This window comes from Gallinula chloropus (genome assembly GCF_964237585.1).
Source record: "Gallinula chloropus genome assembly, chromosome: 25".
Classification (NCBI taxonomy): Eukaryota; Metazoa; Chordata; class Aves; order Gruiformes; family Rallidae; genus Gallinula; species Gallinula chloropus.
In genome coordinates, this window is record NC_140110.1 from 5,573,860 (window position 1) to 5,644,537 (window position 70,678).

Below are 70,678 nucleotides of genomic sequence, written 5' to 3' on the forward strand. Positions count from 1 at the left end.
ATTGTTTGGAAATATTCAGTCAGTGAAAACGTGCTTGTATCTTTTTAAATGTGAAGAAATTTCTCAGGCTTTTCTGGCAGAGCTCCAGCACCCACTTTGGCCTTATTCCTGGCTAGATTTCCTGCCCAGAGCCTTGTCACCAACTCCTGTCCCTAGTGAACTCCCTGCCCAGCCTCCTATGGTCACTTCTACTTGGCTGTGTCCCCTGACCCCAGGCCCATGTTTAGAAAATCAAATTGGAGTTTTCTGGGGGAATATTTTCAGTCAAATGAAAATGTTTGTTGAAGCTGAAAATATTAGTGAGTCAGGACTGAGAAAGAAATGGACTTGTGCTGTGTTAGCTGACATCATCAGATTAGTAAAACTCTTTCTAGAAGACAATGTCTCCTCAAAGTCCCCCTGCAACTATACAGAATTTGAGAGGCAAGAATAAACTGATGATAGTGGCTGCACACTAACAAGCTTTCAGGGAAAAGTCACTGCGTGTGGAGGGCCATGGCAGGAAGGAAGATTCCTGGAGGTTTAGTAGAAGCTGCTAAGGGCTGTGGGTGATGAAACGCCTTAAGAATATTGACACGTGCCTCCCTGAATGCTGATTGGAGCAGGAAATCAGAGGGAGCAACTTCAGGATGACAGAGTGAGAAGATACAGACTTGCTGTGTCATGGAGCCACTTGGATGTGTCCTGTCACACCACAGGGCCCAGTGGTCGTCCAGTGCCCAGTGAAATGGGGAGGCTTTTGGTCACCAGCTGAGGTTACTCTCTGGTCATCATGAGGATGGAAGCTCGCAGAGTGCCTACACACCCTGTCTCTTCCAACCTGGCACTGCCCTCAAACTTTCTGTGTATTACAATCCTACCACCTAACCTGGAGCTCTCATCTGTCACCCTACTCTAAATGCCAACACCATAGTTGAAACCCTCACCAGATGCCTGAAGCTTAACCCATACCTAATGCTGAAGCCACCCTCCCCACATCTTCAACCCTTCTCCAAAATGTAACTCATGATTCCCAAAGAGCTACAATGAGGTCAGGGATTGTGAAGGAAAGGCCAGGGAGATGAAGTCTGGGGTAAGAGGAAGATGAAAACCAAGGTGGCATTGCTGGAGAGTTGCTGGTGATGATACTTCTGCTGGAGGAAGCTGGTTGGTGAGGAGCAACATTGTGAGGTGCTTGAGATGCCCGAGAGCTTCATCCAAGAGCAAAGGGACCGTGGGGAAAGACAAGGAAGCAGAACATGAAAGGGACAGCACTTGATCCCTACTCTTGACATGCCAGCCTTGATCTTGGCCCTTCCTTCTAGCCCTAACCGAATCCCCTAAGTCACAAAGCTGAGCAGCCCTGAAATCAATTCCAAGAAGCTCTAAGCAGAATCACAAACCCTCACCCTGAGCCTCACCCAAACTGTAAAGGGGGATCCCTGACCCTTAGCCCTGTGAGGTCATTGAACCCTTGGAGGAGAAAGGTGAGGTGGCATCTATCTCTGAAGGGCTTGTAGGACACAAGGGGAGTGATGGGTGGGGAAGGGGCTTTTATTTCATCTGTGCCTCAGAATCTGAATGGTGATAGCCTGATGCAGAAAGCTCATGTCTTGGGTTGTGACACTGCTTCTTCCTGACAACCTACATCTCACAGGATGGGTCACTCATGCAGGTTCTCCTCCTACTGGTGGATTTCAACTACCTTGTAAAAGCAGAGTGGGGACTGGTAGCAATCCAGGAGTATCCTGGGTTTCATCAAAGATGACTCCTGAGGTAACAGCCCTACGAGAGGGGATGCATTACTAGGTCTGTTGGTTACCAGTTAGTCAGTAGGACCCCCAAGGAAACTGCCCTCAGCACCAAAGGAGCAGAGAAGAGCTGGCAGATGTTTTAAGATGCTGTCATGGTTTTACCCCAGCTGAGGGCCAAGAACCACGCAACTGCCTGCTCCTTAAAGAAAAAGAGCAGGGGAAGAGAGAAGGGGGGGTGTGAGAGGCAAGGGAAGGTAAAAGGAAGGGGCAAATAACCCCAAAACTAAGAAACTAAGAGGCCCGTGGGTTGGGATAAGGATAGTTTACTAAGATAACAGAAAGATACAATATAACAATGCTGACAGGACTTTAGAGAAAAAATATATGAAGCTGTTGATAAACAATGCAGTTTCTCACCAAACCCACAACTCAGGCCGTGCCACCCAGAGCCGTCCCAGAACCCGACCGTCCCCCAAAACTGTATGTCCCAGAGCTGCCTCGCTCCTCCTCCCGTCAGCCCCCCGATATCCTGGGCAGGACGTAATTGGCATAGAATATTCTCTTTGGCCAGCAGAGAAATATGAAGAGCTGAGAAAGTCCTTGACCGTCTGACAGCAACTAAAAACATCAGGGTGTTATCAGCACTGCTTTCATTTCAACTCTCAAACACAGCATTCCATCTGCTGTTACAAATGAAGTTAACTCCATCCTGACCGAAACCAGGACAAGCATGCAAACTTTCTTCCATGATCAGAGATATGACAGACACATTTTTTCCTATGAAATAAATCCTCCACTGTGAAACTCCTTTGAAATTTTCATCACTCAAATAAAACCTCTCCAATTAGTTACGCAGGTCTTAATGTTTTTAAAGTAAATGACTTGAATAGACATGCTGGTAAAGTCTTTCTGTATGATTAATGAGCCACATCGTGTCTTTTCATCTGAGTTCACAGACCTCAGATACCAAGAGGACAGTGAAGAAACCTCTCAAGAAGTTCAAGTCAGGAATGTCATGATCCACACCAGATAGACTGCTTTGGCAGAGGTTAACCCCCGCTGCGTTCCAACCGACCTCAGATTGCTCTGGGTGGCTGGGGGTGGCTGGGCTGAACCCCTGAGTGATGTCCAATTAGGTGCTTTATCGTGAGGAGGTCTTCACAATTCTCGGGAACAGAATTAAGACTCAAAACGCAGTCAAGGTTTAAGTCACTTTATTTGGCCTGCAACAAATGTGCAGGAGAATGGGGGGGGGGGGGGGGGGGGAAATGGAGGGATGGAGGAAGAAAGAGAGAAGAGTGAGAAAGAGAGTGAGAGAGAGAAAGAGAGAGAGATATTGCAATAGCTACCACCACGGAGCTGAGGTGTCCCATCTGTCCGAATCGACTTCATATCAGGTGGGGAGTTCCATTAGTTGCTGGTTGTCATGGTTCAGCACTGGGTGCAGGGGGGTTGTTCCACTGTGGACGTGCACACTAACGTGGCAGTTTTTGGTTATATACAGTTCAGTGATACTTATTCATTAGGTTACCTCATACCCCTGTACATATTCATAACCTGTCCTGTTTCGTATTAAAATGAGTTCCAAGAATTGATTTCCATCAACTCCTCCCAGCTGCGCCTGCGCACTGCTGTTGGGTGGTGGTCACTAAGGGTCATGGGGATGAAGTCAGATGGCTCCTCTTCATCACCGCAAGTAACCTTCTGTCTTGTGCAGACTCAGTTACCCCTTGACTCTGATCCCAACTACAAGTTTGGTTTCAGCAGGGTTTGTGTACCTTCAAGGACAAGGGGAGCTTGAACTAGTTACAACGAAATGCTTTGCCTGCATTTGTGACCAATTAGAGACAAGCAAGGAATTCATGAAGAGATAAGGAGGAGGGGGGGTACTGGAACTTGTCAAAGAAGTCATTTTATTTCCACAGAGCACATAGTGCTTGAGTGTGTAATTTACTTAAAATATGGTGTTAGACTCAAACTTATGTCCCTTTTGATGTTTCTTCTTTATCAGTGAGGCAGAGTCGTTCAAGCGAGGCATTGTTTATGGGAGGTCACCGCTATGGCACTTCAAGCCATCCTGTTAGCAAGTCTTCCTTAACCCTTTACAAGCGTCTTAATGCAATATCTCAGCAATGTTGAGACATAAATCCACTGGTACAGGCATTTGCTGAGGGACACGGTACATCACACCACCCCGTAGCCGAACATTGCCATCTTAGAGATGGTACTTCGTGGTAGATAGAGGATAGAGATAAAGTAAGGAAGAAGGAAAAGAAAAGTGTATGCACAAGAGCTCAATAGCTACAATCAAAACATTCAAACAATTAACAATTTTCAAATTGCATTTGCAATAGTCAGTAAGAACTGTTAAAATTTGATAGACATTAATTAACAATTTGAATTTCTCCAATTGGAAAAATCCAAATCACATCATATTGCTGTCCCTTGTAGTTCAGGGGCTGGAGGAAAACAAAATGATGATACTTTAAATGAACATTTACGAGGCATATCACCCTCTCGATCTTTGGGCTCAGCGGGCTTATCACTGTCTGGGGACTGCAACGTTTGTGTGGCCGCCCCAATTCCCAATTTTGCGGTGACCAACAAACATTCTTTCGCCGCCCATCAAGTGTCCTGCTCTTGTATCGCTTTTCGGAGTGCCTGCACGACCCTCCCCCACGATTTCAGATTTTTCCCACTACCTGAGGACATAGTTTCCTTGGCCAAAGCTTATCCCACACCTCAGGGTGGAGAATATCAACCGGCTGGTCGATGACCTCGATTTCTAAAAGTCTCACAACGTCGAGAGTAATATCTTTAGCGTTAAACTCAATACCCCACTGCGTACGCAATCCCAATACGACCTTCACAAGGGCTTCCATCCTCCTTGCGGGTCTGAGGCTGTCCCCTCCGCCGGGTTGGTCCCGCCGCTCTGGCCGCCATTCACCTGACGCAGGCGAGTATCCCGGGTTTTGGCACCACTTTGTTTAGGCGCGGTGACCTGGTTCAGGAACGGCAACGGCGCCACACTCTGGCAGCACGGTCCATCAGCTCACAGACACCAATGTGGTGGACGGCAAATGGCGTTTATTAGAGAGGGGCACAGGGCTTTATACCTTAGGGATAGGATGTCACTTCCCTTCACTTACCTCACCAGCTACCTACTATTGGCTACCTAAGGAGAGAGGGGGTCCAAACTTTCCATACAGCCCGAAATCTTCCGACCGCGAGACCCTATCTACCGACAGGTAAAAGGATTGAGAGGTAAGGAGAATGTGAGTTAAGGGGATTGTGAGGTAAAGTGATTTTTAGGCAAGGGGATTGTGAGCTAAGGGGATCGTGAGGGAAGGGGATTGTGAGTTAAGGGGATTGTGAGATAAAGGGATTCTGAGGTAAAGGGATTGTGAGGTGAGGGGATTGTGAGCTAAGGGGATTGAGAGGTAAAGGGATTGTTAGATAAAGGGATTGTGAGGTAAAGGCACTGTAAGGTGAGGGGATTGTGAGTTAAAGGGATTGTGAGGCAATGGGATTGTGAGATAAAGGGAATGTGAGGTAATGGGATTGTGAGGTAAAGGGGATTGTGAGTTAAGGGGATTGTGAGGTAAAGGGATTGTGAGGTAAAAGGATTGTGAGGTAAGGGGATTATGATGTAAAGGGATTGTGAGTAAGGGCATTGTAAGGTAAGGGGATTGTGAGGGAAGGGGATTGTGAGTTAAGGGGATTGTGAGGTAAGGGGATTGTGAGGTAAAGGTATTGTGAGGTAAAGGGATTGTGAGGTGAGGGGATTGTGAGTTAAAGGGATTGTGAGGTAATGGGATTGTGAGGTAAGGAGAATCTGAGGTAAAGGTATTGTGAGGTAAAGGGATTGTGAGGTAAAAGGATTGTGGGTAAGGGCATTGTGAGGTAAGGGGATTATGAAGTCACTGAATTGATTAACAGATCAATTGTGTGGTAAGAGGATTGATTGAGGTAGATTGTGTGGTAAGGAGAATAACTGATTAATTGTGAGGTAAAGGGATTGAGAGGTAAGGGGATTATGAGGTAAAGGGATTGAGAGGTTAGTGGATTCTGATGTAAAAGGACTGTGAGTTAAGGGGATTTTTGAGGGAAGGGGATTGTGAGGTAAAGGGATTGTGCGGTAAATGTATTGTAAGGTATGATGATTGTGAGTTAAGGAGATTATTAAATCACAGAATTGATTGACGGATTTATTGTGAGGTAAAGGGATTGTGAGGTGAGGGGATTGTGAGGTAAGGGGATTGTGAGGTAGGGGGATTGTGAGGCAAGGGGATTGTGAGGTAAGTGGATTGTGAGGTAAAGGGATTGTGAGGTAAAGGGATTGTGAGGTGTGGCATGCACCTTGAGAAACAAAGGCTCAAGCACTGCCAGGTTAACAGATAACGGGATGGAGCCTTTAGGCCATGAACCTCAGGGAAACTAAAGAAGGTGGCAGCATCGTTGCCGGCCCCCTGCTGGGACAGGCTCCAGGAAAAAGTATCCTCTATTGTTTCGGTATATCTGCTGTCTGACGAGGTTTTAGAAGTTCTATTAGCATGATAAGATAGAGATGCTGCTGTGACAGCAAAACGTTGACCAATCAGATGTAGCCCAGGAACAGGGTGTGTTTGAAAGAAAGCAGCCGTCTGCAGAGCACATAAACAGGAATGGTTCTTTGCATTGAATCGACTCTTGCTGCATCAAGCTCTGTCCCGTCTCTCTCCGTCGCGGCAAATTGGTGCCCCGTGTGAGGACTTTGAACCACGCCGAGCTGTGCGGCACGCTGTGACTCCCACAGAACATTGGATGAGCCACTGAAAGGAAGTGGGAAGCCTGGCCAGGAATCATCCCTCTGGAAGAGGGGTGAGCTGTGGGTAATATGGGGAATCAAGTGTCTTCCCCAAGAGAGACGTATATATGGCGTTATGAAAGGTCTTCTTAAAAAGCTCGACATCGATCACATTGATCCAAGTTGGGCCCGTTATTCCGACTCCAAGGGGACCCCAAGCAGGGACCCCTCTCTCTTGTCGCCAGGATCCCGAATGAGGATATAGAGCGACTGAAACAGGAGACCGTGAGTTTTGGAAACGGCAAAAGATGGTCATACCGGCTGCCCCAGCCTGGCGTCCCCCGAGACGTGTTCCCTGACACCGGAGTCCTCTGAGACACGTCAGGCGGTGCTGGGAATTTAAAGGGATCTCGCCATAAAAAAGTCTCAGGACTGACTGCCCCCCCAACCAAAGACTAAGGAGACAAAAGTGTTGCCTCCACGGACAAGGAACCTATGGACATGGACAAGAATCCTAAGGACAGGGACAAGAATCCCACGGAGATGAACAAGAATCCGCCTCGCCTACCATCGCATCAGGGATCCTTTTGGTCTCAGTAACCACTGCTGACACCCACATCACCCAGCGAACTCAGCGACACATCGGTGTCTCTTGACGACCCAGAAACTCCAGAGAGACTGCTCGTCGGAGCCTGGGCACGTCAGGTTGCTTCAGAACTGGGAAAAAGTTTCTGTGGGAACGAGTGGGTGGTGGAAAGAGTTAATAGCGGACCCCTGGCATGCGAGCGGAACAGGACCCCAGTGCTCGGCTAGGCCCTAGTGCTCGCAGGCGGGGTCACTCTGTGGGTCGCGATGGGGTCAGGCCAGAAGCAGCTGCGCAGCTCCCGGGGTCGGAGAACCACCGCAGAAGTCAGAGAAGCACCCCCCCACCCCCACACCCCATCCACCCATCCATGTGGCGAGGATGTGACAATTCACGTCTTGCAATGTTCTTTGTCTGATAGGTTGGTTTGCAGCATTCATTTGTATGTGACATCATTACATGGGTGAAATACTGATTGCAGGAAAAAACTTAGATATTGATAGTTTGATTCACGAGTTAACTGCATTGGAAAAGCAAGGGGTTCCAGAGAAAATTCAAAGGAAGCCAGTGTGAACATATTTGGATGTTCAAAAGTTGCATGAATTGTTTCATCAGTCTGCTAAGGTGCTTTAGCTACAATACCACTTCTTTGTTTACTGAGGCTAAAGGGATTGCACAGTCACCTGGACTGTCAGCAGTTCACCAGCGGCCTTGCCCCTGGTGTGAAACCTTGTGGCACAGGCACACGAGAGGTTTTGGACTGCACAAACGTGGGAATCTAGTAAACGTGTCCAGTGCCATGTACCCCGTGAAATCAAAATGGACAACAGCCCAGGATGTATAGCACAAACAATACAAACCTCTTTCCAATTGTGGGACATTACCTGTGTTACAGGGACACCACACTGGCCTGCAGGTCAGGCCATGGTGGAACGTATGAATCAAACTCTCAAGTGTTTTTGCTTCACAAACAAAAAGGGGGAGAGAAGGACATCTCTCCAGCTGATCGATTAAACAAAGCTCTGTATGTTTTGAATTGTTTATGTCTGCCACAGAACAGCTTGGTACCTCCAATGGTGAAATATGCAGGAGGTTTAAAAGGAGGTTTGAAAAAAGAAAAAACAAAATTAAAAGAAAAAAAGTCAATGTCAAGTATTAGTAAAAAATTAAATTACAGGTACTAACTTGGGGAAAGGAGATCTGGCTGTGTCATTACAGATGCCATGGATCCATAAAAAGCAAGCCTGTGTGAACCAGGCGGAGATCCGGATCCCAGTAACTTATGTCAAGTGTTCCAACTGCAGCCACAATGGACTATGAGTTTTGCTGTGGGACATATTGAACTAACTAACAGTCTTTGAAATATGGATGTATTTGTGGTAAATGAAAATTAGGGAAATAGTGATTTCTGCACAGCCTAAGAACACAGACTGCAATGGGTGGTGCCTGCACGAAAACCTGAGGCTGATGTTACCTGACTCCTGAAACTGTCAAGAGACTCAGCTACAGGTGTGGATTCTGTAAGACTTTACAGAATCAAGCAGCAACTGATTCTTGTTGCTGGCTCATAGACATGGTTGTGAAAATTTTGAAAGGCATGTGCTGCATGAATGTGTCCACTCTCAGTCGATTCCTGCGAGCATTCAGAAATTAATAGATCAAACACAAAAGATGCAAGAAAATGGATTCTTTGGACTGGACAATTGGTTTCATGAGTGGGGAATTTCAGGATGGGTATTGTCAATGGTCAAATTTGGATTACATAGTCCCTGACAATATCCTTGAATTTCCTATGAAACAGCAAAGTTATTCACACTGAGAAGTATTTGGTGATCACATCTTCAAAACACTACGGCCTTGAAGGCAGAGGTAGGGACTGCCTTAAACCAAGGAGGAGTTGTGGGAAGGTATTTGGAAGTAAGTGAACATGTCACTATTATCCATAATAAATGGTCAACACAGAAGGTGTGCAGATAACTTTTAGACATAAAAGATAAATTAACAATGCAACAGTGTGTGTAGCCAATTAGTAGTTTTTAGCTTGCTACATTTTACAGTGTGGTTTTTCGTTTATGGGATGTTTTTTAGATTTAGTTAAATAAGGACTTAGGGGTTTTTTATAGTTATTTTTGCCTTAGTGTTATTTTTGACAAGTCTTGCAAAAGAAAATATCACTCTCAGTGAAGGAGGTTCTATTTGCTTAACAGGAAGGGGGAGATGTGGCCTGCAGCTTGAGAAACAGAGCCTGAAGCATTGCCAGGTTAACAGATAACGGGATGGAGCCTTTAGGCCATGAACCTCGGGGAAACTAAACAAGGTGGCAGCATCGTTGCCGGCCCCCTGCTGGGACAGGCTCCAGGAAAAAGTGTCCTCTATTGTTAAGGTCTATCTGCTGTCTGAGGAGGGTTTAGAAGTTCTATTAGCATGATAAGATAGAGATGCTGCTGTGACAGCAAAACGTTGACCAATCAGATGTAGCCCAGGAACAGGGTGTGTTTGACAGAAAGCAGCCGTCTGCAGAGCATATGAACAGGAATGGTTCTGTGCAATAAACCGACTCTTGCTGCATCAAGCTGTGTCCCGTCTCTCTCCGTCGGGGCACTTTCTGGATGTTAATGAGCCCCATGGTGTCTCTGGTGAGTCCAGAGACTTCAGCTACAAAGAGGAGAGTGAAGAAACCTCTCAAGAAGTTCAAGTCAGGAGTAATGCCCAAAGTACCTTGAAGCACTAACAGGCCCCACTGGGAGCCATTCCTGACAAAGCCTCCCCATGGGCTCGTTAGAGAAGACAACTGGAGGCCATGAGGACAAACCCAGGCAAAGCACAGGCAGCTCTGATGCTGAGGACACCCTGGCTTGGTCTGATGAAGCAGAAGTGCCAAGCGCTGACCCCCAGCCCCTGGGCAGGGAGATCCTGAGAATGTCAGAGATGAGATCATGGAACAATCCCCATGAGGACTGAGACACCAGGAGGGAGCCTACAAGAACTGGTCTTCTCCTGCTGAGCTGGCCCAGGCTCCTGGAATGTGGGGAGCTCATGGCAACCCGGCAGCGCTGCAGAGAGACAGCTCTGCCCAGGAGCAGCTCCTCTGCCAAGCACACAGGGCTGGGGACACTGCCTGTAGGCACTGAGGGGAGACCTGTGAGGCTGAGAGAGCTGGTGGATGCTGAGAGCTCACTGGAGGAGAAATCTGCCCAGCCTCTCCCTGGTATGTCTGTGGGTGCAGGGCAATGCAGGTTCTGTTCCTGGAGGGATCTCCTAAAGCTGGGACATGGGGCAGCGTGTGGGGTCTGTCAGGAGGACAGGTTCTCTGTAGGACCTGAAAGTGCTGCCAGGAAAGGATGCCCTTCTGCCCCATGAGAGGGACAGGGCAGGACAGCTGTCTTCTCCTGGGCATGGCTGCATTCACACTGTGGAAAGAAGCGGTGGATGTAAAGTGTGACACATGGAAATTTTGTGCAGGGTCCTTGTCCCAGAGAGAAGAAACCTCCAAGTGCCTGTCCTTCCAGCCTTTTTTGGAATGTTTCTTGCTGTTTCCCCTCCTGTTCTTGCTGCCTTTGTCCCACCATTACCTGGGCCTTTGAGCACGTCCATTGGTGGGGCTGGCACTGAGCTGACCCTCACTTCAGGACCCCCATCTGTAGGACTGAGGTTTTACAGGCAGCTCCTGCTGGGCTGCAGCTGCCCCCCACAATGGCACCGCTCTCCCTGGGACTCTTGTGCCCCAGAGAGGACCCCCATGCAGGAGACATCTCGGCACAGAGGCCGTGGCAATGCCACTCATCACCTGTGTGTGGGCAGCTGCACTGAGCCCTGTGTGTCCCTGGCTGGGAGCGGGGAGCTGAGATCCTCCTTGGGTAGGATGAGACCGCAGGAGGGCTTTGGAGCTCTGCCCTGTGAGACTGGATTCCTCAGCTCTCAGTCAGGAGAAAACCAATGCTCCAAAGCTCTGCTCTGCCCTCAGTGAAATTGGAGTGACAGTGCTGAAAAGCTCCATTCTATCCACAGGGGATTTAGTCTGAGATCACACCATCCTTCTATTTACTGACTGCTGCAAGGCAAGACTGAGTTCTCCAAAGCCTCCTCCCAGCAGTGGCACGTTTAAGCCAGCACAAAGCAGACCTCCCAAAAGGGACCTGCCAAAACTTGGCCTCCTGAATACAAAGAGTCAATGTGAATTGGAAACAGTTTTCGTCAAAGAATTGTTCCCTACCTTCTCAATACCCTTTTATCCTCTGACAGGACTCCACACTTGATGGCAGCAGATGTCCAACAGCAGCAGCTCCATCAGCCAGTTCCTCCTCCTGCCCTTTGCACACACACGGGAGCTGCAGCTCCTGCACTTCTGGCTCTTCCTGGGCATCTACCTGGCTGCTCTCCTGGGCAATGGCCTCATCATCATCACCATAGCCTGTGACCACCACCTCCACACCCCCATGTACTTCTTCCTCCTCAACCTCTCTGTTCTTGACCTTGGCTGCATCTCTACCACTGTTCCCAAATCCATGGGCAATTCCTTGTGGAACACCAGGGCCATTTCCTACACAGGATGTGTGGCTCAACTCTTTTTCTTCCTATTTTTGATCTCCACAGAGCTCTGTCTTCTCACTGTCATGGCCTATGACCGCTACGTTGCCATCTGCCAGCCCCTGCACTACGGGACCCTCCTGGGCAGCAGAGCTTGTGTCCACATGGCAGCAGCTGCCTGGGGCAGTGGGTTTCTCAATGCTTTACTGCAAACATCCAATACATTTTCACTCCCCCTGTGTAAGGGCAATGCAGTTGACCAGTTCTTCTGTGAAATCCCCCAGATCCTCAAGCTCTCCTGCTCAGATGCCTACCTCAGGGAAATTGGACTCATTGTGGTCAGCATTTGTTTAGCTTTTGGGTGTTTTGTGTTCATCGTGGTGTCCTATGTGCAGATCTTCAGGGCTGTGCTGAGGATCCCCTCGCAGCAGGGACGGCACAAAGCCTTTTCCACCTGCCTCCCTCACCTGGCCGTGGTCTCCCTGCTTGTCAGCACTGGCATGTTTGCAAACCTGAATCCCCCCTCCATTTCTTCCATGTCTATGGACATGGCAGTGTCATTTCTTTACTCAGTGTTTCCACCAGCAGTGAACCCCCTCATCTACAGCATGAGGAACCAGGAGCTCAAGGATGCCATGTGGAAACTGATGACTGGATGTTTTAAGCAACAATAAACTGCTCATATCACCAACACTGTAACTCATTTCATGACTCTTTAGTAGGGCTTTTAGGTAATATTTTTGGTTTTTTTTTCCCTTCTAGTTTTTGTAAGCTAACTAAAATCCAAATAGTTGTAGAAGTCTTGACTTCTTTAATGAGAATGACTTGAAGAGACATGCTTGTAAGGCTTTTCTCTATTTTAATGATATCTTTTCTTCTGTGTCTACAGACCTCACATACTAAGCGGAGCGTGATGAAACCGCTCAAGAAGTTAAGTCAGGAGTAGTGTCCAAAGTACCTTGAAGCATTAACGGGCCCCACTGGGAGCCATTCCTGACAAAGCCTCCCCATGGGCTCCTTAGAGCAAAGAACTGGAGGCCATGAGGACAAACCCAGGCACAGCACAGGCAGCTCTGATGCTGAGGACACCCTGGCTTGGTCTGATGAAGCAGAAATGCCAAGCACTGACCCCCAGCCCCTGGGCAGGGAGATCCTGACCCTCACCTGTGTCTCAGGGCTCTTCCTTGGGATATGAGGAGTATGACACCAAGGGTAGGACAGGGGTATGACACATGGTTGCCTCCCCTGGGATAGGTGCAAGGAGGCAACGATGCTCCATGGCCATGAGGACAATGTGTCTCCTCTGAAGCCTCTGTGGCAGGGACATCAGCCATAGGCAAAGGGCCAAAGATCTCGTTTCTATCAGGCTTCTTTAGCATGGCCAGGAACTTTGCCCATCTGCACCACAGCCCGTCCCACACTCCCCCAGGCCTGTGCCTGCTTCCCTGCAGGCTGCTGGCACCCAACGCCCTTCCCACCTGGTTCTCACCCCACACTGACAGCTCAGACTGCTGTCTCTCCCTGCTCACCAGCTGTTCCTGCAAGCACAAAGCCAGCAGCTCATCCACTCTTCCTCCAGTTGTGTTCTGTCCCTGTTGCAGTTCTGCATGGCTGGGTTCTGGTGGAGAAGGGGGAGCTGCAGAAAATGGCTCCAGCGAGAAGCAGCTGGAAGCTCTTTCCAGGCCCCAGAGAGCAAACTTTGGCCGATTCAAGGGCAGAGGCTCTGCTGACCAGTGCCAAGCCCGTCAGAGATGGTCACAGCACCTCTGGGAATCACATTTAGGAGCAAAGATACCCCACAGCTGCATTTTGCCCCCAGAGAAGGGAGTGAGAAGATGTGAGGAGTGTGCAGACATGAAGGCTGGTGAAGTGGAGGAAGGGAGCAGCCCAGGTGCCAGAGAGAAAGATGCCCCTGCAGCCCCTGGAGAAACCCATGGTGGAGCGGGTGACCCACCACAGCCCGTGGAAAAGGCCCAGACCCCACCTGCAGCCCCTGGAGAGGCCCCACGCTGAATGGAGCAGGGGGAGACAGACAGTAGATGCTGTGACCCAGGTTGGAGCCAGCCCCTGGCAGCACTTGGAGCCCGTGGGGAGAAACAGAGACACAGAGATGAGCAAGGGAGAGATTTGCTCAGAACAGGGTTGCTGGGGGGAGGCTGGTGACCCTGTGGAGGACTGGGACTGATAGACATTGTGCTTTATCACTGCCCACCATAGCAGTGACCCACGCTGGGGCAGCTGGGGAGGAGCTGAAGCCCTGTGGGAAAGGACTCACACTGGGGAAGTTGCTGAAGGACTGTCTGGCGTGGGTGGGACCCCACGGTGCAGCAGGGGGAGGGAGTGTGGAATGAATGTCCCCCACATCCAAGGAGGAAACCAACTTGCAAGGAACTGGCCATAGTCCCCATTTTCCCAGTCCCTGCCCCTCCTTGTGCCACAATGGGGGCAAGAAGGGAGTGAAACCATGAGTAGAGTGGAGTCTGCTAGGAAGGGAGGGGTGGGGGAAGGTGCTTTAAGATCTGGTTGTGCTTCTCATTACCCAACTCTGGTGTCACTGTGTGTGCAGTGCAGTGTAATGAATTAGAGAGTTTTCTTCCTTTCACTGTGTTGAGTCTCTTTTGCCATGTTGTTGATTACAGGATGATCTCTCCCTGTGCTTATCTTGACTTCTGAGCCTCTCAATATATATTTTTCTCCACTGTCCAACTAAAAAGGGGAGTGATAGACTGACTTTGGTGAGCATCTGGCCTCCAGCCAGAGCTAAACCAAAACACAACCCCATGCAGATCTACAGGCTGGGGGGAGACTGGCTGGAGAGCTGTCAGGAAGAGAAAGACCTGGGGGTGTTGGCTGACACCAGGCTGAACATGAGCCAGCAGTGTGCCCGGGCAGCCAAGAAGGCCAAGGGCATCCTGGCTTGTATCAAAACCAGTGTGGCCAGTAAGTCTGGGGAGGTAATTGTGCCCCTGGACTGGGCACTGGTGAGGCTGCACCTCGAGCGCTGGGTCCAGTTCTGGGCTCCTCAGCTTCAGAAGGACATGGGGGTCCTGGAGCGAGTGCAGAGAAGGGCAACCAGGCTGGGGAAGGGGCTGGAGGGCAAATCCTCTGAGGAGCAGCTGAGGGAGCTGGGGGTGTTGAGCCTGGAGAAGAGGAGGCTGAGGGGAGACCTTCTCCCCACCTCCCCTGCCCTGCCAGGAGGGTGCAGAGAGGTGGGCGATGGTCTCTTCAGCCAGGGGACAGGAGATGGGACAAGGGGCAATGGGCTCAAGCTGCCCCAGGGCAGGGTCAGAGCAGATGGGAGGGAAAAAACTTTTACTGAAAGAGTTGTGGGGCTGTGGCACAGGCTGCCCAGGGAGGGGCTGAGTCACCTTCCCTGGATGTGTTTAAAAAAAGGGGAGATGAGGTGCTCAGGGACCTGGTTTAGCACAGGACAGGAAGGGTTGGACTTGATGATCTTACAGGTCTTTTCCAACCTGGTGACTCTCTGATTCTGTGACCAAACTCCCAGTCTGGCCGTGCTGGTTCTGGGCCCAGACTGACAGTGCTTGGGAATCACCCCCAATCTAAGCCACCCCCCCCCCCCCCCCCCCCCCAGATGGCTGAGGACCCTCTGGAACACGTGGGGGGTTATTTCCTGCCAAACTCCTCTACCCGTTTAATGCCAGAGGGACACCAGAGGAGCCAGTGCCTTCTGCTCACTCTGCACAAGGCCACTTGTACCTGAGGCTGCGTCAGGGTGACCATGGTCACACAGACCACAGGACCAGGACGGAGCAATGCCGGGTCCAGGTTGTCCACCTGGTTGGTTGCCATGGTCACCTGGGATGGGGACACGTGGATGTCACTGTCCCCACAGAGCACCCACAGAACCCTTCTAGCTCCCATGGGATCCTCACAGGGATGTTCTAGTCAAAGCTGTCCGTTTGGTTGAGGAGCTTCGGGAGGATGTGGTGGACTTCTCTGCTGGCTGTGATGGAAAAGGGGGGTACATGGACATAGTGGGTGGGTGCTGAGGCCCAAGGGACCCCACCAGCACCCTCCAACTTCCCAAGGACCCACCCTGGGCTTGATCTCCACCCCGGATTCTCTCCCCAGACCCAGAACACACCAGGAGGGTCCCCAAACCCTACCATGGGGTTCTCCAGAAGGTCCTCCAAGCCCCGCCACAAGCTCCAAGAACTATCACTGTGTCCTAGAACCCCACAATGAAGCTCTCCAGAGAGTCACTGACCCCCACCCAAGCCCCAAGGTTCCTGACTTCCACCATGGGATTTTCTAGAGCATCCAGAGCAGATCACTTGGGACAGTAGGGACAGGAGGTCCCCAATCCAACCACCATTTGGGTCCAGCGCTGAAGGTTCCTCTACAGAGAAACTCCAACCTGCATCACTGTGGCATCTCCCCAACCTGGGAGAATCCACAGAATGCTGGGAACATCCACAACCACCACCCAGAGCACTGACACCAGGAGATGGTGGCCCACCTCATATCAGCATGATGGTGATGCTGCTGTCAGACTCAGGTGGGAGGATGCTCACCAGTACATTCCTGTGCTTGGGCAGGACCCCCGATTCATTCGGATTCAGCAGGTCCCAGTTGATGGTGCTTGAGGGGCTGGGGCTGGGGAGGAGCCAAGAAGCTCCCAAACCCGCTGTTTCTGAACCCAAAACCTCCCTGAACGGGTGTTTCTTACACCAAGAGCTCTCCAGATCGGAGCTCCTGAGTCCCAGAGCTCCCACCAGCCCAGTTTTTGGGCCTGAATGTCCCTGGATTCCTGGGTTTAAGCCCCAGAGCTCCCGAACTGGGTTTCTCTGAGCCCCAAATTGCTGCTCTAAAGCCCAAGAAGCTCCTCAGTGGTTGTTTCTGAGGTCCCGGAGTTCCCCACCCTGTGGTGCCTGAACCAAATTGCTCCATCAATTTGTCTTTCTTGGCCCCAAACCTCCCTGAAGCACCATTTCTGAGCCCAAAACTCTCCAAATCGCCATTTCTCAGCCCAAACCTCCACAGATCCCCTGTCCTGACCCCAAACCTCCAGCAGTGGCCACATCCAGCTGCCCAGCTGTATCCCAAGGGGGTCGTGTCCCACCACCCCAACTCCAGCTCACACCCATCTCCAGGAGACCATCTCCTCTTCTCCACCATCCCCGTGGGGCTGGTGAGGAGTCGGCGTCTTCTGCAGCTGGAGGTGGGCAGAAGGTTTCTCCCTTGCCTGTGGATCTCACCTCACAGGGAGAACGTGTCCAACCTCCAGCAGATGAGGAAAACCAGTCAGGGTCTTTCCACCTCTACCAACCCCTTCTGCTGCCTTCTGCTCCCTGGGAGCACGAGGTGGCCGCTGCCCTCCAGGCTGGAGGTAACGTGGAGCCACGGTGGGTTTTGGGCTCCATAACGTGTCCCAGGGCTGGGAAGGGCCGTGGGACGGGGATGCAGAAGCGTCTCCAGGATTCAACAGGAAGAGCAGAGAACTTGGTGAGTGGGTTGGTTGGTTGGTTGGTTGGTGGGTTGGTTGGTTGGTGGTTTGGTTGGTGGGTTGGTGGGTTGGTTGGTTGGTTGGTTGGTGGGTTGGTTGGTGGGTTGGTGGGTTGGTTGGTGGGTTGGTGGGTTGGTTGGTTGGTTGGTTGGTGGGTTGGTTCGTTGTTTGGTTGGTGGGTTGGTTGGTTGGTTGGTTGGTGGGTTGGTGGGTTCGGTGATTGGTTGTTTGTGTGGGTGGTGGGCTGGGTGGTTGGGTTGGTTGGTGGTTTGTTTGGTGGGTTGGTGGGTTGGTTGGTTGGTTGGTTGGTTGGTTGGTTGGTTGGTTGGCTAGTGGGTTGGTTGGTGGGTTGATTGTTTGGTTTGTTGGTTGGTGGGTTGGTGGGTTGGTTGGTGGGCTGGTTGGTTGGTTGGTGGGTTGGTGGGTTGGTTGGTGGGTTGGTGGGTTGGTTGGTTGGTTGGTTGGTTGGTTGGTTGGTTGGTTGGCTAGTGGGTTGGTTGGTGGGTTGATTGTTTGGTTTGTTGGTTGGTGGGTTGGTGGGTTGGTTGGTGGGCTGGTTGGTTGGTTGGTGGGTTGGTGGGTTGGTTGGTGGGTTGGTGGGTTGGTTGGTTGGTTGGTTGGTTGGTTGGTTGGTTGGTTGGTGGTTTGGTCAGTGGGTTGGTTGGTTGGTTGGTTGGTGGGTTGTTTGGTTGTTTGGTGGTTTGTTTGGTTGGTTGGTTGGTTGGTTGGTTGGTGGGTTGGTTGGTTGGTTGGTGGGTTGGTTGCTTGGTTGGTTGGGTTGGTTGGTGGTTTGGTTGGTGGGTTGGTGGGTTGGTTGGTGAGTTGGTTGGTTGGTTGGTTGGTTGGTTGGTGGGTTGGTTGGTTGGTTGGTTGGTTGGTTGGTTGGTTGGTTGGTTGGCTAGTGGGTTGGTTGGTGGGTTGGTTGGTTGGTTGGTTGGTTGGTTGGTTGGTGCGTTGGTGGGTTGGTGGGTTGGTTGGTGAGTTGGTTGGTTGGTTGGTTGGTTGGTGGGTTGGTTGGTTGGTTGGTTGGTTGGTTGGTTGGTTGGTTGGTTGGCTAGTGTGTTGGTTGGTGGGTTGATTGGTTGGTTGGTTGGTTGGTTGGTGGGTTGGTTGGTGGGTTGGTTGGTTTGGTCAGTGGGTTGGTTGGTTGGTGGGTTGGTTGGTTGTTTGGTTGTTTGGTGGTTTGGTTGGTTGGTTGGTTGGTTGGTTGGTTGATTGGTTGGTTGGTTGGTTAGTGGGTTGGTTGGTGGGTTGCTGGGTTGCTTGGTTGGTTGGTTGGTTGGTTGGTTGGTTGGTTGGTTGGTGGGTTGGTTGGTTGGTTGGTTGGGTTGGTTGGTGGTTTGGTTGGTGGGTTGCTGGGTTGCTTGGTTGGTTGGTTGGTTGGTTGGTTGGTTGGTGTGTTGGTTGGTTGGTTGGTGGGTTGGTTGGTTGGTTGGTTAGTTGGTTGGTTGGTTGGTTGGTGGGTTGGTGGGTTGGTGGGTTGGTTGGTGAGTTGGTTGTTTGGTTGGTTGGTGGGTTGGTTGGTTGGTTGGTTGGTTGGCTAGTGGGTTGGTTGGTGGGTTGATTGGTTGGTTGGTTGGTTGGTTGGTTGGTGGGTTGGTTGGTTGGTGGGTTGTTTGGTTGTTTGGCTGTTTGGTGGTTTGGTTGGTTGGTTGGTTGGTTGGTTAGTGGGTTGGTTGGTTGGTTGGTGGGTTGGTTGGTGGGTTGCTGGGTTGGTTGGTTGGTTGGTTGGTTGGTGGGTTGGTTGGTTGCTTGGTTGGTGGGTTGGTGGGTTCGGTGATTGGTTGGTTGTGTGGGTGGTGGGTTGGGTGGTTGAGTGGTTGGGTGGTGGGCTGGTGGGTTGGTGGGTTGGTTGGGTGTTTGGGTGGCTGGGTGGTTGGTTGGTGGGTTGGTTGGTTGGGTGGTTGGGTGGCTGGGTGGTTGGTCAGCACCAGGGATCTTCTGAGCTGGTGCCTCTCAGCTGCATCTCTGGTCCAGGAAGGTCCATCATGGCCACATGTGGATCCAGTGGTCGCACAGAGGACACCTGGGAGGTCCCACAGAAGATGTACTACAGGGTCCCACACCTGGGAGGTCCCAGTCCTCCTCCCAGTGGTCGCAGTCCACTTCCCAGTGCTCCCAGGTCACCTCCCAGTGCTCCAAGTACACCTCCCAGTGCTCCCAGTCTACCTCACAGTGCTCCCAGTTCACCTCCCAGTGTTCCCAGTCCACCTCCCAGTGCCCCAAGTACACCTCCCAGTGCTCCCAGTCCACCTCCCAGTGCCCCAAGTATATCTCCCAGTGCTCCAAATTCAGGTTCCAGTGCCCCAAGTTCACCTCCCAGTGCACACCTGTGCTCCTGTTACAGGTCCCAGTACAGCTCCCAGTGTCTACCAGAATTGACACACCAGTGCTCACCTGTTGCTCCCAGTACAGCTGCCAGAGCCACACCAGTGCTCACAGTGCCACAACAGTACAGCTACCAGTTCTTCTCCAGTGCTCACAGCTCTGCTCACTGGCTCTTCCCAGTGCTCCCATTGTACAAGTGCTTCCTCAGTTCTCCCAGTACAGCTCCCAGTGACACACCAGTGCTTACAGTGCTTCCCCAGTCCTCCCAGTGCTGCTGCATCACTTCTCCCAGAGCAAGACCCCTACAGCTCCCAGTGTCACACCAGTGTGGCTTCCAGTGCTGCACCAGTGCTCCCAATTACAGCTCAGTGGTGCCCACAGTGCACACCAGTACACCTCCCAGAGCTGCCCCAGAGCTCCCAGTGGCACACCACTGTTGCCAAATACTGAACCAGTACAGACCCCAGCACAGCCCAGTGCTTGCAGTACAGCTCCCAGTGCTCCCAGTGCCATGCAAGGAGAGCTCCCAATGCTCACACGGTGTAACTTCTGAGGTCCTCCCAATTCTCCCTGCACTGCACCAGTACAACATCCACCGATGCACCAGTGCAGGTCCCAGTGCTCCCAGGGAACACCAGTAAAGCTTGCAATGCACAGCAGTACCTCTAGTGCTGCACCAGTACAATTCCCAGTGCTTTTCCAGTATGCCCAGTGACAGACCAGTGCTCCCAGTACCAGCCCACTGCTCCCAGTCCTACTCTCTGTCTCCTCCCAGTGGTCCCAGTTCTGCCCCAGTTTCCCCAATGTTTCCCTACGTGTACAGCAGCATCATTCTCTCCAGCACCTCCCCTGCCAACCTCCTTGGCCTTGGTGTCACACAGCTTGTTACATCTTCTCACTCCCTTCTCCGGTGGCAAAATGCACCTGCCTGCAGTTTATTGTTCTATATGTGATTCACAGATGTGCTGTGACCATCTCCAATTGGCTTGGCCCTGGTCAGCAGCAACTTTGGCCTTGAATTGGCTGATGTTTACAGTCTGAGGCCTGCAGAGAGCTTCTAGACGCTTCTTGCAGAAGCCATCTCAGCAGCACAGCTACGCAAAACTGCTAGACCAGGGTGCCAGGCAACTGAGGGTGCAGGAAACCAGTGTCCTGGAAAATCAGTGTCCCAGGAAACCAGCGGCCCAGGAAACCAGGGCCTAAGAAACAAGGTGTCATGGAAACCAGCATTACAGGAAACAGGCATGAATGGGAAAAAGGGGGCATGGGAAACTGGGGGCATGAAAAAATAGTGGCACTGGAACCGGGGAGCGGGGGAAACCAGGGTAAGGAGACCCTGGTGTGCCGGGAAAACAGCATGCCAGAAAAATGGGCATGCAGGAAAGCAGCGTGAATGGAAAAATATGGTGTGGGAAACTGGGGACTTGGGAAACCAGTGGCACCGGAATTGGGGGGTACAAGAAAAAAAATAGGGCATGGGAAACCAGAAGTGTGGGAAACTGGGACCTGGGGAATGATGCCCCTGCAGCCCCTGGAGAATCCCATGGTGGAGCGGGTGTCCCCCCGCAGCCCATGGAAAAGGCCCAGACCCCACCTGCAGCCCCTGGAGAGGCCCCACGCTGGAGCAGGGGGAGACACACAGGAGATGCTGTGACCCATGTTGAAGCAAGTTCCTGCCAGCACATGCAGCCTATGGAGAGAGAGAGACACAGAGATGAGCAAGGGAGAGATTTGCTCAGAACAGGTTTGCTGGGGGGAGGCTGGTGACCCTGTGGAGGACTGGCATTGAGAAACATTGTGATTTATGACTGCACCCATAGCAGTGACACATGCTGCGGCAGCTGATGAAGAGCTGAAGCCCTGTGGGAAAGGACTCACGTTGGGGAAGTTGCTGAAGGACTGTCTGCGGTGGGTGGGACCCCAGGGTGCAGCAGGGGAAGGGGGTGTGGATTGAATGTCCCAATCCAAGAAGGAAACCAACTTGCAAGGAACTGACCAAAGCTCCATTCCCCCAGTCCCTGTCCCTCCCTGTGCCACAATGGAGAGAAGAAGGGAGTGAAATCATGACTAATGTGAATTCTGCCAAGAAGGGAGGGATGGGGGGATGAGGTAGAGGTGTTTAAGAACTGGAGAAGGAAAACATCTCATGAAGAAGTGACTGAGAACCTCATTTCCCCAGTCCCTGCTCTGCCCCCTGCCCTCCCCCCCACCTCCTCCCCGTGCCATAATGGTGTGGAAGAAGGGAGCAAAATCATGATTAAAGTAAAGTCTGCAAAGAATGGAGGGGTGGGGGGGAAGGTGCTACCGAGAACATCATTTCCCCACTCCCTGCCCCCCCGTGCCACAACGGGAGGGAAGAAGTGAGCAAAATCATGACTAAAGTCTGCTAAGAATGGAGGTGTGGGGGAAGCTGCTGTAAGGTCTGGTCACGTTGTCTTAAGATCTGGTCACACTTCTCATTACCCGACTCTGGTGTCACTGTCTGTGTAGTGCAGTGTCATCAATCAGAGGGTTTTCTGTCCTTCACTCTGTGTTGAGTCTGTTTTGCCGTGTCGTTGATCACAGGACGATCTCTCCCTGTGCTTATCTTGACTCCTAAGCCTCTCGGTATATATTTTCTCCCCTGCCTAACTGAAAAAGGGAGTGATAGAGCGACTTTGGTTGGCATCTAGCCTCCAGCCAGGCCTAAACCACCACAGCGTAACATTGCCTGATGTCACTTCCCAGCCTTACCAGTGTTAATCTTGGAAACTGCTGGATGTCCTGCAATAGCTCCCAAAAAAAAGCTGCTATAATTAAAGGATACTAGAGGCCTTTGAACCCGTGGCAATTGTCCTAACAGTGCCTACATCATTTTCTGCCTCTACCAGGGTCCATCTTCAAAAATGCTAAAGCTCCAGCAACAGCTCAAAAAAAAAATCACAAGAGATGAAAGATGTTCCTGGCCTGAAAACTCCCCAGATAGGCTAAAATCATCCCAAGTAACCTTGGGCCTCAGGGCTCTCATAGCTACGAAAATGACCCCAACAGTGCCTGATGTCATTTCCAAGCTCTACAGGCATCCACCTTTGAAATGACAAAATGCCCAGCAATAGCTCCCAAACAAAAGGTGCGATAGCTGAAAGATGATCCTGGCCTGAAACTTCCCCAGGTAGTCCACTAGTGGCACCACTAACCTTTAAGCTCAGTGATTTTGCTTGCTATGAGAACAGTCCTAAGAGTGCCTGATGTAATTTTCAGACTCTACCATCATCCATATTCAAAACTGCTCAATCTCCAGCAATAGCTTGCAAATAAAAGGTTTGAAGGCTGAATGATGTTACTGGCCTGAACTCTGCCTCCATAGCACACAAGCAGCTCCAGTGCCCTTGGGGCTCAGAACTTTCCTTTCCTAGGGAACAGTCCTAACAGAGCCTGATGTAATTTTCAGACTCTACCATCATTCACCTTCAACCCTGCTCAACATCCAGCAATAGCTCCCAAAAAATGGTTGCGAGGGCCTAGTAATATTACTGGCCTGAAATCTTCCCAGGTAACCCACTAGCAGACTCAGTAGCCCTGGGACTCATGGCTTTCAAAGACAATGGAATGGTGCTAAAGTGCCTGACGTTTTTTTCCGGCTCTACCAGCATCCAGCTTTGAAACTGCTAAACCTCCAGCAACAAATCCTCCCTCTGCCCCCCACCCCTCCCAAAAAAAAATATGCAAGGGCTGAAGATGCTTCTGCCCTGAAAGCTGAGGAGGTAGCCCACTACTAGCTCCAGTAACCTTTAGACTCAGGTCTGTCCTTACCAAGATAAGGTCATAACAGTGCCTGATGTAATTTTCTGGCTCTACCAGTGTCCATATTCAAAGCTTCTAAATGTCCAGTAATAGCTCACAAATAAAAGGCTTGAAGGATAACTGATGTTCCTGGGCTGAAACCTGACTAGGTAGCCCACTAGAAGCCTCAGTACCCTTGGGGATCAGGGCTTTCTTGCCAAGGGAACATTCATAATAAGGCCTGACATCGTTTTCTGGCCCTAAAGAAATGTGCAAGAGCTTATTCCTGGTCATAAACAATCCCAGGTATCTCACTAGCAGCCCTTGAAACCTTAGGATCAGGGCATACCTAGCCATAGAAAAGGTCCTAACAGTGCCTGGAGTAATTTTTGTGCTCTGCCAGCATCCAAATTTGAAACTCCAAAATGCACAGCAATATCTCCCAAACAAAAGGTGGAGGGGTGAAAGATATTCCTGACCTAAACCTCCCCAGTAGCCCAGTAGCAGCACCAGTAACCTTGGGGATCGGGACTTTCCTTTCCAAGGGAGCAGTCCTAACAGTGTCTGACATCATTTTCAGGTTTCACAAGCGTCCACCTTCAAAAGTGATAAATGTCCAGCAATAGTTCCAAACAAACTGTGTAAAGGCTGAAAGATGTTACTGGCCTGAAACCTCCCAGTGTAGCGCACTAGCAGACCAGGTTACCTTTGGGCTTAGGGCATTCCTAGCCACAGGAATGCTCCTAAAATAGACTGACATTTAATTCCAGCTCTACCTGTGTCCACCTTTGAAACTGCTAAATGTCTAGTATTATCTCACTCAAAAAAGTTCTGGGGGCCTGAAGAGATTCCTGGTCTGAAACCTCCCCAGGTAACCCACTAGCAGCACAAGTAACCTTCAGGCTAAGAACATTCTTAGCAAAAAGAACGACCTGATGTCATTGCACAGTTCTACAGTCCTCCACCTTCAAAAAAGCTAAACTGAAGCAGTAACTCCAAAACAAAACGTGCAAGGGATGAAAGATGTTCCTGGCCTGAAACCTCCTCATGTAGACTACAAACAGGAGCACTGACCTTGGAACTCAGGGCTTCCCTTGCCAAGGGCTCAGTCCTAATATTGCCTGATTTCATCTTCGGAATCTGCCAGCATCGGCCTTCAAATATGCCAACCATCCGCCAATTTCACTGAAACAAAAGGAGGAAGGGCTGAAAGATGTTCCAGGCATAAAACCTCCTCAGGAATCAGATGAGAAACACCAGTAAACTTGGAGAACAGGGCGTTCCTTGACAAGGGAAGAGTCCTAACATTGCCTGATGTACTTTCCAGGCTCTACCAGTATCCATCTAGGAAAATGTGAAATGTCCAGCAATACCTCTCAAACAAAAGTTATGAGGGCCAAAAGATGTTCCTAGGCTTAAACCTTTCCAGATATCCCGCAAAACACCCCAGGCATCCCAGGCTGAGGATCTAGGGGATTTCATAGAAGAACTGGTCAACAGCATTGCCCTAGCAGAGGGGTAGGGAATATGTCTTGGCTGTGTGCAGCACGGTATTGAGAAACACGCTGCTGCTGTCTGCAAGGGCCAGGAGGAGGAAGTGGGTAATGAAGCTGCCATTGGACATTATCTGCCTCTTTGCATGAAGACTTATAGAAAGAGAAAAAGGCAGTGAGAACTTAGGGCACTCTTCACTGAGCAGAACGTTCTCATTGGAGACCCAAGGACTGCCTCTCCCTGTTCTATTAAATACTGGAATGGTCATTTTTGGAAGGTGAATTTGCTGCTGGCTGAGGGTGCCACTGGCTGTATGGGGCTCTGATGTGAGCTCTCCACGTGTCAGTTTGTCCTGACAGCAGGTCTATCTTTTTTGATCTATATGATCTTCTCTGGATTGTGATTCCCACTTCCCCCAACCACAGAGCAGAGCCTTGTAGATTTGCTTTTCCTGACTTTGTTCTTGTGAAACACCAAGAAATGCCCAAATACTGACCTAAATCCCTTCCTTTCACAGGGGGAAAGAGCACCCTGCCTCTCCCTACCTTGGGGGTCCTGTCTCATGGAAGACAAGTAAAGGTGATTGTCCTGCCCAGCTCTGGTTTGATCAGGAGATCAACTCTGGACAGAAGGACTTCTTCCCAGCCAAGGGAGGGAACATCGAAGATGAGACCATAGGGTGATCCCCATGAGGACTGAGACACCAAGAGGGAGCATAGAAGAACTGCTCTTCTCCTGCTGAGTTGAGTCAGGCTCCTGGGATGGACGGAGCTCATGGCAACCTGGCAGCACTGAGAAGAGACAGCTGTGCCAAGGAGCAGCTCCTCTGCCAAGCACACAGGGCTGGGGACACTGCCTGTGGGCACAAAGAGGAGACCTGTGAGGCTGAGAGAGCTGATGGATGCTGAGAGCTCACTGGAGGAGAAATCTCCACAGCACTCTGCCTGGTATGTCTGTGGGTGCATGGCAATGCAGGTTCTGTTCCTAGACAGATCTATGAGACATGGGGCAGTGTGTGGGGTCTGTCAGGGGGACAGGTTCTCTCTAGGACCAGAAAGTGCTGCCTGGAAGGGATGCCCTTCTGCCCCATCAGAGGGAGAGGGCAGGACAGCTGTCTTCTCCTGCGCATGGTAGCAGAGGTGTGAAGCAGCATGTGCACCCAGGGCTGTTCTTGTGAGCAGGGTCCCTGTGCTCCAGGGGCTGAGTGATGGGGCAGAGATGCTTCTACTGCCAGGGTCAGCAACTCTGCTGCTGCCAGGGTCCCCACTCAGCCTGGCTCAGGGACTTTCCATATCTATATAGACAGCACCTCTGGGTAGAAGAAGTGACACAGGGAAGGGCAGTTTAAGGTCTTGCAACTGTAAGAAAGTCCTGCATGGGTCAGCTTTGGTCCCAGCTTCAGATGCTCTTTGGGAACATCCAAAGAGATTTTTTTTTTTCCAAAGGCAGAGTCTTTGCTTTGCTTTTCCTCTCCTGTGGTCTGTGCTGACTGGTAGGTGAGAAATTATTTCTCCCATTGAGAATATGCAGTGAAAACTTGATTCTCATTAATACATCCGAGCTTTTCCTGAGCCCTGCACACACAGAGGTTCCCCTGGGCAGCACCCTGATGGCCAGGAGGGGTCTGCAGAGCAGAGCTGAGCACAGGGCAGGTTGGATGAGGTCTATGAGCACAGAGCAGGAGGTGACATGGGCAAAGAGAAGCAGCTGCAGGGACAGCCGCAATCAGGAAAGACATTGGGAGGGAGGGAGAAGGGGCTGCTCCCAGAAATGCCATGGCAGTGGGGATTTGGTACTTCCCTTTATCACAGCAACCCCCTGGTTTCTGCCACCCAGCACAGACTCTGAGAGAATACTTCAAGTGTTTCATTCTGGGCAGTACAAACCCCAGTGAGGAGAAACCCCTCAGTACCCTTCTGTCTGTCCCTGTCCTTCCAGCCTTGCCTGAAGCATTTTTTTTCGGTTTCACCTCCTGTTTTTGCTGCCTTTGTCCCACCATTACCTGGGGCTCTGGGCTTTTCCATTGGTGGAGCTGTCACTCGCACTGTGGCTGTGGGCTGCAGGCTGCTTCCCACAATGGCACTAGTCTCCCAGGAACTCTTGTGCCCCAGAGAGGAGCCCCAGAGAGAAGACATCTTGGTGCTGAGGCCATGGCAATGCTGCTCATCACCTATGTTTTGGCAGCTGCAATGAGCCCTCTGTGTCCCTGGCTGGGAAGAGGGAGCTGAGATTCTCCTTGGGTATGATGAGACCGCAGGAGGGCTTTGGAGCTCTGCCCGAGGAGACTGGATTCCTCAGCTCCGTTGGGTGTCCCGTTTCTTTGACAGTGAAATTCAGGACATGACAACAGAGTGCCCAGCACAGGGTACTGATATCAGGGCTGATGGACAGAGCAGCTCCCCCCGACTCTGCACTCAGGAGAACGTTTCACTGGCACTGCAGCAGCAAGGTCAGGGAGTTCTGAGAGAAGAAACACTCCTCAGTTAAAGTGAAGAGAAAACCAAAGCTCCAAAGCTCTGCTCTGTCCTTGGGTGAAACTGGAGTGACAGTGCTGAAAAGCTCATTCCTATCCACAGGGGATTTAGTCTGAGATCACACCATCCTTCTGTTTACTGACTGCTGCAAGGCAGGACTGAGTTCTCCAGAACCCACAGACAACCCTCCTCCCAGCAGTGGCACACTGGAGTCAGCACAAAGCAGAGCTCCCAAAAGGGACCTAACGAAAGTGTTCCTGAATACAGAGAGTCAATCTGAGGGTATCAATTCTCCATGAGAATTGCAAGAGGTTTTTCAATGCCTTTTCCTCCCTGGACAGGTCTCCCCACTGGATGGCAGCACGTGTCCAACAGCAGCTCCACCAGCCAGTTCCTCCTCCTGGCCTTTGCAGACACACGGGAACTGCAGCTCTTGCACTTTTGCCTCTTCCTTTGCATCTACCTGGCTGCTATCGTGGGCAATGGGCTCATTATCTCTGCAATAACATGGGACCACCACCTCCACACCCCCATGTACTTCTTCCTCCTCAACCTCTCACTCCTCGACATGGGATGCATGTCAACCACTCTCCCCAAGTCCACATCTAGACAGGCAGATACAAATGAAAAAGAGTCTCATGGATTGTATTAAGGCAGGGAGTTCACTAAGCAGATTCCATCACATGTGAAATAAATCAGTTTGGATAAATTAAATATCATTATGATGAATATTTGGATGTACTTAGTCTTGTCTTGCTGTTTCTGTTGTATATTGTTGTCATCATCACCATCACATTCTTTATTGTAATAATCAATCTTTATCTCAAAGCTTGAGGTTTTTTGCTTTGTCCTTTCATCCTCTTGGGTGTTGGTTGTAAATGAGTGGCTGCTTGATGCTTAACTTCCAGCTGGGGTTAAAGCAGAACACCTGGTCTGGCCCTTTTTTGAGCAAATGGTTGGTCAAGTTCTTTCCCAGGGGCACTGCAGTCTGAAGTCCTTTCCCTTCATGTTTTCAAATTACAGAAAGGTCAAAGGTTCTCTCAGACCACACAATTAATTCACATGTTAATCACAGAATCACACAATCATAGGCAGCTAGGTGTTTTGAGGGACTTCTGGAGATCACCTAGTCACACTCCCCAACAAAGCTGGGTCACCTAGAGTAGGTTGCACAGGACTGCACCCAGGAGTATTGACCACATCCCCTCTCAGTCTTCTCCAGGCTTGTCTCTGCAGCACTGCTTCCTCGCAAGTCAAGCCCTAACCAGTTCTGGTGGTTGGGATTACACCCCTCTGGGTGCAGGACCCTACACTTGGCCTGGTTTAATTTCATTTGGTGTCTGTCTGGCTAATTCTCCAGTCCAAATCTTGCTGAATTGCAGTGCCTTCTGGTGCGTTGGTATCATCAGCAAACTGTGTCTCTTTGTCCAGGTCATTGACGAATATGTTGAATGAGACCAGACCCAGAACTGACCTTTAGGGCCCACCACTGGCTACACATTGCGACTAGACCCTGTGCCACTTATCACAAACCTCTGGGCTCTTCCATTCAGACAGTTCTCATAAAATTATAGAATGCTTTGAGTTGGAAGGGACCTTAAAGATCAGCTAGTTCCAAACCCCCCTGCTACGGGCAGGGACACCTCTACTACATCAGATAGCCCAAAGCCTCAACCAATCTGGCCTAAAACATTTCCAGTTATAGGGCTTCCACAACATCTCTGGGCACCCTGTTCCAGCACCTCACCACCCTCACAGTAAACAATTTTTTCCCAACATCTAATCTAAACCTACCCCCTTTCAGCCTGAAGCCATTACCCCTTGTCCTTGACCCAGAGACATCCGCAGCTTCTCTGGGAAACCTGTGCCACTGCCTCGACATTCTCACAGTGAAGATTCATTTCCATATGTCTAATCTTAATGCACCTTCTTTCAGGTAAAACACATCCCCCCGTCCTCTATCCACATGCCTTTGCAATCAGTCCCTCTCCAGCTTTCCTATAGCTCCATTAGGTCTTGGAATGCTGTCATAGGTCTCCACGGAGCATTCTCTTCTGCAGGTGAAGAAGCCCAGCTCCTGCAGCCTGTCTTCATAGGAGAGGTGCTCCAGCCCCCTGATCATCCCCATGGCCCTCCTCTGGACTCGCTCCAACAGGTCCATGCCTTTCTGTACTGGGGAACCCAGAGCTGGATGCAGTAATCCAGGTGGTGGTCCCAAAAGACGTCTTCTGTGGGCCTGGTCTTGGTGTCCAGACAGCTTGTTACATCTTCTCACTCCCTTCTCCAGTGGTAAAATGCATCTACCTGCAGGTATTTTTTTCTCCTATAAGTGATTCCCAGAGGAGCTGTGACCATCTCCCATTGGCTCGGCTATGGTCAGCAGCAACTTTGGCCTTGAATTGGCTGATGTTTACAGTCTGAGGCCTGCAGAGAGCTTCTAGGTGCTGCTTGCAGAAGCTATCTCAGCAGCACAACTATGCAAAACTGCAACACCTGCGCCCCCAGTTACTCAGCACCCTGGTTTTCCAGCACCCCAGGTTCTTGCACGCCCAGTTTGCCGACACCCTGGTTTCACAGCACACCAGTGTCTCCACACCCCTGTTTCCCGTGCCCCCAGTTTTTTGGAAACCTAGTTTCCCAAGGCCCTAGTTTCCCACACTCCCAGTTTCCCACACCACCGGTGTCCTGCACCACCAGTTTCCCAGCACCCTGGTTTCTCATGCCTCCAGTTCCCCAGGACCCAGGTTTCCCATGTTTCTGTTTTCCCAGGCCACTGAATTTACAGGACCCCAGTTTCTCGGCACCAAGGTTTCCATGAGCTCCTGGTTTCTTGGGTCCTGTTTTCCTGGGCTGCTGCTTTCCTGAGGCACCGATTTTCCATGTCACTGGTTTCCTGTGTGCCCAGTTTTCTGGCACCTGGGTTTCCTAGCACACTGGGGTCTCCTCACCCTGGTTTCCTGCGCCTCCAGTTTCCTTGAACCCAGCTTACCTGCGCTCCTGGTTTCCCACACTCCCCAGTTCTGGTGCCACTGGCTTCTCACACCCCCAGTTTCCCATGCGCCTTTTTTTCCATTCACCCCAGTTTCCTGGTAACCCTGGTTTCCACGATCCCTGTTTTCTAAGGCCCTGGTTTCCTGTGCTGCTGATTTCCAGGGACACTGATTTTCCAGGACGCTGGTGTCCTGTGACCTCAGTTGCCTGGCACCCTGGCTTAGCAGTTTTGCGTCGCTGTGCTGCTGAGATAGATTCTGTAAGAAGCATCTGGAAGATCTCTGCAGGCCCCAGAAAGTAAACATCAGCCAATTCAAGGCCAAAGTTGCTGCTGACCAGGGCCAAGCCAATCAATGGTGGTCACAGCTCATCTGTGAATAACCTAATGGAGAAAAATAAACTGCAGGCAGGTGCATTTTGCCACCAGATAAGGGAGCGAGAAGATGTAACAAGCTGCGTGGACACCAAGGCCAGGCCTGAAGGAGAAGGGGGGAAGAATGAGGTACTCTAGGTGCCTGTGGAGAAGACCATGGTGGAGCGGGAGTCCCCTCACAGCCCATGGATAAGGATGGGGAGCAGAGACATCTATGGCCTGTGAAGAGATTGATCCATGACACAGCAGGTTTGCCAGGGGAGTTATGACTCTGTGGGGGACCAGGCTGGGGGACTCTGGGCCCGAAGGTCAGCACCCCATGGAAGGGAGTCCTGCTGAGAGGCCTGTGGTGAGGAGATGACTCCCTGATAGAGAGGACTCACGCTGCAGAAGTTTGTAGAGGACTCTCTCCTGTGGGTGGGACCCCACAGTGCTGCAGGGGACGAGGGTGTGTGTGGAATGCCCTCCCCCCCACTTAAGACGGAAGACAGCTTGGGAGGAATGGACTGAAAAACCCCATTTCCCCATTCCCTGCCCCACCCCATGCTGTGATGGAGAAGGGGAAAGGGAGAGAATTTATGATTAAGTAAAGTCTTCGAAGAAGGGAGGGGTGCAGGGGAATTCGAAGTGTTAAGATCTGGGGAAGGAAAGCAGCTTGTGAGGAACTGCTGGAACCCCACTCCCAATTCCCTGCCGCTCCCTGCGCCATGTTTGCAGTGGGGAAGAAGGGAGTAAAATCGTGAAGGAAGTTTAAGTCTGCTAAGAAGGGAGGGGTGGGGGGGAAGGTGCTTTAAGACCCAGATGTGCTTCTCATTACCCAACTCTGGTTCACTGGGTGTGTAGTTGTAGTAGTAATAAATGACTTCCCTTTATTCTGTGCTGAGTCTGTTTTGCCCATTGCACTAATTGGAAAGTGATCCCTCTGTCCTTATCTTGAATCCTAAGCCTCCCGAGATATATGTTTTCTCTCTTTTTTGGTTGAAAAGGGGAGTGAGTGAGTGGCTTGGTGGGCATTTGGCCTCTAGACAGAGCCAAAACACCACAGTGCTTTCTGGCATCCAACGTGGGGCTCGAGGAATTTGAGATAAGGACATTAACTGGCTGAGGGAATGAGCAGAACAGACTGAACAGAACTGGGTAGTGTAATAATTGTAGAGAATTTCTGTTGTGAAGGGGATTTAAAGAACACTTCTCATATATGTGTTTTGCAGAGGCCAAGGGTTGAGTGTCACAGTTTTGAGTAGCTGGGTACTGGGAGAGAATGGGGGCTGCAGAAAATGGCTGCTGTAAGAAGCAGCCAGAAGCTCTCTGCAGGCCCCAGAGAGTAAACATTGGCCGATTCAAGGCCAGAGCTGCTGCTGACCAAGGCCGAGCCAATTGGCGATGGTCACAGCGCCTCTGGGAATCACATACAGGAGAAAGAGAAACACAAACAGCTGCATTTGCCACTGGAGAAGGGAGTAAAATCCTGACTAAAGTGCAGTCTGCTAAGAAGGGAGGGGTGGGGGAAGGTGCTTTTAGATCTGGTCACACTTCTCATTATCTGACTCTGGTGTCACTGTGTGTGTAGTGCAGTGTCACCAATCAGAGAGTTTTCTGTCCTTCACCCTGTGTTGAGTCTGTTTTGCCGTGTCGTTGATCACAGGATGATCTCTCCCTGTGCTTGTCTTGACTCCTGAGCCTCTCAACATGTATTTTCTCCCCTGTCGAACTAAAAAGGGCAGTGATAGATCAACTTTGGTGGGCATCTGGCCTCCAGCCAGGCCTAAACCACCACACATACTAATCTCACAGAACTGGGACCTCATTGCTTCCTTTCACCCCCTCAGGATGCTGGGAGCTGTGGTACCCTTGTACCACACTCTGCATCATACACCCCATGTGACACTGGCCCAGGAAGAGCCCTGTGGCAGTGCAGGGGGCAGAATCCCACTTCTGTGGGGCTGGCTCTTCTGCTTGATAAAATACTCAGCATCAGATGCACCTGCACAGTGCCTTAGTCTACCTTAAATCACAGACTCCAATTTTCTGCTCTAACCCATTCACAAGGAGAGATGCTTTCTCAGTAATGGGCCTCAGTGGGGCCAATTAACACTCTACAGCAGTTCAGCTTTTTCTTCTGACCTTAACTCTTGGAGAGACTGCTTCAATCTCCTCACAGGATCTGCAGTTCATGGAATCAGCACCAAATACACCACGGGGCTCATTAAAATTGAAAAAGCCCTAACGAGCTATGTGTCTTTTCTTCAGAGTTTCAAGACTTGTACAGCTAATTGAAGTTTCAGGACTCTAATTAAAGTGGAAGATATCAGTGAGCACTTCATTAAAAAAAAAAAAAGATGTTTCAATATTTTCAGGCTTTTTAGTTTTTCAATTTACAGAAGTGACAGCAGCTTTCTCCAATTGATAGGGAACCAGAGGATCTCCTAAGTAGGTGTGGAAAGCTCACAACAGCTGTCTCCCTGATATCTCACACTGCTTAGATGACCTTCCTCTACACCTCCCCAACTCCACCATGTCTCCAAGGGATGCTTGGGAGTTGCTCTCTTTTCCTCCATCAGGCTTCTGCTCTGAGTCTGCAGCTGAATGTTGCAGCCTCTTTGCCACAATTCCCACCCCTTTTACCCTGAGGACTGGCTGGGAATAGAAACAGCATTCTTCCTCATTTTGAAAAAAATGATTAAAAAATGATAAAAAACCATAAAACACATTCCCCAACTATGAGTAAAAAACTGTAAGGGGGTGGAGTAAATCCCAAAAGCAAAGGACAGGGCACATGGCCAGAGAGTCTGCTGAACAGGGGCCTTGAGACACAGTCCATTTCCTCAGGGCAGGTGGAAATACCCAAAAGGCAAGTTTCAGTGCACAGTGTGACAGTGTCCTGACACCCCAAGGACTCAGGAGGATGTGTGTTTTTCCTACTACGTTTGATACTTATCCCCAGAGCTCCTAACTTAGTTTGATTGTGGAAAACAAAAGTTGATTGTTTGGAAATACTCAGTCAGTGAAAATGTGCTTGTATCTTTTTAAATGTGAAGAAATTTCTCAGGTTTTTCTGGCAGAGCTCCAGCACCCACTTTGGCCTTATTCCTGGCTAGATTTCCTGCCCAGAGCCTTGTCACCAACTCCTGTCCCTAGTAAACTCCCTGCCCAGCCTCCTATAGTCACTTCTATTTGGCTGCGTCCCCTGACCCCAGGCCCATCTTTAGAAAATGAAATTGGAGTTTTTTTGGGGCAACATTTTACAGTCAAATGAAAATGTTTGCTGATGCTGAAAATATTAGTGAGTCACGACTGAGAAAGAAATGGACTTGTGCTGTATCCTGTGTTAGCTGTCATCATCACACTAGCAAAACTCTTTCTTGAAGACAGTGTCTCCTATAAGTCCCCCTGCAACTGTCCAGAAGTTGAGAGGCAAGAACAAACTGATGATAGTGGCTGCACACTAACCAGCTTCCAGGGCAAATTCACTGAGTGTGGAGGGCCGTGGCAGGAAGGAAAATTCCTGGAGGTGTAGTAGAAGCTGCTAAGAGCTGTGGGTGATGAAACTCCTGCAGAACACTGACACGTGCCTCTCTGAATGCTGATTGGAGCAGGAAATCAGAGGGAGCAATTTCAGGATGACAAACTGAGAAGATACAGATATCCTGTGTCATGGAGCCACTTGGATGTGTCCTGTCACACCACAGGGCCCAGTGGTCCTCCAATGATCAGTGAAATGGGGAGGCTTTTGGTCATCATTTCTCCCCCTCCTCTTTTCCTTTAAAGAGCAGGCAGCTGCCTGGATCTCAGCTCTCAGCTGGGGTAAAACCACGACCCTCAGGTCTTTCCTTGGCAAGGGAATGGTCCTAATGATGCCTCTGTCATTCCGTGTGCTAACAGTGTCCATATTTCAAACTGATAAATGTCCAGCAGTAGCTCCCAAGCAAGAGGATTGGGGGCAGAAATATGTTCCTGTCCTGAAACCATGCCAGGTAGCCCAGTAGCAGCCCCAGTACCCTTGGGACTCATGTTTGCCCCTACCAAGGGATCGTTCCTAACAGTGCCGGACATCATCACCTTGGAAGGAATAACTGCTGGAATCAGTACAGGCTGGGGGATGACCTGTGGAGAGGAACTCTGCAGAGAAGGACCTGGGGGTGCTGGTGGGTGACAGGTTGGCCATGAGCCAGCAGTGTGTCCTGGTGGCTAAGAGAGCCAATGGGATCCTGGGGGACATCAACAGGAGTGTGGCCAGCAGGTCACAGGTGAGGATCCTCCCCCTCTACTCTGCCCTGGGTAGCCCCACCTGGAGTATTGTGTCCAGCTCTGGGTTCCCCAGGACAAAAAAGCCAGGGATCTTCTGGAGAGAGTCCAGAGAAGGGCTACAAAGATGATTAAGGGCCTGGGGCATCTGCCCTATGAGGAAAGGCTGAGTGAGCTGGGACTGTTCAGCCTTGAGAAAAGAAGGTTAAGAGGTGATCCTATTAACATTTGTAAGTATCTGAAGTGTGGGACACAGGGGGAAATGGCCAGACTCTTTTCAATGGTCTGTGGAGAGAGGAAAAGAGGTGATGTTTTCAATTTGGAGCACAGGAAGTTCCACACCAACATGCGGAAAGACTTTTTCCCAGTGAGGTTGAGGGAGCAATGGGACAGGCTGCCCAGGGGGGTTGTGAAGTGTCCCTCACTGGAGATATTCAAGACCCCTCTGGACACTGACCTGTGCGACCTGTTCTAGGGAACCTATTTTGGCTGGGGTTTGGACCCAATGATCGCTTGAGGTCCCCCCAACCCCTACAGTTCTGTGACTCTGTGACTGATAGATTGTGAGGCAAGGGGATTGACTGATACATTGAAAGATGAGGTAAGGGGATTGACTGAGCTTGACTGATACATAGATAGTGAGGTAAGCTGATAGACAGATAAACAGATTGTGAGGTAAGGAGATTGACTGATAGATTATGAGGTAAGTGTATTGTGAGGTAAAGGGATTGTCAGGTATGATGATTGTGAGTTAAGGGGATTATGAAGTGACAGGATTGATTGACAGATAGATTGTGAGGTAAGGGGATTGTGAGGTAAAGGGATTGTGAGGTAAAGGGATTGTGAGGTAAGGGGAATGTGAGGTAAGGGGATTGTGAGGTAAGGGGAATGTGAGCTAAGGGGATTGACTGATAGAGAGATATAAGGTAAGCAGATTGAGTGATATATTGATTGTGAGGTAAGGGGTTTGATAGATTATGAGGTAAGGGAATTATGACGAAAGGGGATTTTGAGGTAAGGAGTTTGTGAGGTAAGGAGATTGATTCATAGATAGACTGTCAGGTAAAGAGATTGACTGAGAAATAGATTGTGAGGTCAGGAGATTGATAGATAGTTTGTGAGGTAAGGAATTTGACAGATTGTGAGTTAATTGGATTGTGAGGTAAGGAGTTTGTGACTGTCGCAGTTTTGTGTAGCTGGGTGCTGGGAGAGAACTGGGACTGCAGCAAATGTCTGGTGTAAGGAACAGCTGGAGCTCTCTGCAGGTCCTGAAGAGTAAACATCAGCCAGTTCAAGGCCATAGGTGCTGCTGACCAGGGCTGAGCGAATCTGCGATGGTCACAGAGCCTCTGGGAATCACACACAGGAGAAAAAAACCACAAGCAGCTGCAACACCCATCCTGAAGAGTGGCCAGAGGGAGGTCCCAGGGAACTGCAGCCCTGTCAGCCTGACCTCGGTGCTGGGGAAGGTGATGGAACAAATCATCGTGACTCCCATCATGCAGCACATGCAGGACACTCAGGTGATCAGGCCCAGTCAGCATGGGTTTGGGAGAGGCAGATTGTGCTGGACCAACCCGATCTCCTTCTATGACAGGGTGTCCTGCTGCCTTAGTGGATGAGGGGAAGGCTGTAGATGTGGTCTACCTAGATTTCAGTGAAGCCTTCAAAGCTGTCTCCCAAAGCATTTCCCCTGCTGGAGAAACTACCCGCTCATGGATTCGATGGGTACACTCTGTGCTGGGTTAGAAACTGGCTGGGCAGCCAGGTCCAAAGGGTTGTAGTGATCTGAGTTAAGTCCAGCTGGTGGCAGGTCACAAGGTGTGTTCTCCAGGACTCGGTGCTGGGGCCTGTCCTCTTTAACATCTTTATTCATGATCTGTACAAGGGGATCGAGTGCAGCCTCAGTAAGTTTGCAGATGACACCAAATTGTGTGGGATTATTAATTTCTGGACGACATGTAGGCTCTGAAGAGTGATCTGGACAGGCTGGATCGATGGGCAGAGGCCAATTGTATGAGGTTCTTGGGTTACTGTGGCCAAGTGCCAGGTCCTGCATTTTGATCAGAATAACCCCAGGCAACGCTAGAGGCCTGGGTCAGAGTGGTTGGAGAGCTCCCTGGAGGAAAAGGATCTGGGGGTGTCCGTGGATACCTTGGCTGGACATGAGCCAACACTGTGCCCAGGTGGCCAAGGCCAACAGCATCCTGGCCTGGATCAGGAATCGTGTGACCAGCAGGAGTAGGGAGTGATTGTTCCATTATCCTCAGCTCTGGTGAGGCTGAACCTCAAGTGCTGTGTCCGGTTTTGGGCCCCTCACTACAAGAAGGACCCTGAGATGCTGGAACGTGTCCAGAGATGGGCAACAAAGCTGATGAAGGATTTGAAACACAAGTCCTGTGAGGAGCAGCTGAGGCAACTGGGGCATTTTAGCCTTGAGAAAAGGAGGCTGAGGGGGAGACCTTGCCACTCTCTACAACTACCTGCGAGGAGGAATGTAGAGAGGTGAGAGCCAGTGCCTTCTCTCAGGTAACATGTGATAAGATGAGAGGGAATGGTTTCAAATTGCACCAGGGAGATTTAGGTTGGATATCAGGAAGAATTTCATTACTGAAACATTAGCCAGGTATTGGAACAGGCTGCCCAGGAAAGTGGTGGAGTCACCATCCCTGGAGGCATTTAAAAGGTTCCTATAGATGTTGTGCTTGAGGACATGGCTTAGTGGTGGACAAGGCAGGGGTAGGCTTTGGTTGGACTCAATGATCGTAAAGGCCTCTTCCAATCTAAGTGATTCTATGATTCTGTGGTTCAGTTCCAGGAAATTCCTGTTCTGTCTTGGTGGGAAAGCACTGTCATGTAAGAAACATAGTTGAGTGGTTCAGCTGTTGGAAATGTGCTTGTAAAATTTTGATAAATGTCAGGGGGAAAAACAAGGAAGAAAAAGTTGTGCCCCTTTCCAGGCAGACACGATGGAAAGAGAGTCCAGCTCATCATTGCGCAGTGTCTGGGTCACACAAGACCAGGAGATACTGCATTAGCAATGGGATGAAGCTGGTCCGTGTTATTAAAGCTTAGGCAAAATAGGAGGGGAAAAAAAACCCCAATCCCAAGTTAAAAACCCTACTAAATACAGACTGGTCCTAAAGTGAGTTACATGGCCAGTGATACGCAGAGTGAGCAGTTTGTTGCTGCTTCGAGACATCCAGTCATCACTTTCCAAAAGGCATCATTGAGCTCCTGGTTCCTCATGCTGTAGATGGGAAATTTTTATTCTGGAGGAACCACTGACTAAAAATTGTCACTACCAGGTGCAAATGATGGAGAGAAGCTTCAGGTAGGTGAACACGGCAGTGATGAGGAACACGGAGACCACGGCCAGGTGAGGGAGGCAGGTGGAAAAGGCTTTGTGCCGTCCCTGCTGCGAGGGGATCCTCAGCACAGCCCTGAAGATCTGCACATAGGACACCACAATGAACACAAAACACCCAAAAGCTAGACAAGCTCTGATTACAATTTCACTGAGGTAGGACCATGAGTGAGAGAGCTGGAGGATCTGGGAGATTTCTCAGAAGAGCTGGTCACAGGCATTGCCCTTGCAGAGGGGCAGTGACAATATATTGGCCGTGTGGAGCAGAGCGTTGTGAAAAGCAACACTGTGACAGTATTTATAAGAAGGGAAATAAAACCCAGCAGCTGCTTTTTGCCACCAGAGAAAGGAGTGAGAAAGTATAAAGGACTTTGCAGACAACAAGGTCAGTGAAGTAGGGGGAGAAGGTCCTCCAAGCCTCATTGCAGAGATTCCCCTGCAGCCCGTGGAGAAACCCATGGTGACTTGAAGCTGTTCACTGCAGCCCATGTTGGATGATGTGGAACAGTGATTCTATTTGCAGCCAATAGAGGTCCCCAAGGTTGAGCATGTGAGGACACTGAAGGAGGCTGTGACCTCATAGGAAGCCTGTGCTGGGGCAGGTTTGCTGGTAGGGCTGTGGAGGACCCACGCTGGAGCAGCCTGTGATGATCTGAAGTTATTTGGGAAGGACTCACGTTGGAGGGGTTCATGGAGGACTGTCTCCTGTGGGTGGGACCCAATGCTGGAGCAAGGGGAGACAGTGAGGAGCCCTCCCCCTGTGCAGGAAGGAGCAGCTGAGACGATGTGCGATGAACAGACCCCAACCCCCATTCCCCGTCCCCCAGTGCCACTCAGCTGGAGACAGTAGAGAGTTAAAGAGTGAAGTGGACCCTGGGATATGAAGGGAGAGTCATCGGTGGGTGTTTAAAAATTTCATTTCTCTAGGTTCTTTTCTCATTCCTCTGCTCTCTTTGGATTGAGTGATGCAATATATTGATTTTATTGTTGGTGTCAAGTCTGTATTGCCAATGAGAGTAACAGCTGCATGACCTCCCCCTGTGCTTTCTCCCTGCATGATTTCACCCTGTCCTGATCATTCTGCTCCCAGGCAGAATAATCTCAGAGATGAGGTCATAGAATGATCCCCATGAGGCCTGAGACACCAGGAGGGAGCCTACAATAACGTGTCTTCTCCTGCTGAGCTGAGTCAGGCTCCTGGGATGGAGGGAGCTCATGGCAACCTGGCAGCGCTGCAGAGACAGCTCTGCCCAGGAGCAGCTCCTCTGCCAAGCACACAGGGCTGGGGACACTGCCTGTAGGCACCGAGGGGAGACCTGTGAGGCTGAGAGAGCTGATGGAAGCTGAGAGCTCACTGGAGGAGAAAGGTAAAGAGACTTTGCTTTAAATTTTCTGCTCCTGGTGACTGGGTGGGAAGTGCAAGCTGAGCTTTTATTGATAACTTTGCAGCAGGCAGTGCAAACTCATTGGTAATTAAGACTTGTCAGAGCTTCTCCTGAGCCCTGCACACACAGAGGTTCCCTGGGGCAGTGCCCTGATGCCAGGAGGGGTCTGCAGAGCAGAGCTGAGCACAGGGCAGGTTGGATGAGTTCTGTGAGGACAGAGCAGGAGGTGACATGCAAAAAGAGAAGCAGCTGCAGGGACAGCTCCAGGCCACAGAGACATTGTGAGGGAGAGAGAAAGAAGAAGCTGCTCCCAGAAATGCCCTGCTAGTCGGGATTTGGGACCTCCCTGATATCCCACACAGTGCAGACAATGATGTTCAACAGGGAACCCCAGGGTGTGATCAGAGAGCGTGCAGCACAGGGCAGCTGAGACCAGGGCTGATGGACAGAGCAGCTCTCCCCACTCTGCACTCAGGGGAAGGTTTCACTGGCACTGCAGCAGCAATGTCAGGGAGTGCAGACAGAACAAACACTCCTCAGGAACATTGAGGAGAAGACCAAAGCACAAAACAAAGAGTCAATCTCAAGGTTTTCCCTGAGACTATCAAGAATTTTTCCTCAAAGCAAATTTCCCTTAAATCTCTCTGCCTTTTCCTCTTTGGACAGGTCTCCACACTTGACAGCAGCAGATGTCCAACAGCAGCTCCATCAGCCAGTTCCTCCTCCTGCCCTTTGCAGACACACGGGAGCTGCAGCTCCTGCACTTCTGGCTCTTCCTGGGCATCTACCTGGCTGCTCTCCTGGGCAATGGCCTCATCATCATCACCATAGCCTGTGACCACCACCTCCACACCCCCATGTACTTCTTCCTCCTCATCCTCTCTGTTCTTGACCTTGGCTGCATCTCCACCACTGTTCCCAAATCCATGGCCAATTCCTTGTGGGACACCAGGGCCATTTCCTACACAGGATGTGTGGCTCAACTCTTTTTCTTTTTATTTTTGATCATTACAGAGTACTATATTCTCACTGTCATGGCCTATGACCGCTACGTTGCCATCTGCCACCCCCTGCACTATGGAACCCTCCTGGGCAGCAGAGCTTGTGTCCACATGGCAGCAGCTGCCTGGGGCAGTGGGTTTCTCAATGCTGTGCTGCACACAGCCAATACATTTTCACTGCCCCTCTGCCATGGCAATGCTGTTGACCAGTTCTTCTGTGAAATCCCCCAGATCCTCAAGCTCTCCTGCTCAGATGCCTACCTCAGGGAAACTGGAGTCATTGTGGTCAGTGTCTCTTTAGCTTTTGGGTGTTTTGTGTTCATTGTGGTGTCCTATGTGCAGATCTTCAGGGCTGTGCTGAGGATCCCCTCGCAGCAGGGACGGCACAAAGCCTTTTCCACCTGCCTCCCTCACCTGGCTGTGGTCTTCCTCTTTGTCAGCACTGGTGCATTTGCCTATCTGAAACCCCCCTCCATCTCCTCCATCCCTCTTGAACTGTTAGCAGCGGTTTTTTACTCAGTGGTTCCACCAGCAGTGAACCCGCTGATCTACAGCATGAGGAACCAGGAGCTGAAGGATGCCATGTGGAAACTGATAACTGGATGTTTCTAAGCAACAATAAACTCATCTTCTTGGGCATATTGCTGGCCATGTAACTCATGTTACAACCAGTCTGTATTTAGTAGGTATTTTAGTTATTGGGTTTTTTTCTTCCTAATTTGTCATAGCTACAATAACATGGTCCACATTCTTCAGTTTCTAATGCAGTCTTGTTCGACCCAGACGCTGTGTTCTCTTTGCATCATGTCTGCCTGAAAAGGGCCTCAATTTTTTCTTCTGTTTTATTTTTTATTTATTTTTAAAATTTTCCAAGCACGTTTTCATCGCTTGAACAATTTTGTTATCTGTTTGAAATGCCAATGCTTTCCAAACATGACAGAAGAGGAATTTCAAGGTTAATACCAATGGCATCAGAAGAAATACTCACCTTCCCCTATACGTGCATTACCGCCAGTGTCTCTTTCATCTCCCCCATCATTCACATGTTTCCACCTCTCGTGATGATACGGACATGCCTAAGGACATCTCTTCAGGAGACTGGCTGGACATATGCCCTTCACTCTCCTTACAGGTTTCTACCTCCGCTTGCTCTTTGGTTATTCGGATGCTGATCAGGTGTCTGGTTCCTGCTTTGAGCTTTAGAGAGTTGGAAAACTTCTTTCAAATGTCTAATGAACTGTTCTGTCAGAAGGTCAGTGTGTTGATAAGTTACCTTTTCTATGGGGTGGGGCAAAGGAGGGAAAAAATAATCCCAAATCTTTCAGGTTGGGGTAGTGACAGCTTACTGTGAAAGCAGTGATAGAGAAATAACAATAAGCGAACTATATAGAAAATATATATAACAGACTGGTGATACACAATGCAGGTTTGCACTGAACCACACAGCTCACACCGTACAGCTCAGAGCCATCCCAAAACAGGACAGTCCATAAAACTGTGCATCCTGGAGCCGTGTGCTGCTCCCTTCACCCACCCCTTTTTACGCTGAGCATGACGTAATTGGCATGGAATATTCTCTTTGGCCAACTTGGGTCACCTGTAGTGACTGTGTCCCCTCCCAGCTCCCTGGGTTTCCCCCACCTTCTCATTAGTAGGGCACTATGAACAACTGAAAAGTACCTGACTGTTCGGCAACACCTAAACCATCCCTGTGTTACCAGCACTGCTCTCATCTGAACTCCCAAACACGGCATTCCACTGGCTTCTAGAAACAAACCAACTCTATCCTAGCACAAACTATGCCACCTTTGTAGACAAGTGCAACACAACGGTGGGTTCACTCCTGTACTCATACAATGTGGATAATCCTGTTGGTCAGTTATGGTCAGCTGGGCCTGTTCTGTCCTCTGCCAGGTTCTTGTGCAGTGGAGGAAGTGAAGCTCATTTAGCTGACAGTTCCTGTGTGCTCGCAGATGGCTCTCCAACTTGTGGTGATCTGTAGGTGTTAAAGAAGGTGAGAAATAAGAAATAAAACCAAGAGATCCTTTCCAAATGACACTGGAGTGGGCCACTGGAAGAAGCCTCATGTCCTCACAGCCTGCTCCCCTTGTCTTGGAACAGAACCACTGTTGTAGCTGCCTAAGGGTCAATATAGGAGGGATCAACCACTCCAGAAATCTTTTAGCAACCAGCGATGATATTAACAGAATCATACAATCACTGACTACCCAGTTGGAAGGGAACTCAAGGATCATTTGGTCCAACCTTTTCTGACAAGTGCTCAGTCTACAAAAAATTACCACATACACCAGCTGTCCCCACGCCCTATCCCACTGAATCTTAAAAAGGTCTGATACTGGGGGATCCATCACCTCCCACAGGAGGTTTTGCCAATGGCTGCATGTTCTCAAGGTAAAAGATTTTCCCTGTGTCCGGTGGGAATCTGTCCAGGAGTAATTCACACCCATTATTCTTCAGCTATTCCATGTGACTCCTTCTAAAAACAAGAGTCTCTCCCTTCTTTGTAGACAGCCTTTAAGTCCTGGAACCTGTTGATGAGGTCTCACCTAAGCTTTTTTATCTGAAGACTGAAGAAACCTCCAGCTTTCTTAGGCTTTCCTCATATGGCAGGCTTCCCAGGTGTTGCAGATTTGCATACCTAGGTTTTAATGGAGAAGAGGGGCCTGCAGACAGCTTCTAGATTCTTCTTGCAGAAGCCATCTCTGCAGGCCCCAGACTGTAAACACCAGCTGATTCAAAGCCAGAGTTGCTGCTGACCAAGGGCAAGCCAGTTGGTGATGGTCACAGCACCTCTGGGAATCACATGTAGGAGAAAAAATACTGCAGGAACAAGCTGCCCAGAGATGTGATTGAGTCGCCTTCACTGGATGTGTTCAAAAAAGGGGTTGATGAGGTACTTAGGGATATGGTTTAGCTTAGGATGGGAATGGTTGGACTTGATGATCTTCAAAAGTCTCTTCCAACCTTGTGATTCTGTGATTTTGCCACCAGAGAACAGAGTGAGAAGATGTAACAAGCTGCACAGACACCAAGGCCAGGGAAGAAGCAGGGGGAGAAGAATGAGGCGCTCCAGGTGCTGGAGAGATTACCCTGCAGCCTGTGGAGAAGACCGTGGTGGAGCAGGTATCTCCCCTTAGCCCATGAATAAGGACAGGGAGCTGAGAGATCTGTGGCCTGTGAAGAGATTGATCCACACCAGAGCAGGTTTGCCAGGGGACTTGTGATTCTGGGGGGACCAGGCTGGAGCAGTCTGGGCCCGAAGGTCAGCCCCTCATGGAAGGGAGATGAGGTGAGGTGATGCTGAGCCGCTCTCTATCGTCTTCAACAGGTCTTGGAGGACAGGAGAAGTGCCTGAAGACTGGAGGATAGCCAATGTCACTCCAGTCTTTAAAAAGGGCAAGAAGGAGGTACCTAGTAACTATAGGCCAGTCAGCCTCACTTCTGTCCCCAGAAAGGTAATGGAACAGCTTGTTCTGGATGCCATCTCCAAGCAATTGGAAGAGAAGAAGGTCATAAGGAGCAGTCAGCATGGATTCACCAAGGGGAAATCATGCTCGACCAATCTCATAGCCTTCTACGATCTCATGACAGGCTGGGTAGATGGAGGGAGAGCAGTGGATGTCATCTACCTTGACTTCAGCAAGGCCTTTGATACTGTCTCCCATGACATCCTGTTAGCAAAGCTGAGAGAGCAGGGGATAGATGAGTGGACAGTGAGGTGGGTTAAGAATTGGCTGTCGGACCGAGCCCAGAGAGTTGTGATTCAAGGAGCAGAATCTGACTGGAGGCCTGTGACTAGTGGTGTTCCCCAGGGCTCGGTGTTGGGTCCAGTCCTGTTTAATATCTTCATTGACGACCTTGATGAGGGAACAGCATCCACCCTCAGCAAGTACCCGATGATACAAAGCTGGGAGGAGTGGCTGACACGCAGGAACACTGCGCTGCCATCCAGTGAGACCTGGACAGGCTGGAGAGCTGGGCAGGGAGAAACCAGATGAGATTCAATAAAAGCAAGTGTAAAGTCTTGCACCTGGGAAGGAAAAACCACTTGTATCAGTACAGGCTGGGGGATGACCTGCTGGAGAAGAGCTCAGTGGAGAAGGACCAGGGGGTCATGGTTGATGACAGGTTGGCCATGAGCCAGCAGTGTGCCCTGGTGGCGAAGAGAGCCAATGGGATCCTGGGGTGCATCCGGAGGAGTATAGCCAGCAGGTCAAAGGAGGTGATCCTCCCCTTCTACTCTGCGTTGGTCAGGCACGAGCTGGAGTATTGTGTCCAGTTCTGGGCTCCCTGGTATAAAAAGGACAGGGATCTCCTGGAGAGAGTCCAGAGAAGGGCTACGGAGATGATTAAGGGTCTGGAGCATCTCCCCTATGAGGAAAGGCTGAGTGAGCTGGGACTATTCAGCCTTGAGAAAGGAAGGTTAAGAGAGGATCCAATTAATGTTTATAAGTATCTGAAGCAGGGGATGCAGGGGGAATCAGCCAGCCCCTTTTCAGTGGTCTGTGGGGACAGGACAAGGGGCAATGGCTGCAAGTTGGAGAACAGGAAGTTCCACACCAACATGCGGAAAAACTTCTTCCCAATGAGGGTGACAGAGCCCTGGGACAGGCTGCCCAGGGAGGTGGTGGAGTCTCCTTCACTGGAGAGATTCAAGACCCGCCTGGACGCCTATCTGAGTGATATGTCCTAGGGAGCTGCTTTGGCAGGGGGGTTGGACCCGATGATCTCTCGAGGTCTCTTCCAACCCCTACAATTCTATGATTCTGTGATTGCTGGCAAACAGCAGAGGTGGGAGGCTGCTGTATTGAGTCCTACACGACTAGTTGCAGAAGCTGCCTATGCAGAAGGCAAATCCAGCCAGGTTGCAGAGGTGAAAGCCATCCAGCAGGATTTAGGCATTGCCAAAGGAGAAAAAAGGCCAAATATCACATATTTCTCTATACTATTTCCTGGATGGTGGTCCATGGCAGATGGTCTAAATAATAAATGATGTTATGAACGTCCCAAATACTCTGAAAATGTAAGATCTGGGCATGATTTAGATGTTGTGGAAACAGGGGTGGATAATGTCCTGGTACTGGACAGGCCAGAGCTCACCTCCCCAAGCAGGCTGCTCAGCTGAGATGAGTTCGTCTGGACAGTTTTCCACACCACCTGACATCACTTCCCCATCAAAGGAGCTGGTTGGGGAGGGGTGATCATGGCATGGTGCAGCGCTGTTATGGTTGGGTTTGTAAAGTACTCTCTGTGCTATCACTGGGTGTGAGTGCTATTGGGGCTGTTATTGTTCCCCTTTTATGGTGCTTTTGTCTGTAAACTGTCCTTATCCCAACCCACAGAGGCTCTGTCTGTTTCTGCTCCAGTAGTGAGCGAGGAAAGCAGGGGAGCTGGTACAGAGGGGCTGTAATGCCCCACTGTGGAGTGCAGAGAGAGACCTGATGTGAGGACAAGGGATGCAAGTCCCAGTTGGCTGGTGAGAGTCATGGTGGGCTTGTGGAGATGTGCAGCAAGGTTGTCCCCACTGTGTCAGACGTCAGGGGGCCATTTTCCACAACAGTACAGACCTCCTTAGGAGGCACCCTGAATCAATCTAAGTCAGATGTTGTCACCCCTCCTCTACAGTGAAAATAATAACCTACACCCTTAAAAAGAAATCAATTTTACTCTGAGCTCCCTTTGAAACAGCTCCAATGATCTGTACATCTCTTGAAGACCTGAATATAATTACATGAAGAGACATAGCTCATTAGGGCTTGCTTTGTATTTTTAATGAGCCCTGGGGTGCATTTGGTGCTGAGTCCTTGAAGCTCAGGGACTGAGAGGAGATTACACAACAAACTCCATGTCAAAGCAGAAGCCAAAGTACCCTGAAGTATTAATGAGTCCCACTGAGAGCCATTGCTGGCTGAGCCTCCCCAGGGACTCGTTAGCACAGGTAATTGGAGGCCATGTTGGCTGGTAGGCAAAGGCAATGTACAAGAAGCTGAGACGCTGAAGAAAGCCCTGGGTTGCTTTGATGAAGCATAAAGGCCAAGCCCTGACCCCCAGCTCCAGAGAAGACAGGTCCTTGTCCCTCAGGCATTGCTCAGGCCCTTCCTGGGGCATCGTGGGTTGTGTAACGCTGAGGGAAGAACAACAGGATGAGAGTATCTCCTCGTTGGTGGTCCAAAGCCCAGCTAGAAATTCATCTGGCTTCCATTTAAATAAAAGAAAGAGCAGGGAGACCCTCCATCCCCTATCAGATTCAGGAGGAAACATTGTGGAAAGATGAGGACAAGGCTGAGGTGCTTAATGAAATCTTTGCCACTGTCTTTAGTAACAGGAGCAGTTGTACAGAGAGAATCCCATTCACTGAGCTAGGAGACAGGGACAGGGAGCAGAATGAGCCCACCTCAATCCAGGAGGAGATGGTCCTGCTGCACCACAGAGATGTGCACAGATCTGTGGGGCTGAATGGGATGCAGCCAAGGGTGCTGAAAGAGCTGGCAAGGGGGGTTCACCAAGCCACTTTCCATCAGTCCTGGCTGACTGGATCAGTCAACGTAACCCCTTATATAAGAAGGAACAGAAGGATGATCAGGGCAATTACAGGCCTGATAGTTTGACTTCAGTCCCAGAGAAGCTGATGGAGCAGATCACCATGAGCAGCATTATGCAGTTCATGAAGAACCCCCAGGTGATCAGGCCCAGTCAGCTTGGGTTCATAAGGGCAGGTCCTGTTTGACCCACTGAATCTCCCTCTATAACAGGGTGACCTGCTTCTTGGACAAGGGAAGGGCTCTGGATGTTGTCTACCTTGACTTCAGCAAGGCCTTGGATACAGTTTTCCAGAATTTTCTCTTAGAGAAGCTCACTACTTGTGGCTTGGAAACTGTGGTGGTTCAGCCCCAAACAATGGCTGAGCACCACATGCTGCTCGCTCACTCCTGGAGGAGAAACAGACAGAGCCTCTGTGGGTTGGGATAAGGACAGTTTACTGACAAAAGCACCATAAAAGGGGAACAATAACAGCCCCAATTGCACTCACACCCAGTGATAGCACAGAGGGTAGCTTAGAAACCCAACAATAACAGAGTGCTGCACCATGCCACAACCACTCCTCCCCAGCCAGCTTCTTTGACAGGGAAATCATGTCAGTGTCCTGGTTACAGCTGGGATGGAGTTAATTTTTTTTTTTCTAATAGCAGATGGAATGCTGTGTTTGGGAGTTGGGATGAGAGCAGTGCTGATAACACCCTGATGATTCTGGTTGTTGCCAAGCAGTGAAGGACTTTTCAGCTGTTCCTATTTCCCTACTAAGGAGAAGGAAGGGGACACAGCCAGGACAGGTGACCCGAACTGGCCAAAGGGTGTATTCCATGCCAATTACATTATGCTCAGTTTAAAAGGGGAGCTGGTTGGAGGAGGAGGCAGCTCCAGGAAGTGCAGTTTTCGGGACAGTCCCATTTTTGGAACAGCTCTGGGCTGCATGGCCTGAGTTGTGTGGTTCAGTGAGAAACTCCATTGTGTATCACCAGTTTCATATATTTTGCTACAAAGTCCTGTTATCATTGTTATATCTCTCTTTCTGCTATTCTAGTAAACTATCCTTATCCCAACCTGTGAGGTTTTGTTTCCTTGGATTTGGGTTTTTTCCCTTTCCCTTTCCTCTCCCTCCCTTCCAACTTGTCCCCCCACCTTCTTCCTTTTAAAGTACAAGGAACTGTGTGGTGCTCAGCTCTCAGCTGGGGCAAAACCACATCTACTAAAATCCAAATCAAATCTATTCTTAAGAACATGAAAATTCTTATATTAAATTTATATTAATTGTCTCCTAAGTGACATCTCCACCAATCTATTCAGCATGAATACAATCAACAAGGCCAGCAATACAATGAAGAATATGATGAGTTTATTGCTACTTAGAAAGATCCAGTCCCGTTTCCACATGGCATCCTTGAGCTCCTGGTTCCTCATGCTGTAGGTGAGGGGGTTCACTGCTGGTGGAACCACCACGTAAAGAAATACCTCTACCAGGTTAAGTGGTCTCTTGAGACTGGACAGGGGCCAACGGCTCCAAGTTGGAACAAAGTAAAGGTGACAGAGCCCTGGGACAGTCTGCTGAGTGGGTAGTAGAGTCTCCTTCTCTGGAGATATTCAAGACCCATCTGGATGCCATCCTGTCCGACCCGTCTGAGGACTCTGCTTTTGAAGGGGGGGCTTGGACTGGATGATCTCTGGAGGTCCCTTTCAACTCAAAGAATTTTGTGAATCCGTGAATCTATAGGAAGGAGATTGAGGTGCGCTTCAGATAGGCAAACATGTCAGTGCTGACAAAGAAAGAGTCTACTCCCATGTAAGGAAGGCAGGTGGAAAAGGCTTTGTACCGTCCCTGCTGCGAGGGGATCCTCAGCACAGCCCTGAAGATCTGCACATAGGACACCACAATGAACACAAAACACCCAAAAGCCAAACAAGCTCTGACCACAATTTCCCTGAGCGAGGCCTGTGAGCAAGAGAGTTTGAGGATCTGGGGGATTTCACAGAAGAACTGGTCAGCAGCATTGCCTTGGCAGAGGGGGAGGGAAAATATATTTACTGTGACAATATATTTAATAAGAAATTAAAAATTATCTGTTGCTTTTTGCTGTCAGAGAAAGGAGAGAGAAAGTGTAAGGAACTTTGCAGACAACAAGGTCGGTGAAGTAGGGGGAGAAGGTCCTCCGAGCCTCATTGCAGAGATTCCCTTGCAGCCCATGCAGAAGACCATGGTGAATGAGGCTGTTCCCCCTCAGCACATGCTGGATTATGTGGAACAGTGATTCTACATGCAGCCTGGAGACATCACCGTGCTCAGGCAGGTGCAGACACCTGAAGGAGGCTGTGACCTCACAGGAAGCCTGTGCTGGAGCAGGTTTGCTGGCAGGGCTGTGGAGGACCCAGGCTGGGGCAGTCTGTTGCTGAAGGAGGGCACCCCATTAGAGTGACCCACCCTGGAGCAGTTGGTGATGATCTGAAGCCATGTGGGAAGGACTCACATTGGAGGGGTTCATGCAGGACTGTCTCCTGTGGGTGGAACCCAAAGCTGGAGCAAGGGGAGACTGTGAGGAGTCCTCCCATGAGGGGGAAGGAGCGGCCGAGACAATGTGTGATGAACAGACCCCAATGCCCATTCCCCATCCTCCTGTGCTGCTCAGTTAGAGGAAGGAGAGAATTAGAGAGTGAAGGGGACCCTGGGAAAAACAGGGAGGGATGGTTGTGGGTATCTTATTTATTTTTTCTTTTTCATTCCTCTGCTCTCTTTGATTGGGTAATGAATTAGGTGGGTTTATTAAGAGTAACTCAGGAGAGTGACCACTGCATGATCTCTCCCTGTCCTTATCTTGACCTTTTGTTACATCTTCTTTCCCTTATGCAGCAGAGGAAGGGGAGTGATAGAGCAGCTTTGGTGAGCACCTGCGTCAACTCCCTTCTACAAGAGGTTGAAAGGAAGAAGTACATGAGCATGTGGAGTCAATGGTCGTAGGCTACAGTAATGATCATTAAATTCTTGCCCAGGAGAGCAGCCAGGTTGATGCCCAGGAAGAGCCAGAAGTGCAGGAGCTGCAGCTCCCGTGTGTGTGCAAAGGGCAGGAGCAGGAACTGGCTGATGGAGCTGCTGTTGGACATCTGCTGCCTCTGGGTATTGAAAAGTGTTTTCCGAAGTAAAAGACAGGAGTGAGGAGAGATTTATAACAAGGAAAACTACAATCTTCATTTGTCTCTCAAACTCCCAGGTGTGCATGAGGAGCAGAAGCCTCTGGCATGGGCTCACAAAGACTCATTCCTGGTCTTCAGTTTGGGTACAGGCGAATGAGGGTGACACACAGTTTCCATCAGATCAAGTCCACTCTCATGGAGAAGGGGATCTTGGAAACTTACCTCTGCCCCAAGTAATTCCCATGGGAGCTGGGAAGAGCAGCTCCATGGCAGAATGTTTTGATTTTTGTGGCACAGAAACTGGGGCAAGAGGAATCTCAGCTGCAATGGATTTTTGGCAGTCATAGGTCAGATCTGAGTCCCCTTCCAGCCGCAGGGCTGCAAAGCAAGGATGAGGGGTCTGGAGTGACTCTCACAGGGGAAAAAGTCATTTCCCTGTCCCTCCCTGGGGTTCCTGTCTCATGGGGAGACAAGGAAAGGTGATTCTTGTGCCCAGCTCTGGTTTGATCAGGAGAAAGGACTCTGCTGGACAGAAGGATTTCTCCCCAGACAAGGGAGGGAAAGGCAGTAAAGACTTAGTGTCTTTCCAAGGTAGTTACTTGGAGCTCCAGGGACACCTCACTGGACACTCTGGGGAATGGAGTATGTGACGTATTTGCCTGCTCCTCTGCTGTGAGCTGGGCTGGGCTCCTGGGATGGAGGGAGCTCACTGCAACCCAGCAGCTCTGACAAGAGACAGCTCTGGCCAGGAGCAGCTCCTCTGCCAAGCACACAGGGCTGGGGACACTGCCTGTAGGCACCGAGGGGAGACCTGTGATGCTGAGAGAGCTGATGGATGCTGAGAGCTCACTGGAGGAGAAATCTGCACAGCCTCTGCCTGGTATGTCTGTGGGTGCAGGGCAATGCAGGTTCTGTTCCTGGAGGGATCTCCTAAAGCTGGGACATGGAGCAGTGTGTGGGGTCTGTCAGGAGGACAGGTTCTCTCTAGGACCAGAAAGTGCTGCCTGGAAGGGATGCCCTTCTGCCCCATCAGAGGGACAGGGCAGGACAGCTGTCTTCTCCTGGGCACGGTTGCAGAGGTGGGAAGCAGCACCCAGGGGTGCCCAGGGCTGTCCTTGTGAGCAAGGTTCCTGTGCCCCTGGGGTCTGTGTGCTGGGGCAGGGACTTTGCTGCTGCCAGGCTCAGCACTCAGCCTGGCTTGTGGACTTTCCACAGGGATATAGAAGGACCTGTGGATTGAAGGAGTTACCCAGGGAAGAGCAGCGTAAGTTCCTTCTGCAGTAAGATAGTGCTGCCTGGGTCAGCTTTGGTCTCAGCTCCAGCTGATCCTTGAGACATTCCAAAGGGACTTTGAGGAACAACATCAAGGAAGCATTTTTGTGCCAGGCAGAGTATTTGCTTTGACTTTTCCTCTCCTGTGGGCTGTGCTCACTGTGGGAGATGAGAACTTATTTCTCCCCTCAAGAATGTCCACATCAGAGCATCTCCTGAGCCCTGCACACACAGAGGTTCCCCGGGCAGTGCCCTGATGCCAGGAGGGGTCTGCAGGGCAGAGCTGAGCACAGGGCAGGTGGGATGAGGTTTGGTAGCACAGAGCAGGAGGTGACATGGGCAAAGAGAAGCAGCTGTAGGGACAGCTCCAGGCAGCAGAGACATTGTCAGGGAGGGAGAATGAATGAGCTGCTCCCAGAAATGCCCTGGCAGTCGGGATTTGGGACCTCCCTGATATCCCACACTGTGCAGACAGTGATGTTGAAAAGGGAACACCATGTTGTGATCAGAGATCATCCAGCACAGGGCAGCTGAGAGCAGGGCTGATGGACAGAGCAGCTCTCCCCACTCTGCACTCAGGGGAAGGTTTCACTGGCACTGCAGCAGCAATGTCAGGGAGCTCTGACGGAAGAAACACTCCTCAGGTACAGGCAGGAGAAAACCAAAGCACAAAGCAAAGACTCAATCTCAGGGTGTTCCCTAAGAGTATCAAGAATTTTTCCTCAAAGAAAATTTCCCTTAAATCTCACTGCCTCTACCTCCTAGGACAGGTCCCCACTCTTGATGGCAGCAGATGTCCAACAGCAGCAGCTCCATCAGCCAGTTCCTCCTCCTGCCCTTTGCACACACACGGGAGCTGCAGCTCCTGCACTTCTGGCTCTTCCTGGGCATCTACCTGGCTGCTCTCCTGGGCAATGGCCTCATCATCATCACCATAGCCTGTGACCACCACCTCCACACCCCCATGTACTTCTTCCTCCTCAACCTCTCTCTTGCTGACCTTGGCTGCATCTCCACCACTGTTCCCAAATCCATGTCCAATTCCTTGTGGGACACCAGGGCCATTTCCTACACAGGATGTGTGGCTCAACTCTTTTTCTTTCTATTTTTGATCTCAACAGAGCTCTTTCTTCTCACTGTCATGGCCTATGACCGCTACGTTGCCATCTGCCACCCCCTGCACTACGGGACCCTCCTGGGCAGCAGAGCTTGTGTCCACATGGCAGCAGCTGCCTGGGGCAGTGGGTTTCTCTATTCCATGTTGCACACAATCAATACATTTTCCCTTCCCCTCTGCCATGGCAATGCTGTTGACCAGTTCTTCTGTGAAATCCCCCAGTTCCTCAAGCTCTGCTGCTCAGATGCCTACCTCAGGGAAACTGGGCTCGTTGTGGTCAGTGTCTGTTTATTTTTTGGCTGTTTTGTGTTCATTGTGGTGTCCTATGTGCAGATCTTAAGGGCTGTGCTGAGGATCCCCTCGCAGCAGGGACGGCACAAAGCCTTTTCCACCTGCCTCCCTCACTTGGCTGTGATCTCCCTGTTTCTAAGTACTGGTGTGTTTGCCAACCTGAAGCCTTCCTTCCTCTTCTCCTTCTTTCTTGACCTGATATTGTCATTTCTTTACTCAGTTTTTCCACCAGCAGTGAACCCCCTCATCTACAGCATGAGGAACCAGGAGCTCAAGGATGCCTTGTGGAAACTGATGACTGGATGTTCTAAACAGCAATGAACTGCTCATTTCAACACTAGTTTGTCTCTTTCACCTCCCACATCATGCAGGTGTTTCCACCTCTCTTGATGATGTGGCCATGCCTAAGGACAGATTTTCAGCAGACTAGATGGACGTATCCTCACTGAATTCCACCTCAGATTGCTCTTTGGTCATTCAGATGCTGCTCAGTCTCCAGTTACTGCTTTGAGACTCTGAGAGTTGGAAAACGTCCCATCTTTCAGAAGTCTAATGAACTGCTCTGTCAGGAGGTCAGTGTGTTGATAAGTGACCTTTGTATGTATCTGATTAAATCTGTTCTGGGAGAGAATCTCCTCTGAAAGCTGACCCCCTTCACACGCTGCTTGGCCGTAGCAGGCAGCTGAGGAGAGAGATTTCATGGGTATTAAACTGTGTCATGTTGAACTGCTGTTTGTTGTCAGAGAAATCTGTCTGTGCCTGTGAGCACAGATGATGCCAGGAAAAGTCTTGGGAGTCCCAGGAGGCCAGTGAGGGAACTGCTGGGCTTGGGGAAGGGCAAGGTTCTCCATGCAGGTTTGGGTCTAAGGAGACTGCTTTTCCTGCCTGCCCAGATCTCCTTAGGAGACCTCTGGACCAGCCCGCATTGCAGCATGCTGCTGAACTTTCTTCCATGATCTGAGATGTGACAGAAACATTTTTTTCCTATGAAAAAATCCGCCTTTGTGAAACTCCTTTGAATTTTCATCACTCAAATAAAACCTCTCCAAGTAGTTATACAGGTCTTATTTATTTTAGTTAAAATGAGTTAAAGAGCCATGCTTGTAAGGGCTTCCTGATTGTTAATGAGCCCCATGGTGTCTTTTCTTCCGAGTCCACAGACCTCAAGGTACAAAGAGCAAGAAACCTCTCAAGAAGTTCAAGTCAGGAGTAATGCCCAAAGTACCTTGAAGCACTAACAGGCTCCACTGGGAGCCACTCCTGACAAAGCCTCCCCAGGGGCTCGTTAGAGCAGACAACTGGAGGCCATGAGGACAAACCCAGGCACAGCACAGGCAGCTCTGATGCTGAGGACACCCTGGCTTGTTCTGATGAAGCAGAAATGCCAAGTGCTGAGCCCCAGCCCCTGGGCGGGGAGATCCTGACCCTCACCTGTGTCTCAGGGCTCTTCCTTGGGATGTGGGGAGTGTGAAACCAAGGGAAGGGACAGGGATGTGACACATGGTTGCCTCCCCTGGGGTGGGTGCAAGGGGAAAACAATGCTCTGTGGCCATGAGGACAATGTGTCTCCTCTGAAGCCTCTGTGGCAGGGCCATCAGCCACAGCTAAAGGGGCAAAGACCTTGTTACTATCAGGCCCTTTCAGCCTGGCTGGCACCCTTGGCCATCTGCACCACAGCCCATCCCACACTGCCCCACACCTGTGCCTGTTTCCCTGTAGGCTGCAAGCACCCAGAACCCTTCCCAACCTTGATCTCACCCCATGATGTCCCTGCCTGTTCTGATGTCTCTCCCTCCCCACCAGCTGTTCCCACAAGCACAAACCCACCAGCTCATACACACTTCCTCAAAGTGACATTTTACACCACAGCACTGCCCTCAGAGTGACATTTCTTTATCCTCACGTCCACTCTGACCTTCAAAGCTGCAGTTTCAGTGGATTTGATACCCTATGTGCTTTCCACATACCACAGACAGGGCTTCCCTTAGCCTCCCCTTCTCCGACCTATAGAAGCAATGGTCACTCAACCTCTCCACACAGGACCCCTAATTGTAACTTGACAGACTTTTACTGCCCACACGAGTGCTCCTCCCCATTTCTCCAGACTTGGGAGCCCCACACTGGGACTGACTGCTCCAGAAGTGGCCTCACCAGTGCTGCATCCAGATGGACAAGAAGGGCCCTTGTCTGTGTGGCCACCCTCCTCCCAGTGCAGCCCAATGTGCTCATGGCCAGATCCCTGTTCAGCACCTCTGACTGCTATGGCAGCCCCTGCAATGCCCAAATTCTTCTCCTTGTGGCCGGTTCTCCACCCATCATGTCTGAGCTGCCTTGATGTGTGGGTGTTGTGCTGGAACCTTTTCTCATGGTTTCACCCCAGCCCAGAACTGAGCACCACGCAGCTGCTCTATCTCTAAGAGGGGGTGTGTGGGGGGGATTGAGGGTGGGGAGAAGGGAGAGAAAAGGAAACCAAAAAGCCCTAAAACTTGTGGGCTGGAATAAGGACAGTTTACTGGGACAGCAGAGAGCGAAACAACAACAGGACTTTGTAGCAAAATACACACAACAGGTGATGCACAGTGCAGTTTGTCACTGAACCCCACAGCTCTGGCCGCACAGCTCACAGCCATCCTGAAAGCACGTGTGTCCTGGAGCTGAGTTCTCCTGCCCCCACCACACTCCTTTATGGTGTGATCTTGCCGTGATGGAGAGAGACGGGACACAGCTTGATGCAGCAAGAGTCGGTTCATTGCACAGAACCATTCCTTTTTATATGCTCTGCAGACGGCTGCTTTCTGTCAAACATACCCTGTTCCTGGGCTACATCTGATTGGTCAACGTTTTACTGTCACAGCAGCATCTCTATCTTATCATGCCAATAGAACTTCTAAACCCTCGTCAGACAGCAGATAGACCTTAACAATAGAGGGCACTCTTTCCTGGAGCCTGTCCCAGCAGGGGGCCGGCAACGATGCTGCCACCTTGTTTAGTTTCCCTGAGGTTCATGGCCTAAAGGCTGCATTCCATTATCTGTTAACCTGGCAGAGCTTGAGGCTTTGTTTCTCAAGATGCAGGCCACACCTCACAATCCTCTTTCACAATCCCTTTACCTCACAATCCCTGTACCTAACAATCCCCTTACCTCACAATCCCTTTACAACACAATCCCCTTACCTCACAATCCTCTTACCTCACAATCCCTTTACCTCACAATCCCCTTAACTCAAAATCCCCTTACCTCACAATCTTTGTGTCAATCAATTCTCTGACTTCATAATCCCCTTAACTCACAATCATCATACTTCACAATCCCCTTATCTCACAATCCCCTTATCTCACAATCCCCTTACCTCACAATTCCCTTACCTCATAATCCCTTCACCTCACAATGCCTTAACCTCACAAACCTCTTACCTAACAATCCCCTTACCTCTCAATCCCTTTACCTCACAATGTATTAGTTACTATCCTTACCACACAATCTACGTCAATCAATCCCCTTACCTCACAATCTATCCATCAATTAATTTTTTGACTTCATAATGCCCTTAACTCACAATCATCAAACCTCACAATCCCTTTACCTCACAATCCCTTTACCTCACAATCCTCTTGCCTCACAATCCCCTCACCTCACAATCACTTTGACTCACAATCCCCTTACCTCACAATCCTTTTACCTCACAAACCCCTTGCCTCACAATCTCTTTACCTCACAATCCCCTTATCTCACAATCCCATCGCCTCACAATCCCCTCAACTCACAATCCCCTTACCTCACAATCCCTTTACCTCACAATCCCCTTACCTCACAATCCCCTCACCTCACATTCCCTTTTCCTCATAATCCCTTTACCTCACAATCCCTTCACCTCACATTCCCTTTTCCTCATAATCCCTTTACCTCACAATCCCTTCACCTCACAATGCCTTAACCTCACAATCCCATTGCCTGTTGCCTCTCTAGGCGTGGCGACCTGGTTTAGGAACAGCACGGCGGCCACACTCTGGCCACTCGGGCCATCAGCTCACAGACACCAACGTGGAGGACGGCAAATGGTGTTTATTAGTGAGTGGCACAGTGTTATATAGCCGAGGTTTACCATGTCATTTCCGTCTGTATACATCACTGGCTACCTACTATTGGTTACCTGAGGAGAGGGGGGTGGGGTCCTACCTTTCCGTACAGCCCAAAATCTTCTGACCGCCAGGCCCTATCTACCGACATTTCCCCCCTCCCCGTGCTCACCAAAACTACTCACAGTGCAAAGGGCAAGAGTGACACACAATACTGATACATATAAAAAGGTGATAGCTTATAACAGTGTTGGACTACAGTAGTGACAATATATAACAGTGATAATACATAATAGTGATAATATGTTAGTGATAATATATAATAGTGGTAAGTTATAATGTTGATAGCTTATAATAGTGACAGCTTATAATGTTGATAGCATAAGGCACATTGAGTGACTGATAAGTCAGAGGTAGCTTAGACAGTAGGGTGTACTAGGGACAACCACAGAGGTAGTGCTCAGTGGTTACTTTCTTAAAGCATCTGTCTGTTTTCTACAAAGAGAATGTTAACCCTCTCTAGATGACTCTTGACGAATGCTGTGAGCTTCTTCAGTTCACAGGGTCCGAAAATCAGTGCTATTATGATCATTACAACTGGTCCCAACAAGGTAGATACTAAGGTGGTTAGCCATAGCGTGTAACTAAACCGTGATCCCAACCATCCTCCTTGGGCCTCTCTTTCCTTTTTTCTCTGAGCTAACCTTTCTCTCAGTTGAGCCATCGAATCCCTGACTAATCCTGTGTGGTCAGCATAAAGCAGCATTCCTCTTTCAAGGCGGCACAAAGGCCTCCTTGTTGCATGAACAGGAGGTCTAATCCTCGTCTGTTCTGCAAAACAACCTCTGTGAGGAGACAGATTGTTCTAGATGGGTCATAGATTCCTCGAGTCTTTGCAGATCCTCGTCAATGGCAGTTTGTAGTCGAGCCAGGTCTTGGTGATGGTTCAGCATAGTGGTCACTCCCGTAGCTGTGCCAGCTACTCCCAGGCTGAGCAGTGTTGCTGTTGTCACAGCTGTCAGTATTTCTCTCTTTTGGATCCTGTTGTCTGCATCTCCCCAGTAATGGCTCATTTCTTCATCCGAATGATATAAGATCCTGGGAATAATCAAAACTTGTACACAAAAGTCAGTTGATGAGTTAAAACGCTTAATGGACACACAGGGGGTTAGACCTTTCTGATGACAGATCCACATCCCTGATGTGGATGGAATTGCCCATTTATGGGTTCTATCGATCGCAACCGTTTCTGCACAGACCACACTGTTCCAGCTCGCTAAGGTGGCATTGCCAAAACATATGCCTTGGCCTCTAACCTGGTCCAAAGTGATTCCTCTCCGTGGTGTATCCCACCTGCACTGAGTCGGGTTATCTTTCCATGAGTAGCTAAAAGGAGTGTTGAGGGCAATGCCCTCATAGTAAGGGGGATACACATCATAACACAGCCAACATGCATTAGTAAGATTGGGGTTGGATTGATCCAGTGATCGGAAAGTAGCATCTAACACACCAAAGAATGATTTGCCAGCCGAAAGGTGAGAGTCTGGGATCGAATTGCCTAAGGGAACCTTTTGTTCAGCTGGTAGGGGACTGGTTGGGGCTGAAGTAGGAACTGTCAAGTTGTCTTTTCCTTGTTGGTTATTGCTTTTGATCCCGACATTGGGACCGATTGCTGAGGTGGTTCTCAGCTCCTGTCTTCTAATAAAAATTAGTGCCCCCCCCTATTAACGCCACCTTCCCAGTACCTAAAGCCCCAGGTTTTGCCACTAGTCCATCCCCAGTCATTCTCATTTGTTACATTCAGCATAAAATATCTACATAACTCTCCCTCCTTAGGTCTTTTTACGCTCAGAGCCCTCCAAGATCTCTCCACTACTGGTTTTCTGTACCTAACGCAATTGTAAGGTCCGAGTTGAATTCTGAGGCACCTGCCTGGTTCTGCTGCTGGTGTCCAGTCAGAGGCTATGGTCTCGCATCCCCAAGTAGGACAATAGTATTGATTAGGGGAGTTGCACTGAGGTCTGCCTGGATTAAAGCTAGGACATACATAGTACCTTGCATCCCACAGACAAGGGTCCACTGAGACTGAGCTACAGAGATGCACCTTAAAGCTAGGAGGGCCTGAGGTGACCATTTTCTGGAGTATTTTCTGATCCTCCCATCTTCCTAACACCCATTCCCACGGTCGATGTTCATACAAACCAGTAGACGGTACGACAAACCCTGAAAGTAAAACCAACCAGAGACATTGTGGCCCTTTGCCCACGGGGGTTTGTCTCGCCATCGTTTGGATTCTGCCGGCGTGGAACCGCCAGGTGCGGACAGGGTGTTTGCTGACTTGTTGTCCTCCTCAGCCACCAGGGTGCACGGGTTACAAAGGCACCCGATGGTCTGGTCCTTTTTGCTTTTGATGGAGAGAATTAGGCTTTTAATTTGATCAGTTGTGAGCCACTCACCGTGGCTGGTATTCGACTCGGAGCCGGAACTCGACTGACTGGCCACTTCCTGTTTTCCCCTCCTTTTTGTTGGGCTCTGACCGTTCCCACCAGCTTTGTGGGTGGGTCCTTGTTCCCTCCCCCTCTACCTGCCCCTCCTCCTCGGTGGGTTCTGATTGGCTCTCCGCCTGTCGCTCATGTTCCTGTCCCTTCCTTCTCTATCTCTACCACCCTTCCCTTTCGCGTCAGCTCGCCAGCTCTGGAATTTCCTCCCTGTTCGGACCAAAAGTATTTTTGCCCCGCCCTTCTTCTCCGCTCTCGGCGCCATCTTTGGGCATATAGGGAGGTGGCTCCGAGCAGCTTCCTGAGATTCTGATTTCTTAGCGGCAGCCCTGGCCTCCTCGGCTAGCCCTCCCCAGCAAGATTTCGCTCGCTCCTGCCCCTCCGTAAAAGGTTTTGCCCGATCGGACCCTCCGTAAGTGGGTCGGGGTTTGGGAATGGAGGAGGCTTATCACCCTCTCAATCTTTGGGCTCGGCAGGCTTATCACTGTCTGGGGGCTGCAACGTTTGTGTGGCCGCCCCGATTCCCAATTTTGGGGTGACCAACAAACATTCTTTTGCTGCCCTCCAAGTCTCCTGCTCTTGTATCGCTTTCTGGAGTGTCTGCACAACCCTCCCCCACGATATAAGGTTTTTCCCACTGCTGGAGGACATAGTTTCCTCGGCCAAAGCTTTAGTACATTTATCCCACACCTCAGGGTGGAGAATATCAACCGGCTGGTCAATGACCCCGATTTGTAAAAGTCTCACAACAGCGAGAGTAAAATCTTTAGCCTTACACTCAATACCCCACTGCTTATGCAATTCCAATACGACCTTCACAAGGGCTTCCATCCTCCTTGTTGGTCCGGGACCGTCCTCCCCGCCGGGCTGGTCCCATCGCTCCAGCCACCATTCACCCCAATCCAGGCGAATTTCCCGGGTTTCGGCGCCACTTGTTGCCTTTATTAGGCGTGGCGACCTGGCTCAGGGATGGCAACGGCGCCACACTTTGGCAGCACGGTCCATCAGCTCACAGACACCAATGTGGGGGACGGCAAATGGCGTTTATTAGGAAGGGGCACAGTGTTTTATAGCCTAGGGCTACGATGTCACTTCCGTCCGCTTACATCACGGGCTACCTACTATTGGTTACCTGAGGAGGGGGGGGGTCCCTACCTTTCCGTACAGCCTGAAATCTTCCGACCACAAGGCCATATCAACCGACACCAGACACACCCTGCTCCAGAGGCACGTTTTCCATTGCAACACCCCCGTTACAGAGGCAGTCTGTCCTTTAGTGCACCCCGGTACCGAGGCAAGGGGTGCTAGACACACCCTGTACAGAGGCAGGCTGTCCATTCTGACACACCCAGTACAGAGGTAAATGGTCCCTTATGACACCCCCAGTAGAGAGGCAGGCAGTGCGTTGAGACACCCCCGGTGCAGAGGAAGGGTTTCCACTACCACACACCCCGTACAGAGGCACCTGGTGCAAGACAACCTTGGTATAGAGGCAGGTTGTCCTTTAGAGCACCCTGGTACAGAGGCACGGGGTGCCAGGCTCCACGGACAGAGGCAGGTTGTTCATTGTGACATCCCTGGTACAGAGGCAGGTTGTTCATTGTGACATCCATGGCACACAGGGAGGTTGTCCATTAGGACAGAGGAAGGCTTCCTATTCTGGCATCTCATGTACATGGCTACGGGGTTGCAGACACACTTCTTCCACAGGGAGGCTGTCCGTTACCACACACATGGTACAGACACACAGGGTGCAAGATACCCCTGGTTCTAAGGGCAGGCTGTCCTTTACAGCACCCTGGTACAGTGGCATGGGGTGCCAGACACACCTGGTGCAGAGGAACGGGGTGCCAGACACACCCTGTACAGAGGCATGGGGTGCCAGATACCCCTGCTCCAGAGGCAAGATTTCCATTACAACACCCCCAGTACAGAGGCAGGCTGCCAAATACAACACCCCCTGTGCAGACACACAGGGTGTAAGAAACCCCCATTACAGAGGCAGGCTGTCCTTTAGTGCACCCCGGTACCGAGGCAAGGGGTGCTAGACACACCCTGTACAGAGGCAGGCTGTCCATTCTGACACACCCAGTACAGAGGTAAATGGTCCATTATGACACTCCCAGTACAGAGGCAGGCTGTCCATTGTGACACCCCTGGTACAGAGGAAGGCTTTCCATTACCACACACCCCGTACAGAGGCACCTGGTGCAAGACACCTCTGGTATAGAGGCAGGTTGTCCTTTATAGCACCCTGGTACAGAGGCACGGGGTGCCAGGCTCCACGGACAGAGGCAGGTTGTTGATTGTGACATCCCCAGTACAGAGGCAGGTTGTTTATTGTGACATCCCCGGTACAGAGGCAGGTTGTTGATTCTGACATCCCCAGTACAGAGGCAGGTTGTTCATTGTGACATCCATGGCACACAGGGAGGTTGTCCATTAGGACAGAGGAAGGCTTCCTATTCTGGCATCTCATGTACATGGCTACGGGGTTGCAGACACACTTCTTCCACAGGTAGGCTGTCCGTTACCACACACACAGTACAGACACACAGGGTGCAAGATACCCCTGGTTATAAGGGCAGGCTGTCCTTTACAGCACCCTGGTACAGAGGCATGGGGTGCCAGGCACACCCTGTACAGAGACAAGCTTTCCATCACGACACCCCTGTTACATGGGCAGGCTGTCCATTACCACACAGCCTGTGCAGACACACAGGGTACAAGAAACCCCTGATACAGAGGCAGGTTGTCCTTTCCAGCACCCCAGTACAGAGACAAACAGGGCTGGACACACCCTGTACAGAGGCAGGCTGGACTCAAGATACAAAGAGCATCACAAGTGAAGGAAAACCCAGGGCCTCAACGCCCTACCCCCAACAGAAGTGGTGTAGAGGCAGTCACTGACCAACTCTCACCTCCCACTGACTGATGCCCAGCCAGGCTCCCCTTGGAAAGGAAGCCCTGCCCAGTTTTATCCCAAACCTGATGTCATGTTGATGGACTAACCCCTGTGGTCAGCTTTGTCCCCTCCCACACCCTTGCCAAGCCCCAGCCACCTCCCTGGGATGGGCAGAGTGAGAACAGAGAAGGCCTTGATGCTGTGCGAGCCCTGCTCAGCAATAGCTAAAGCATCTGTGTGATCTCAGCACTGTTTGGGTCACAGATCTAAAGCACAGCACTGTGCAGACTGCTGGGAGGAAAACCAACTGCGTGCCAGCCCCAGGCAGTCCAAAGATGCTTCTCCACCCCCTCTCTGGGCAGCCTGTTCCAGCCCCTCGCCACTCTCTCTGTAAAAAACTCCCCCCTAATATCCAATCTAAACCTTCCCTCCTTTAGTTTTAATCCATCCCCCTTGTCCTGCCATTACCCACCCTTTAACAAGCTGATTCCCCTCCTGTTCCTCTGCTCCCTTCAGGGACTGGGAGGCTGCAGTGAGGTCCCCCCACAGCCTTCTCTTCTCCAGGCTGACCCAGCCCAGCTCCCTCAGCCTCTCTCTGTAGGGGAGCTGCTCCAGCCCTCTGAGCATCCGAGGGTCCAGGTGCCCCCCCCCCCCCCGCCTGATGGACCCTGGGGGCCAGTGTCCTTCCCTTGTGTCTCCTGGGGACACCAGCAGGTGCTGCAGAGCAGTGGGACCCTGTCCACTTCTCTCTATCCCATTGCTTACAGCTGCACTGCTGCCCCTGGCTCCATGGCAGGGGAGGATGGTGAGCTCTGCAGGGCTTCTCCAGAGGCATTCCCTTGCCCTGGCCATGGCTCTCCGTTGGGAAAGGCCTGAGTGCCTCTGGCACCTGCAGGGATGGGTGGTGGCTGTAATCTCCTGAAGCAGCTTTTCCATCCAGCAGATGGGCTCTAAAGGTGGCTTTGCCAGCAGCAAAGTAGATCCATTAGCCTCTTCCTGCCTTTGTTCTGCCTCCCTCAAGCTGTGCCAGGGAATTCCAGCTGCTCCTGAAGGGCTCCCTCTGAGGAGGTCTTCTAGCTGTCCCTGTGGCAGCTCTGTCTGTGGGACAGGGCAGGCTGCTGCCTTTCATGCTGCCTGGGGACAGGGTGAGTCTGTGTTTCCAGGTGACATCAAAGCTCCATCCACTGGAGCCACACACACACACTCCTCACCCACTGAAGTCCTGCCCACCACAGCCCTGTCTGCCACCCCTTAGCCCAGCACCCTTTGGAGGAAGGCCTTTGGGGTGCTGGTCCCCAGGCATCCCTGTGCCCAGCAGCCCTCAGGCCCTCTCCCTGCCCATGGTGGCCATGCACAGGGCACAGCTGCCTGGCATCCTTGACATCTCCTTGGCCACCCAGCTCCTAAGGACAAACCTGGTGCTGGACACCTGGTGCTTTTCCTGGGGTGCGAGTTGGCTGATTTCAGCAGCCAGAGCCTGGATGAAAGCCAAGGGGTAAACTGAGTCATAGGTTGGGGTGGGTGGATCCAACAGACCACATTTGAAACCAGGCAGGCTTTGAAATGCAAGTGAGGAGGATCTCCTAGGATGTTGGGAGCTTCCATCCACTTCCCGTCCCCATCTTTCCACTCAGGGGTCTGGGTATCAGGAGAGAAACTGCTCTGATTACTAGAGACAGGCCAGAAAGGCATTAAGTACCTCAGACCTTTCCACATCCTCAATCACAATGGATCCCCTCCCCCAACCAATCAAGGTGGGAGATTCTCCTTTTCATTAATGTTTTACTGATTTTATTGTAATATTTTAAAATATTATTAATAATATTATATTTTAAAATATTATATTTTTATTATTATAATATTTAAAATATTATTAATAATATTATAAGTTAAAATATTATGTTTTAATATTACTATAACCAAAATATTATTAATAATAATATAATTTTAAAATATTATAATATTATATTATTATATTTTAAAATAATATCAATAACATTGTATTTTAAATATAATATTTTAAATATTATAATATTAATAATATTATATTTTAAAATATTATAATATATTTGAATATTAAAATATTTTAAAATATTAATATTCTTAGAATTTTAAATATTGTAATATTTTTGAATATGATAATATTTCTACATATTATTAATAATATTGTAATTTCTAGATATTATAATAATTTAAAATATAATTTTATTATTTATATTATAATTTTATTATTTATTATTTATATTATAATTTTAACTATTACAATATTTTTAAATATTGTAATATTTTAAAAATATTATTACTAATATTATTAATAATATTATAATTTAAAATATTAGAATATTTTTGAATTTTATAATATTTGTAAATATTATTAATGATATTATAATTTTTACATATTAGAATATTTTTAAATATATTTTTAAAATATTATTAATAATATTATAATTTAAATTATTATAATATTTTAAAATATTACAATGTTTTAAAACATTATTAATAATGACAATGCATTAATAACTAACAAATGATAATGTATTAATAACAAAAGGAGGGCCAGGCAGAATCCCTGACCACAGCTGGGAGCCACACAGAGCTCTGGAGGTCGCACCTGAGCGGTGCTGACAAATCCCCTCTGCTCTGTATCCTGCACTTTGCTTGGGACTGGCTCTAATTCCTTATAAAAGAAGGATCAGCATGTGGAAAGCAGTTAAATCCATTTCAGCTGCTGTGGCACTTGTATCCATACACACAGTCAGTACATTGCTAAGGCAAGGCAGGGGGATGCAAATTACTCCCAGGAAGCCATTTCCATTCACTCCTCCCAGACAGAGCATGCTCAGTGACACCCAGGGGGTCTTCTGGTGGTCTTCAGGGATGAAGGCTGGATGTCTTCTTCTCTCTTTGCAGTTTTCTCCATAGTTTCTAAACCACAGGTACAGCCATATCCTACTGAAATCCAAAACAAATCTACTCTAAACCACTCAAATTCTTTCTATTCTCAAAACAAGCAAATTCTTCTTATATTAAAGTCATATTATTTGTCTCTTAAGCTAAATCTATATCAATTGACTCAGCATTATTGTATCTCATTGAATCAATGGGGACATGGCAGTGGTAGGTGCTGTGAAATCACCTTTGCCTGAGGGGTGGATGGACCAGGAGTGTGCACATGGCTTGTGTGTGACTTTGTGATTTCAGTGGTGCTGGAGTAGCTGCGATGCCAAGAGAAGGCACATGGCTTGTGGGGGCCCTTCTGATGTCATCAAAAGCAGAGTTGGGCCTCACCCAAATATGGCTTTCAGGAAGAACCATCATCCCCAGAAGCCTGCACACAGCACCCACCCCCGTGGGACACAGTGACTCGTGAGTGAGGTCACCATCCCTTGGACTGAGGCGCAGAGAGCGGTGGCAGCAGGAGGGTGTGAGGTCACATGGCCGAGGGCAGCCCGTGGCCTTGGGCTGGGTGCAGAGCAGCCCTGTGCATCAGAGGGGCATCCCAGGGCTCAGGAGCTGCAGTGGGGCTGGAGCAGTGGGGCTGGGGCTGTCTCAGGGCTCTGCAGGGATGTGCCTGGGCACGGTGCCAGCAGGAAACCACAGGCTGCTGCCCGGGGGGAGCAGGGCGAGCGCTGCGAGGCCACGTGGGCTGTGGTTTGTGCACCTGCAGGCTCCAGCTCCCGCTCTGCCCGGGGGGAATAACGGCCCCTGGGTGACACGCTGAGAGCCAGGGACACGGCTGAGCCCCTGGGCTGCGTGTCTGCTGCCAGGGCAGGGACATGGCCCAGCCTGGGCTCCTCCTGCGAGGGACCCGCCGTGGGGCTCTGCGGGGAGGAAGGGGCCAGCCAGCACTCCTGGGGTGGAGCTCTGCCCCTGGCCAAGGGCTTTTCCCAGCTGCTGCTCCCAGCACAGCGGGGCTGGAGCAGGAGCAGGGGCTGTTTCCTTTCCAGCCTGACGCAGACCCGCAGCAGTCCCAGCTCCGTGGCTCCCACGGCTTGGCGGTGCCTGGACCTTCTTGGTCTTGGGTTCTTGGATAAGCCCAGCAGAGGAGATGCTCGTTGCTCCCAGTGCCCCCAGCAGGGACCGAGCAGGGACAGACCCATTTCTCCTCCACACCCAGCTTGTCCCTTGACCATCCCCTGCCCCAGTGACCGTGACATGCGCAGCGGGACCTCTGTGTCCCTCATATATGGTCATGAACGGAGCTGGAGGAGTTCATTGGAGGGCTGGGCTGTGTCGGAGGGGAGATACCTCCCGATAACGACTAAAAAGGGGCTGCTGCTTTGATTGGCTCCTCATGCAGCTGGGTCTGCATCTAAGAGATATAGTACCCTTTCATCACTGTCGTCTCTGTGGGTCCCCAGGAGCTGTGACAGGCAGTGTGGTGCTGCAGGGCTGTTCCAGCAGGACAGGAGGCTGAGGCTGGGGATGGAGGGACTCCCGTCCCCTCGGGTGCTGTGGCTGCTGCTCTGGGTTCATCTGTGCAGGGGTAAGTGCAGCATCTTGGTCCCAAAGAGAGGGTGAGCGGGCACTAGTGGGAACATCGAGGTATCTCTGTGAATGGGGTGTCTTTGGAGGTGCCACTGAGATGAGGGGCAGACAGGGCTCAAGTCAACTGAATTTGTGCCTTTCCCTGTGGGTCTGGGGGCACAGGGCTGTGCAGGGGGGGTCTGGTCTTGTGGGGAGATTGTGCCCTGTGAAGATCCGGGCACAGTGTATGGGTGGGAAGGGGAAGGTGGTGGTTGAGTTTGGAAGAGGTGCTGCTGGCTGTGGGGTTGTGAATAACCCAGTGGGGTTAGAGCTGAGCACCTCCAGCATGGGGAAAGCCTTGGGGACCAATGTGAGCCTGACATTGCCCTGAGGACAGCTTGGAAGGATACATCATGCACACTGGTTCCTGGGAAGGAGGAACCTCCAGACCTGTGGTCTAGTGTTCAGTGCTCTCCTGAAGGTTTCCATGTTTGTGCTTGCAGGGGCTGCAGAGGTGAGGCTGGAAAATGGTGGTGGACGCTGTGCTGGAAGAGTGGAGGTGAAACAACAGGGACAGTGGGGGACAGTGTGTGATATCGGCTGGGACATTAACGATGCTGCAGTGGTCTGCAAGCAGCTGGGCTGTGGGGATGCTGTTGCAGCTCATGACTATGCATACTTTGGGCCAGGATCTGGCCCCATTTGGATGTACCGTGTTAGGTGTGATGGCACCGAGTCTGCCCTGTCTGAGTGCACAAACGATGGCTCAGGTGAAGAGAACTGTTATCACAGCTGGGATGCTGGAGTGACATGTTCAGGTAAGGGGCCAGCTGGTCACCACCTTTGTGGCCACGATGGGGAAGGGAGCTGAGTGTACCCTCAGGGCAGCAAGGGGCTACTGGAAAAGGGCCTGGTGTGGCTGGTCACTGCTGAGTTGAGACTGTCATTGATGGTTTCCCTGGTCTCTGAGGAAAGCCCAGTGGGAACCTGTCATTGCCTGACCCCTAATGTGGCTCAGCCCATGCTCCATGGCTGCCTGGTGTAGGGAGATAGATGTGTTCAGGAAAACCTGTCTGGAAGCCATGAGGACCTCATAGCAGCTCCCATGATATGCGCAGCTCCAGGGAAGGAACAAAGGTGGCCAGGGCTTTTCGAGTTATGTTCCCTGGTAGATAGGAGTGTCCCAAAGCAGAGGAGCTACTCAGAGGGGAGGAACAAAGGGATTAGGACGAAGAGCAGGGTGGCCCTTGGCTACCTCCTGCCTCTTACAGGGTCACTCCATGAGATGTAGGCAGAGAAGGCTGCAGCATCCAATAGCACTTGGGCCCATCACCTCGGGCCAGAGAGCTCTGGGTGCTTCAGGGCCTGGGGCTGATGCCCAGCAGCCCAAGGTCTCTAGAAGAGCAGCAGTTTATCTGAGCAGTGCCTGTGGCTGTGGCTGTGGGAGAACAACCAGACCCCAGTGCTGTGCTGATTTCTGGAGAGCAGGGAGGGGCTCTGGTGTGTTTGTACCATCAGCACCCACTGGGAGCTGCTGGGATGGTTGTGAGGCTCTTGGCCTGTAGCCACCTGAGAGATGGGGTGAGACATGCTCAGGACAATGCCAGAGGGCTCTGGGAACAAACAGGGGTCTTTGCTTGCTCCAGGGTTTGTGCGGCTGGTTGGAGGGGGCAGCCCCTGCTCAGGACGAGTGGAGATCCGTGATAAGAAACAGTGGAAAACTGTCTGTGACTCAGACTTTGGTCCCAAAGCCGCTGACGTGGTCTGTGAAGAGCTGCAGTGTGGGGTAGCCCTGTCCATCCCTGGGGCAGCTCATTTTGGAGAAGGTGTTGGTTCCATCTGGGACAGAGAGCTGCAGTGCTTGGGGAATGAATCCTTTCTGGCCTTCTGCCCCACAGGGTCCCACAAGGACCCACCCTGCACCCACGCCAACGATGCCAGTGTCATCTGCACAAGTAAGGACTCAGGGTGGGGTGTTGAATGCTGAGGATGAGCTGGGGGGAGGGAGCAGGATGGGGACAGGACACACAACTGGGTTTGAAGGCAGGAGGGGTGAAGAGCACCAATGCCCCTTTTCTCCTCTTCCTCTGTCCCCAGGGTTCAGGCTGGTGAATGGCAGCACGGCTTGTGATGGGCGGGTGGAGGTCCAGGTGCTGGGGACCTGGGGCACCCTCTGTGACTCCCACTGGGACCTCTTGGACGCCCACGTTCTCTGTCGCCACCTCGGCTGTGGGTTTGCCGAGTCCCTTCCTGGAGGAGGGCGTTTTGGGAGAGGCACCGGCCCCACCTGGAGAGAGTCATTCCACTGTGATGGGACAGAAGCCCAGCTGGGACAGTGCCCAGTGACTGCCCTGGGAGCCTCCCCATGCTCCCATGACAGGGACGCTGCTGTCATTTGCTCAGGTGAGTGCTGGGAAAACAGCGTCTTACCCCCATTGTCCCCTGGGGTGTGACATGGCCACCCAAAGCAAGGGACCCCATGGTGGGCACAGGGTGAGCTTCTCCCTGGAGAAACCCTCCCTTCACCTGGAGTGATCTGGAGAGCTTGATCTGCTCCCACTGAACGCTCTGAGGTGGGAGAGCTGACACTGAACAGGGTCAGACATCTCTGCCCTCCTGGGGCAGGGGTCAGTCTCTTGAGCCACCAGCAGCCTTGGGGTCAAACCAGCTCCCAGTCCCTGAACCCAGGGCTGCAGAGGGGCAGAGATGTTGGGGTGTCCCATGTATCAGCAGTGCCAGGGCTCAGGATGAGGAAGGCTTCTCCTGGTGCTGCCCATCCCCAGGCCATCCCACCATCTGCTGCTCCCTCCTGCAGAAGCTGCCCCATCTGCCTCAGCAGGGACATGTTGGGGTGTCTGTGCCCCACCAAGAGCAAAGAGAGTGTCTTGCCCAGCAGGGCTCAGTCCCTGGGAAACCAACCATGAGAAAAGCTGCTCCTGAAGCTCAATGTAGAGTGCTTGGGGCAGGCAATAGGTCTCAAGGGCTCCATCAGGCTTCTAGAGCCTGGAGAGGCACGGCAGGTCTCTGGGCTCTCTGGTGCTGCTGAGGCTGGGCCATGGCTGCTCTCCCCAGGCTCAGACAGCTCCGGGGCCCTGCGGCTGGTGGGTGGAGGCAGCCGGTGTGACGGGCGAGTGGAGATCTTGCAGCGCGGGACCTGGGGCCGAGTCCTGGATGACCAGTGGGACGTGCAGGAGGCCAGCGTGGTGTGCCGGCAGCTGCGGTGTGGAGAGGCAGAGAGAGCCTACAACCCCCCAAAGCCCGAGAGAGGGACGGGTCCTGTGGGGCTGCGAGGGGTGCGGTGCGCAGGGCATGAGTCCAACCTGACCCTCTGCAACACCTCCCTGCCCGAGAGCGCGCTGGCAGCCGGGATTGCCGAGGACGTGGGGGTCGTTTGCCGGGGTGAGTGGCACTGCAGGGACCCCCAGGCTCTGGGCTGGGTGGGCACCATCCCCTGACAGCAGCTGGGCTTCTTCCTGCTGCAGGGAGCCGTCGGGTGCGGCTGGTGAACGGGCCCGGGCGCTGTGCAGGCAGAGTGGAGATCTACTACCGGGGCAGCTGGGGGAGCGTCTGCGATGACGGCTGGGACCTGCCCGACGCCGCCGTCGTCTGCCAGCAGCTGGGCTGCGGAGGGGCGGTGGAGGCCGTTGGCTCTGCTGGCTTCGGGGAAGGCGCCGGGCAGGTCTGGCTGGGCAACGTGAGCTGCTCGGGGGCCGAAGCTGCTCTCTGGGACTGCCCGGCAGGGCCCTGGGGGCAGCCTGACTGCGGGCACAAAGAGGACGCCGGAGTCGTCTGCTCAGGTCTGTGCTGGGAGCTGTGCTGGGAGCCCAGGG

The 70,678-nt window shown here is 50.8% G+C and overlaps 2 protein-coding genes and 1 pseudogene across 3 annotated transcripts in view; all 3 read left to right on the plus strand.

The window, feature by feature from the left end:
* Positions 1–11,367: 11,367 nt before the first annotated feature.
* Positions 11,368–12,575, plus strand: LOC311200910 (olfactory receptor 14I1-like; the record flags this gene model as incomplete). Its single annotated transcript, XM_084275214.1, has 3 exons — positions 11,368–11,658; positions 11,998–12,183; positions 12,519–12,575. The coding sequence occupies 3 exons, from the start codon at positions 11,368–11,370 to the stop codon at positions 12,573–12,575; spliced, it is 534 nt and encodes a 177-aa protein (XP_084131340.1).
* Positions 12,576–40,207: 27,632 nt separating this feature from the next.
* LOC311200911 (olfactory receptor 14A16-like) lies at positions 40,208–41,175 on the plus strand (annotated as a pseudogene). The gene has a single exon. The product of its transcript is annotated as an olfactory receptor 14A16-like (transcript).
* A 26,527-nt stretch (positions 41,176–67,702) lies between these two features.
* LOC311200912 (scavenger receptor cysteine-rich type 1 protein M130-like) overlaps positions 67,703–70,678 on the plus strand; it is a gene marked incomplete at both ends in the record, with an annotated part of 9,122 nt that continues 6,146 nt past the window's right edge. Inside the window, 5 exons of the mRNA XM_084275215.1 lie at positions 67,703–67,721; positions 68,495–68,803; positions 68,946–69,255; positions 69,931–70,247; positions 70,331–70,645. Of these exons, the coding sequence (XP_084131341.1) occupies positions 67,703–67,721; positions 68,495–68,803; positions 68,946–69,255; positions 69,931–70,247; positions 70,331–70,645 (1,270 nt within the window). The remainder of the gene's footprint in view (positions 67,722–68,494; positions 68,804–68,945; positions 69,256–69,930; positions 70,248–70,330; positions 70,646–70,678) is intronic.